The sequence below is a fragment of the Talpa occidentalis genome, unplaced genomic scaffold (assembly GCF_014898055.3).
Source record: "Talpa occidentalis isolate TD23 unplaced genomic scaffold, MPIMG_talOcc4v2.1 talOcc4.4, whole genome shotgun sequence".
Lineage (NCBI taxonomy): Eukaryota > Metazoa > Chordata > Mammalia > Eulipotyphla > Talpidae > Talpa > Talpa occidentalis.
The window spans coordinates 33,813,210-33,885,298 of NW_023604295.1; the positions used below are offsets into that span (position 1 = coordinate 33,813,210).

Here is a 72,089-nt window from a genome sequence, read left to right on the forward strand (position 1 = left end):
CTACTTAAACTCCCGAGATTTTCAACAAGTTTTCATTCTCAACTTAAGCCAAAATAATCTACTACCACCTGGACTCCTTCAAGCTGCACTGGTTTATCTGCCTAATTAGCCTCCACCCTGACTTCCTTCAGATGTGAAAGGCCCTGCCCAAACCTCAGCCCTGCTGCACTTAAGCACAATAGTCATAGCAGGTATCTTCCTGCTAATTTACTTCCACTCCCTAGTAGAAAATAACAAAATAATTCAACCAGAAACACTCTGCATAGGTGCTCTCATCACACTATTTACAGTAGTTTGATCTCTAACGCAAAATGATTGAAAAAGTCACTGCTTTTTCCACTTGAAGCCAACTTTTGGCATTAATCACCCATACATGACATTTCTTCACACCAGCAAATGTGTTCTTCCAAGCTATATTATTTATGTACTCTGGGTGCAATCTGCTTAATCTAAATGACTAATAAGACATCTGAAAAACAGGCAGTTTATAGCATTGCCTTTTGTCACACTTCACTTACCATCAGAAGCCTGAAAGGTTTACCTTTCCGTACAGGATTTTACTATGAAGATGTAATCATCAACACCACTGTCACATCATATACCAGTGTCTGAGTCCTATTAATGACTCTCGTGGTTGCTTCCCTTACAGTCATCTGCAGCAACCTGATTATCTTTTTTCTACTGCTAGGACAGCCTCATTAATGCCGTTACCCTTGTGTCTTTTTTCATGTCTCAGAGCCAGTGTGCGTTCCCTCTGCAGGGCATCGAGCTCAGTCCATCTGTGTAACAGTCATGTATTTATACCTGTAGTTTATACTGTCAACTGTCCTGGAACGTACCTGTATGAGGAACGCACCTATAATAGTTTCAGTCGTGGATCCCAGCGATGACTTGCACAGTGCTCTTCCAGGTCTTCATCCTCCAAAAACACCAGTTTAATTAATAAAAAGACTGTCAGAATGAATATTAGAAATAACCTTGCACTGGACATTTCAAAAAGACCTTATTGACTCAGATGAAGGAGTCCAAGAGCATGTCTGTAAAGGGTTTGTTATTTTCATCCTCATCGGTTTGAGACATTTTAAAAAATTGAACCATTTTTATTAGAGTGTTCCATGGTGTCCAGGCTCAAAGCTGTCCCTGAAATGTACCCCAAGTCCATTTCATGATGTTCTGAGTAAGGTCGGGAATATCCCTGACCATCCTGTTCACAACTGATAGCTTCTTCTGTAGAATAAATATTACAGGGCTTCCCTGGGGTGGTGGCATTTATCTTCATGTTGACATGTGTGCCAGGTCTCAGCGGGAGACAGACAAATGCTGAAATACCTCCACAAATGCTGAAATACCTCCATTATCCTCCTGCTACTGTCCTAACTCAAGCTCTTATTGTGTCATCTGGAACTTTACAAGCATCTTTGAACTGACCTTAAATTTTAATACATGTCACTCCCCTGCCTTCCCCGCCCTCATTACCCACCAGTGATCTTTCCCAAACACATATTGAGAGGCAGCGATGCATGGAGTTGGAGGCTTGCTTGAAACTTGACAGTTCTGGCTGTTTTCTGCCATTTCCTGCATGTTTGACCTTGAGGAAGACTTGCATCCCTTCTTCCTTTATTCCTTTGAGCATTATTTGGGCATGTTACCTAAAAATCTCTTAGCATTGTGCCTGGTACATAGTCTAGTTGTTAAATTTAGTAGTTGTTACTATCTTTGCATACTGAAAAATATGTAGCTTTGAACAAGTAATATTTGTTCTTTAAACTTCAGTATCTCCATTTGAAAAATGAATATATTATTTAGACTCCGTTTCGCTGATTCTATGAAAGAACTATTAATTCAGTGACATATGATAAAGTTTATATTACATTTTCTCACATTCTGATGTTCCAGAAATCCCTCAAGTGTTTAACAGCTGCACCCTGAAAAGTCAGTTTGGTGGAGAAGACTGTGTGCATTTTTGTTCAGCACCCTCTCCTAGCAGCAGTTTTGGGGCTGCCTGGATAATTGCTCCCCTCTCAGATCTCTGTACTGAGAGTAGTGGGGGAGGCTCCCAAGCCTCTCAGGCCCTGTGATCTTGGGTTCTTCTGAAAATGCCTGTGCCTCATACTAATCCTTAGACGATCTCCTCGGTTCCTTTCAACTCTAAGGCAGTCTTGGTTCTAAGGATGCATTTTCCTTGGTATGGTGAATACACACTGACAAGAAGATAGCGGATATAGTGGGTTTTGGGTAGGGTGGTTGATATTGGGTAGGGTGGCACCCTCTTTTTGCAAATGGTCTGTGCTGGTAACATGGTCTAAAACAAAGAGCACTGGGTCTGCACCCCTGCCACCTGAATGGGTGGACACAGCTCAAAGAACTTGAGCATCCGTGTAACTTACCAGGGTGTGTTTCCTCATCAGTAATCCACATCTCTGATCACACCAAGTGAAGCTGTAAAAATGGAGAGGATTATTAGTGGTGGTGGTGATGATGGAATTTTTCTGAAAATTTTGGGATTCTAAACAGAGATACAATGAAAACATTTTATATCATACCCTGTAAAAGGAAATGTACCAAAAAAGCTTTTTGTTCTAAGTTAGAATTTGAAACAGAAATTATTTATAAAGCAGGCATTATTACTGGGTTTGTTTTGGTCTTCAATTCTTTTAAAACGGGCTCCATGCTGTAATAGTTTTGGAATTAATACTAATAAAACATTAGTTACACTGTGAGTTATGGCTTTATTTAAAACAGGATGAAGATGTTAACCCAGTGGTGCCCAGAACCAAAGGTCAAAGGGGCTTCCCTTGTGAAGGTCAGAAGTCAGGGTCATTACTATTAAGCTTTAGATGGGGCTGAGAGAAATCACCTGCATTTCACTTAGCAGTCTCACCTGACTGTTTTATCTGTGCCTTAAAATCCTTTGGGGTGTAGTTGCCATCAACTTGTTTTTAGTCACAGAGAATGTATGGCTCAGAAACATTGATTTGGTCAAAGTCACACAGCTTGTCCAAGGTGAGAGAGCCGGGAGGTGGGAGAGAGCACCTCCCTTCAATGGAGAGAGCAGGGTCTGCAGTCTGGCCTCTACTGGTGTGGGTTCCTGGGTAACTTGGGAAATGTTACTCCGTGAACAAATGGGTGTCATGCCTGCCTCATAGAGATAAAATGTGTGCAGTGCTTGGTTCAGGGCTGGGCACTTAACTTAAAAAACTTAATAAAAGCTAGCTATTCTTCTCAGTCTTCATCCTCCACCTCACTTTCCATTGAGCACATGGGTGTTGACAAACACAGCCACAGGCAACCTCCTACTTACGCAGATCCCCCAAACCACCCAGCAACATGTCCCTAGCAAACCAGTCTGGAATTGACTCAATTTCCACTTCCCTCCCAACTTGCGCGTCCTGGGCTTTGGAGATTTTTTCCTCCTTCCCTCCCCGATTCTGCCCTCCAGTGCAGTGGGCACTTCAGTCTGAGCCCTGACCTCACCTGGCACTGAAAATGGGGGATTGGGGTGACAGGAGGTGGGAAGGAGCAAGTGCTTCACTGGGGATACGAAAGGAGTGAAAAAGTGGAAAAATTGGAAAAACTCCTTCTGATCTTTTCTCCCAAGCTCCTGCTCTCAGGCGTCCTGCTCTGATCTCCCAAACCCCCTCCTGTCTCTCTCCCCAGGCTCTAGTCCTTAGGGTCCAGCTCCCTGGTATGTTTCTTTGTAAACCTGTGACTCATAGTTGGGTTTGCAAAGAATGCATGTTAGTAGCAGGGCCAGCACCACCTGAGAACTTGCTAGAGATGCACATTCTTTCAAGTCCTGTGTCAGGCCTGCTGAAGAACTCTGGGGATGTGGCTCCTACAATCTGTGTTTTTAACAAGTTCTCCAAGTGGTTAGGATATATGTGTGAACACCACTGTCTTAAGCAAACAAGGGAAAGGGAATTGACGACCTGAGGATTCAACTTACTTCTTGACAAGCTCAGTGAGAACTGCTCAAATTTTTCTTTTTTCTTTAAAGGTTTCTTTTTTTGTTTGTTTATTTTTAAAGATTTATTTATTTATGTGTACAAGAGCTGGGGTACAGGCCAGAGGTGTGGAGGGTGAGAAGATTCACCAGAGACAGAGTGGGGAACAGAACAGGCAGACTGACTGAAATACACTGCTGAGGGGAGCAGTGGGCGAGGCAACAGAGGTCTGCTGCTCCATGTGGGTAGCTCCCTGGCTGGGATCAGACTCAGGTAGCAGTGGTGAAAGCTCTGAGATTTAATCTCTAGGCCACCAGGGAGGCCCTCTTGTGTTTTTAAAAATTGTTTTTGAACTTTTTATTTTAAAATAATTGGATATTCACAGGTAAGTTGGGAAGACAGTATAGATCCTCCTTACCTTCCTCACTCTGCTTTCTCTAAGAGCAATGTCTTATGTGTGCATAGTATGTCAGGAATCTTTAGGGGGCTTAAATTTTTTATTTTGAGGTCATTATAGATTTTTTATTCATTTAAAAGAAATAACATAGGGTCCCCTTTGGGCAATTTCCCCCAGTAGGAACATTTTATGCACAACTTCTATGTTTGTGTGTTTTTGTTTTATTTTTAGGATTGATCCTCATTCAAGAAAAAAGTTCTCTGATCTCTTCTGAAGGGACAGAGAAGACAGAAATAAGGAAGAATTAAAAAAGAATTAAAAAAAAGGGCTTTCTCAATTAAAAAAAAGGGCACTTCTATCCTTCACCACTGTTGCTTCTCCAGGGGCCACCAAGCCTTCCAACAACCACGTATGGGGCTGGTCTCCTCAGTTAGTCAAAGAAATCTGCACAGGCAGGAGGCTGGAAGGGAATAAGCTCAGGGTCCCAGGAACTTAAAGCTGCAGAAATGCTCACAAGGGAGGCATATCTTGAAGGTTGTCTGCCCAGTTGTTCATCTGATATTTGAGTCTTTTCTCAGGCTCTGCTTGAACACTGCCAGTGCTGGGTACTCACACTTATTCAAAAGGGTGATGACTTGGAGTGCTAGAAAGGTCTTTCACTAGGACATGAGGGCAGGATTTTACTTCTTGTTCACTGCTGTATTCCCACTCCCAAGACAATGGCCACTAAATGCTGGGTGAGCGGATGAGTGAGTGAATGAAGGGGCAGACAGTCTGGCCAGTCTGAGAGGTTGGAAGTGCACTTTTCCTCTGGAGGAAGGCAGCGGGGAGCTGCCTGGGACTCTGCCATCGTGGCTGAGCTCAGCCTGTCAGGAATGGTGCCAAGCCAGCGCCTGTGCCTTGCTGAGGCTAGGGACTCTTGGGACTTGGGAGGTTTGGGAGATCTACAGGGAAAGATGTCCCTGAGGTAGGGGGAGATGACTCTTTCAAGTATCCCACAAGTGCCATGGCCGAGTGGCAGCCTTCTTCCATGGCCCTGACTTATTACATTCCTGGATAAGTTGAGGGAAATTCAATCCATATGTCCCTGGGTTATTTACACGGTTCTCGGCAAGATGCCGCCGTTGTGTAAGAGACATTTGACGTCGATGGTGCTGATTTCTTTTTTCCCTTCTCAGAAGAGTCCTGAAGAAGAGCCAAGTCCACCGTGCCTGAAGAGGGAGGGACAGGAGCACAGGAAACAGCAATCTGGACCCAGACCCACTGGGGCAGTGCCCGTCTGGGGACACTGTTTGAAACTCAAAGGGAGGAGGGCGACTGCCCCTGGGCCTCCTGCCCAGCCATGCACCCACGTGGGCTCCGCCAGCTGCTGTCAGCGGGACCTCAGTGGATGAGGGAGGCTGCCAAGGAGCAGAGAGGGACAGCTGGTGCAGCAGAAAGATGGAGGCTTCCAGGAAGGGCACCTGGGCTTTTGTGTTCTGCTGTCACCTTGGATAAGTGACTCCTTCCCCCAGCCTTTCGTTTCCCCTTCTGCAGAGTGAGAGATTGTGATCTGTTGCTCTGTTCTGTGATTATGTGGGTCCCAGTAGCCTATTCTAGGACTCCTTTTTTTTTTTTAATCTCGTGAATATTATCTGGCACAATCTAGATAAATATTTTTCAAGAAAATATTTGTACACCATTTTCAGTAAGAAATACACTTCACACAGATTCTAATACATAAAACTGAAACAAAGTTTTCACAAGTCAACACATAGCTTCCTACAGGAACAGATATGCAGGTCAATGAAATAAAAGAGGCAGTCCAGGGCCTCCCTGGTGGCGCAAGGGGTTAAGCACTGCACTATAAAGCAATAGCAACCTCTGCAGTACAAGTTCGATCCCCGGGCGGCCAGGGAACAACCCACATGGTGCAGCAGACCTGTCCTGTCTCACCCACTGCTCCTCTCAGCAGTGTATTTCAGTCAGTCTGCCTGTTCTGTTTCCCACTCTGTCTCTGGTGAGTCCTCTCACCCTCTGCATCTCTGGCCTGTACCCCAGCTCTTATATGCATAAATAAATAAAAAAAATCTTAAAAAAAAAAAGAGGGAGTCCAGAAATAAACCTACACATGTGTATCCATTGATTTCTAACAAATGTGGAAACCAAAGCAATTGAATGGAAAAGGGCAATCTTTTTAAACAGTGGAGGCACAAGGGGTCTACGTGTGCAAAAATTAGTACATACATATATAAGCACATAAACTTAGATCCTACTTGAAATGACATGCAGACATTACTTTAAAAATGGGGTAGAACACGCAACCTAACAACTCCTCAGGAAAGAAGCACACCACAAAAAGAAAACCACTCCCCAGATTGCAACGACAGCAACTTGGAAGAACTTCTGAGCCTTCCAGAAAGAGAATTTAAAATTGCCATGATTAAAAAAGTGATAGATCAGAAGAAGGAAATTGAGTCCCTAAAGAGGGAAAACAATGGTCAGAAGAATGAAATTGAGTCCCTAAAGAGGGAAGTAAAAGAAATGCAGGAGATCAAAGAATTAATGGAGGAACTAAAGAACTCCGGGAAAAGCAAGGAAAGCAGAATAGATGAAATGGAAGAACGAATAAGTTCTCTTGAAGACACAGAAATAAAAAGAACCAAAACAGAAAAGGAAAGAGAAGTACGAAGGAAAAAGAATGAAGAAAGACTTCGAGAACTATCTGACTCCATGAGGAAAGGAAATATAAGAGTTATAGGAATTCCAGAAGGAGAGGAGAGAGATGTAGGAACAGAGAAAATATTCCAGGAGATAATTGAAGAGAACTTCCCAAATGCGAAGAACGAGCTGAAAATTGATATACAAGAAGCAAGAAGAACACCAAACTTCCACGACGAAAGGAAAAACACAGCAAGACACATAATAGTAAAGCTCCCAAGAATCCAGGACAAGGAAAAAATAATGAAGCTGACAAGAGGAAAGAAACAGATAACATTCAAAGGAAAACCAATCAGGCTGACATCAGACTTCTCTGAAGAAACACTACGGGCAAGGAGAGAGTGGAGGGACATAGTCAACAGACTCCAAGAAAACAGATGCCAACCAAGAATACTCTATCCCGCAAAGCTCTCTTTCCTCCATGAAGAAAGAATATGGACCTTCCCAGACAAAGAGAAACTCCGGAATTTCATTACGAATAAAACCCCACTCCAAAAAATACTACAAGGAATCCTAAAGCCAGAACCTCAGAGGGACGAATAACAACGAAAGAAGACCAAAAAAAAAAAAAAAAAAGTTATTAAAAGAATAAATAAAATCAAAGGAAAGACAAACATAATGGCAAATACAGATGCTAACATATCAATATTAACTCTAAATGTAAATGGACTAAACTCTTCAATAAAAAGACACAGAGTTGCAGCCTGGATTAAGAAACAAAACCCAACCTTTTGCTGTCTCCAGGAAACACATTTAGCTACAAAAGATAAAAATAGGCTCAAAGTCAAAGGATGGAAAACAATCCTACAAGCAAATGGGCCAAAAAGAAAGCAGGAACAGCTATACTTATATCAGATAAAACAGACTTCAAACTCAAAAAAATAAAAAGAGACCCCAATGGTCACTACATTATGATTAAGGGGACAATACTTCAAGAAGAAATAACACTCATTAACATATACTCACCAAACGAAAGAGCACCAAAATATATCAGACAACTGTTGTCCTCTCTGAAAACAGACATCAGAGAAAACACATACGTAGTGGGAGACTTCAACACACCACTATCAACAATGGATAGATCAACAAGACAAAAAATAAGTAAAGAAACTAAAGCTCTAAATAAGGACCTAGAGCATTTGGGCTTAACAGACATCTATAGAACACTAAACCCAAAAAAAACGGAGTACACATTTTTCTCAAGCGCACACGGATCATTCTCCAGGATCGATCACATACTGGGGCACAAGACAAACATCAACAGATACACCAAGATTGAAATCATACCAACCATCTTTTCTGACCACGAAGGCATCAAACTAGAAATAAATCATAAAAAGAAGGCAAGGAACTATCCTACCTCATGGAGATTAAAAGCCACACTACTGGAAGACCACTGGACTAACGAGGAGATCAAAGAAGAAATTAAAAAATTCTTTGAATTGAATGACAAGGAGGACACCAATATCCTAAATGTATGGGATGCAGCAAAAGCAGTAATAAGAGGAAAATATATAGCAATAGAAGCTCACATCAAAAAACAAGAAAGAACTCAAAGAAACAACCTAATCTCGAAGCTCAAAGATCTAGAAAAAGAACAACAAAAAAAACCCAAATCCAGTAGAAGAAAAGAAATAATAAAAACCAAAGCAGAAATAAATGAAATTGAAACTAAAAAAACAATCCAAAAGATCAATGAAACCAAGAGCTGGTTCTTTGAAAAAATAAATAAAATAGACAAACCCCTAGCCAGGCTCACAAAGGAAAAAAGGGAGAAAGCACAAATACACAGGATCATAAATGAAAGAGGAGAAATCACAACGGACACAGCAGAAATCAAAAGAATAATCAGTAACTACTATGAACAGTTATATGGAAACAAGTTCAACAATCTAGAGGAGATGGACAAATTCCTACAACTCTACAATCACCCAAAGCTAGATAAAGAAGAAATAGAACACCTAAACAGACCAATTACAAGCAGCGAAATTGAAATGTTAATCAAAAACCTCCCCAAAAACAAAAGCCCAGGACCTGATGGATTTACAAATGAATTCTACCAAACATTCAGAGACGAATTAGTGCCTTTCCTTCACAAACTCTTCCAAAAAATTGAGAAGGAAGGGACAATACCAAACACGTTCTATGAAGCCAATATTACACTAATACCAAAACCGAATAAGGACAACACAAAAAAGGAAAACTACAGGCCAATCTCCCTAATGAACACTGATGCAAAAATCCTCAATAAAATTTTAGCTATCAGAATCCAACAATGTATCCATAAGATAATTCACCACGACCAAGTTGGATTCATTCCAGGGGCACAAGGATGGTTTAACATCCGAAAATCAATCAACGTTATCCAACACATCAACAAAAAGAAATATAAAAACCATATGATAATATCAATAGATGCTGAGAAAGCTTTCGACAAAGTGCAACACCCATTCATGATAAAAGCCCTTGAAATTCTTGGGATACAAGGAACATACCTCAACATCATAAAGGCCATCTATGACAAGCCAACAGCCAGTATCATTCTCAATGGTGAAAAGCTGAAAGCAATTCCATTAAGATCTGGAACAAGACAAGGATGTCCACTCTCACCACTGCTTTTCAATATAATACTGGAAGTCCTAGCCAGAGCAATAAGACAAGAGAAAGACATCCAAGGAATCCAAATAGGAAAAGAAGAAGTCAAACTATCACTATTTGCAGATGATATGATAATATACATAGAGAACCCCAAAATCTCCACAGAAAAACTAATTCAACTCATCGGTCAGTTCAGTAAAGTGGCAGGATACAAAATCAACATGCAAAAGTCAGTAGCCTTCCTATACACAAACAATAAATCTGAAGAAGAAGAAATCAAAAAAACCACCCCTTTTATTATTGAAACAAAAAAAATCAAATATTTGGGAATAAATCTAACAAAAGAGGTAAAGGACCTATACAAAGAAAACTATAAAACACTGTTAAAAGAAATAGAAGAAGACACAAAGAAATGGAAAGACATCCCCTGCTCATGGATTGGAAGAATAAACATTATTAAAATGGCCATCCTACCAAAAGCAATATACAGATTCAATGCTATTCCAATCAAAATCTCAATGGCATTCTTCAAAGAAATAGAACAATTATTGATGAAATTCATATGGAATCACCAAAAACCCCGAATAGCCAAAGCTCTACTGAAAAAAAAAAGAAAATGGAGGCATCAAACTCCCAGACTTCAAACTATACTACAAAGCCATAATCATCAAAACTGCATGGTATTGGAACAAGAACAGACATACAGACCAATGGAATTGAATAGAAAATCCAGAAATAAACCCACAGATTTATGGTCAACTAATCTTTGACAAAGGAGCAAAGACTATGCATTGGAGCAAAGAAAGTTTGTTCAATAAATGGTGCTGGGAAAACTGGGTCGCTACATGCAAAAGAATGAAGCTTGACCACTACCTCACACCATACACAAAAATCAATTCAAAATGGATTAAAGAACTAGACATAAGACCTGAAACCATAAAATACATAGAAGGAAATATAGGCGAAACACTACGGGATTTGCACATCAAAGACATCTTTACAGACACATCACCCAAAGCAGTGATAGTGAAGGCAAAGATAAACAGCTGGGACTACATCAAATTAAAGAGCTTCTGCACAGCAAAAGAGACAATAACAAAAACAAAGAGAAACCCCACCAACTGGGAGAACATTTTTGCACCCAACACTAATGATAAAGGACTGATCACAAAAATCTGCAAAGAGCTGATGAGACTCAGCAACAACAAAGAAAATAATCCAGTCAAAAAATGGGCAGAAGAGCTAAAAAGAAACTTCTCTGAAGAGGAAATGCAAATGGCCAACAGAAATATGAAAAAATGTTCAACATCACTTGCCATCAGGAAATGCAAATCAAAACTACCATGAGATACCATCTCACACCAGTGAGAATGGCACATATTAAAAAAACTAGCAACAACAAATGTTGGCGAGGATGTGGAGAAAAGGAACTCTTCTGCACTGTTGGTGGGAGTGCAAACTGGTCCAACCACTATGGAGAGCTGTGTGGAGATTTCTGGACCTACTAAACATAGAGCTTCCATATGATCCAGCAATTCCACTCCTAGGTATTTACCCAAAGGACACAGAAACATCAATTCCAAAGAGCACCTGCACCCCTATGTTTATAGCAGCACTGTTTACAATAGCTAAGCTTTGGAAACAACCCAAATGCCCAAAAGTAGATGACTGGATCAAGACGATGTGGTACATATATACCATGGAATATTACTCAGCATTCAAAAAAGATAAACACATGCAATTTGCAGCATCATGGATGGCGCTGGAAGGGATCATGCTCAGCGAAATAAGCCAAAAAGAAAAAGAAAAATACCGGATGGTCTCACTCATAGCAGGAATCTAGAAAACTTAAATAAGGGACCAGGAAAATGAATATAAGAAAGTGAAAATCAAAATCAACAAAAAAGTATGAACCAGAGACACTTTTTGGGGGGTGGGGGGCGGGAGGGGAAGGATTGGGGTCAGAATGGGGCGTTTGCAATTGTATGGGGGAATATAAAAATAAAATTTAAGATTAAAAAAAAAAATAAAAATGGGGTAGAGAAGGTACCAACTTTCTTATGATAAAATGTGTTATAAGAAAAAAAAGGATCATAGGCAAAACCCAAGAAGAAGTAAACTACTTTCACATATATCAGAGATGGTCCTCACAAATGTTATACTAAGTGAAAGAAGACCAGCACAAAAGACTAAATACTTTGGTCATAAATATATAAAATTTCTGACAAAGGCTGAATGATAGAGACAGCGAGCAGATCAGAGGTTTATTGTGGCTGTGGAGTTTCTAGCAGGTGTGAAAGGACTTTATGGGGTGATGGATGAGTTCTAAAATGATGGTTACGCAGGCACAGCTCTATAAATTTGCTGAAAGTCATCAAAATGTATACTTAAAAAGGATTATTTTATGGTATGTAAATTACAGTTCCAAGAAACATAACAACTAATAAAGTGAAACCTATAGCATAAAGATGATGAATGATTTGTTCATTTGTGTTGAGTTCTTTGGGCATGATGAATTGGCTCTAAACCACCTCTTACTACTTTATTAGTCTTGCTTCATAGCATTCACAGCATCATTATGCATAGATATATTGCTCATAATGACTAGTCATCGCAAAAACAGAAAAGAGTAGTTAGGGGTATAAGATTAAGTTTATATTGAAAGCTAAACTTTTCTAAGAAAAGTTTATAGGCCTAAGCAAGACTTCCTATATTTTTATATGCCACATCAATAAATGCCATTAGTAGACCATAATTAGCCACAGTTTCAAAAATGTAAGTTTGTCATATTCACTAAAGGAACAATCAGATAGTCCTGAATGCTTGTGAAATACCAGGAAAGATGTTCTGTCTCTTTGTAGTAGCTCAGAACGGGAACCAGATGCCTCTGAAGATTTCCTAACCAATTCTATAGCTTCCAAACCTAACTAATCACCAGGATGATTCAGTGAGCATCTTCCACCCGGACCTCCACAGGCCACATCTGTGAGGAGTGGGGGGCTGGTAGGTCTGTTGAATCTTGCAAAGCTTCCCAGTTGTCAGGGAGATTTGTGAGCTGTATTTAGTGAAATGAGTGCAATCATTTTTGAGATAGATCGCAAGGAACTTGTTTCCAATTATATGGAATATATCAAGGTTTACAAATAAGTGACTAAAAAAAAATTTAGGTCAGGTACAGACTAGTTGTCTCAAATGTTACACTGCTCCACTCTTCCTTGCCCTCTAATCTTTAGAATAGGGTGTGTGTGGTGAGGAAGGGGGGTGGGGGAAAGTGGAGGGGAATAAGGATGGAGAGGTGGGTGTGGGGAGTAACAGTTGCTAAGCTAGAATTTAACAAACCCTTGGGATTCCATCTTGACCTCAAATTCTTAGCTTTTAGAAGAGCCATCTTCCTTCTCAGTCACGTGGAGAATATCATCAGTTAATGTTCTACATTGCTGACTGCTCTTGTGTCAAGTTGCCCTAATGTATTTGAGGAAGCTAATTTTTAAAAATTTTTTTTATGTTTTTTTTTAAAGACTTATTTATTTATTTATACAAGCACTGGGTACAGTCAGAAGCGCAGGAGGGTGAGAGGATTCACCAGAGCCAGAACAGGGAATAGAATAGGCAGCCTGACGAAACACACTGCTGAGGGGAGCAGCGGGCGGCAGGAGAGGTCTGTGTGCCTTGAGGAAGCTAATTTTTAAACCAAGTGTAATTTACATTTGCACTATTAAGTCTAGTTTTTAGCTCTTCATTCTAGACCTTAAATATCTTTTTGACTTTTCATTCAGTTATCCAATGAATTCACTATCTGTATTTATAGTAACACAAATTTTGACCAATTAACTCGTGTAGTTATGACGTTGTCCCCAAATTCATCAATCTGAAAATTCATTTTCATTCACACTTTGCCTTTCCTCTCCCCACTTGGTTCTGGAAAGGAGAGACCCCCGCTCCTCTGCCATAAGATTCGAGACCTCTCCCCAACTCCTGCTTGTTTCTGGAGAGCCTCCCTTCCCCAGCCACCCTTCTCTCTTGGATCCCCTGCTGTGATCTCCATCCACCATGTCCCACAGCCAGAAATGCAGTTGAGACTCCCATCTAAAAATACAAAAAATCACCCCTCAGCACAATCATTCCCTTCCTATCCAGCCTCAGCTCCGTTCTCATTTTCCTTCCCATTCAAGCTTCTGGAGGCACGCTATCTCCTAAATGTCAGTATTTCTCTTCTCCAGTTCCTTCTTACCCTGTGTCTGGCTTCCGCCCCCCTCTTTCAATAAACCACTGCTGGGTGGAGTCGTCAGAGCATGTAGTTGTGCAAGTCCAATCAACCCACTTTTTGTTCCTACCTAATTTAACCTTCATGTTAAGTTTGTTTTTTGGAACCATTCTCTCCTTAAAACTATCTCCCTTTGTTTGGGGGGCAGGCAAGGCCTGTTTCTTTTTCCCTTCCCTCCCCTCAGGCTGTTTCTCCTCATTTACCACGTGAGGAGGCACCTCTTTCACTTCCCATTCCTACTGCTGGCTTAGGCCCTAGGTCCTCTCCACCAGTGGTGCTGTTATAGGGCAGCCCCGATATTGACGGGTTCCTGGCTGTGGGTCCTCACCCTAGCGCTTAAAAGGGACTTATGAATACTCCACTACAGACACACACAAAAGGTTAATAAAAGGTTTATTTACAAGGGAAAGGGAAATGAGGAAATGTACAACTCAGGGAGAAAATAGGGAGATAAAGTCTTTAATGCGTCCTACCCGATCCGTCGACCTGGAAACCCAAAAAGCACTCTCAGAGCTGGAAGCTGCGAGCTGGCGGAGAGCCAAAATGCGGGACCCCTCCAAAGCCCACGTGTCTGGCTTTTATACCAACCTGGCTGCTTAACCCCACCCTCAGGTCCCAGCCACCTTCCCTTTGGTGGTGATGGGATTTGCAGTTCCCAGTGTCTTTGGCTTTGGCCTGGGGTGGGGGTGGAGTCCACAAACCCTGTATGGAATTAGCTTTAAGACATCCTTTTCCCCCTAACAGTTCTATTAGTGTTTTCACAAGATGTACCCCAGACGCCCAGGCTTGCACTCTCTAAAGAGATCCAGCCATCAGTGGGCCCAAAGACAAAGGAGGCTTTTCAATGTGAAAGTGTTAGGAGAGTGGGTGCTTGTGGGTCTGGGTGTGCATGTCAGTTGAGGAGTAACAGCCGCCACACCAAATGTGCGAGCAAGCAAGTGTGGGTTTATTGAAGCAAGAGGAAAGAATTCCTGACAGCAGGAGGGGTCCAAGGGAGGATGCCCGTTTACTCATTCCTGTCTGTGACTTTATCTTGTCAGACTTCCTGTTGACCAATGCGCCAGACTATTGATTAGGCACTAGGTGGTGGGGAAGTTTCATGGTGGTTGTTTTCTGTTCCCTAATTATCCTGTAACCAGATCTTACTCTAGGTGGGGGCCAGCTGAGCAACATTTCAGCAAAACGCTTCTATTTTCCTGGGAGCAATTTTGTTTCTCCTGTTCCTATATTGTTTAAAACCACTGTCCCGTGTCTCAGCTTTTCCTGTTCCCCAAGTTCTCCCGGTCTCAGTTCCTCTCAATAGAACTTTAACGGAGTCAGTGCACAGAACGAGAAGAAAGAATATTCCAGACAAAACACCTGGAGTTACCCGTACCGTCATGAGTAAATGTCTAGCTAAACAGGTTGGCCCGGAGCAGGGTCAACAACTTGCCACAAGTCTCAGGCACCCTCTGGGAGGAACCAAGGGAAAAGGGTGAAAATGTAACAAGGTGGTCCCCAGAAAAAGGGGAGGTTCACGTGTCTCTCTGCTCCAGGTGCCTCCTGGGGGCCACCTTATTACAAAAAGTGGCAGGCAAGTCTGCGCCGAAAGTGTTATAGAGCAGCCCCGATATTGAACGTGTTGCCTGGCTGTGGGTCCTCACCCGCGCTTACAAGGGACTTATTAAAACTCCACTACAGGCACACACAAAAGGTTAATAAAAGGTTTATTTACAAGGGAAAAGGAAATAAGGAAAATGTACAACTCAGGGAGAAAATAGGGAAATAAAGTCTTTAATGCGTCCTACCCAATCTGCCGACCTGGAAACCCAAAGGCACTCTCAGAGCTGGCCGGACGCTGCGAGCTGGCGGAGAGCCAAAATGGGGGGCCCCCAAAGCCCACGTGTCTGCCTTTATATCAACCTGGCTGCTTAACCCCACCCTCAGGTCCCAGCCACCTTCCCTTTGGTGGTGATGGGATTTGGAGTTCCCAGTGTCTTTGGCTTTGGCCTGGGGTGGGGGTGGAGTCCACAAAGCCTGTATGGAATTAGCTTTAGGACAGCCTTTTCCCCCTAACAGAAGGAACAAGATCAAATTATAAATCAAGATAACCTGACAGCTGCCCTAGTCAGCATCCCCTCGTGTCTCCTCCCCATGTTTCCCCTCCAAATGTCTCTACCTGTCTCTTCTTTGTGTGTCTCCTCCAAGTCCCTCAAGTTCTTGGTGCAAGTCCAAAGTCAAGAAGCAGGGGGGCCCTTCTCCATAAGTCTTTCTGCTGTTATCCATGTTATATATACTTCAATGGGCCCCTCTGCTCCACCCCTCATTAGTGGAGGGGGGGCAGGGAGGGAACAGGGTGCCTTCTTTGACATTTTCTTAAGTATGACCTGGAGCCATTTGTATCAGAAACACCTAAAGAGTTTCTTCTGGCTGAAAGTATGAATTCTTGGGGCACTAGTACAGAAATATTGGCTCAACATTTCTGGAAGGGAACCTGGGAGTCTGCATTATAAACTATTTGCCCTGAAAATTTTAAAGCACATAAAAGTTTGAAAACAATGGCTTTACGGACCTTCCCTGGACCACATTCCTCATTCTCATATTTCTCAATTCATGGTCCCCACTGCCCAGACCATATCCATTATTTTCTTCCTTAAAATCCTTCACAGGGCTCTTCACAGGGCTCTCAACCCTAGCAAGGGAGGCACTGTAGGCCTTTTGTGATTTGGTCCTTGTGCAGCTCTGGGCGGGGTTTTCCCTCTCTCCTTTCAAAGGTCCCCTGCATTCCTGGTTAACCCTTAATATACCTCCTTGCTCTGGGTCTGGCTGTTTCTGTTGTTCAGATGTCCTCCATCAAGTTTCCCCTGAATTCATCTTGGAGTCTCAAAAACCACCTTAAAACATTCTACTCTGAAACTGCCTTGAGCTTCACAGTTTCATTCGGTTCTACTCTTGCTCTCAAGTGCCCCAAGTGTTAAGACTTTCTGACTCCCTGCCCCCCACCATTGTTTTTGTAATGCAATTGCCTGAATTAAGCTTTGATTGCTGAGGCACCCCCTTCAAAGAGGCCACTCCCAGGACTAGACAAAGAATCAGGTCACATCCCCACTCTCCCACCCCCAGTCTCCTTTGTTTTAGGAAACTTGTTTGATTTCAGTAACTGACCTTCTGGGCTACTTGTTTTAGCTCTTCTCCTGCTTTAAATTTCCACTCTAGGAACATCTCTCTTGGTGCAGCAGGTTGAGTGCCCGTGAAGCTGTCCATAGCCTCTGCAGCGCGGGTTCGAGTCCCAGCCAGTCAGGGAGATTTTTCCACATGGCGAGCAGACCTCTCCTGCCTGGCCTGCTGCTCCCCTCAGCAGTGTATTTTGGTCAGTCTGCCTGTTCTGTTCCCTGCTCTGTCTCTGGTGAATTATCTCACCCTCCTGCACCTCTGACTGTACCCCAGTTCTTGTATAAATAAATAAATCTTGAAAAAAATAAATTTCCACCCTTTTAAATTCACCAATAGCGGGAACTCTTAAAACCCTGGGTTCCTGCATCCCAATAAAAGCAGAGCTGTCTCTCTCTTTGCTGTGTGGTCCTAGGTGTGCTGTATATTTTACAGGTCCTGTAACTACACCTTCTTTCTCTTAAAGTGTCTTGATAGTTATTGCTGAAGGGCCTCTCACTGTCGTTATAGAACCGCAAGGACTGGTACAACTGTAACAGGGTGGTCCCACCCCCACTCCCCCCCTCCCCCGGAAAGAGGAGGTTCCAGGTTCCCTGCCCCACCCAAGGGAGGGTGGAGCTGAGCTGGGAGGAGGGGAGGCTGCAGAGGAGACTGAGAAGGAAGGAAGCCGAGAAGGAGACCTGATGGAAGCACCTGGAGCAGAGCGACATGTGAAGAGACTGTGCTTGCTTCTTGGTCCTGGACAGGTTAAAATAGATGTGGGTGAGAGACTGGTGGGGAGGTCAACAATGGCACTTTTATCTCGATTTTGTTTTTGTTCCTTCTATCCCAGACATGTTGGGCCCCTTTCCCATGGGTCCCCACCAGGAGGTGCCTTAGACTTGCAGCAGACCTCAGTGGCCCTGCTTTGGCCAACCCTTTTTGCCTGGGCATTTACCCATGAGGGGATGGGTAACTTCGGGTGCTTGATTTGGAAATGATATTCTTTGTCTTTTCTTTGTTGCACACTAATTGTATTAAAGTTCCTTTCCATTAGAGATCTATATGTTTTGTTTTGATGCAGCGCATGGTAGAACCCACTTAGAGTGAACAGACTTGGGGGTTTTGGGGTGGCCCTCACCCTGCCCTGTAAATACAACCATAGCATTGGTTATAGATCAGCTGAGACAGTATAAAACATCCACACAGTATCATGATCAGTGATTGATCTTCCTGGGACTCCTACATGACTGGACCTCCACGTGCTGGGACCACCACTTATTCTCTGCAGAGGCACCTTAGAATGCAGAGCAGGAGCACGGTGGTCATGTGACAAAGCAGTGGGTGCTCCCAGCCCACACTCTCCCCTGGGGGATGCATAGCTTCACTTACTTGCTTATGTGTGCCAGGCTTAGCCCCAAGGAGGTGTGAACAACCTCTGCTCCCAAGGATCTCTTGTTGAGTGAAGGAGAGTGGGTAGAGATAACCTGGTTAAAGAATACTGTTACAGAAAGAAATGCAGAGAAATGTGAGAACATAGAGGAGATTCAGCCCAGATTTTGGGTTCACTCACTTTCCCATTCATTTTAGGTAAAGAATGAAGAGGTAGGAAAGGTCAAACAGCAATGGGAAAGAGCCCAGCCTTCCGTCTTGACTCTGCACGGGTGAGCCATGTGACACATCGCTTATACAATCCCTGGGACTCAACTTTCATGCAAGTGAAGGGGGGAGTTTGAACTGAGTTCAGTTTCGAAATTATTGAAAAGATCAGAAATATGAACCTGGTACGCGTGGTGAACCGTTTCGCCACCAGATGGCAGTAGAGGATCTCTTTCAGCACAAACTTGGGCGTGTGCCTTCATTACTGAAATCTCAGCCTGGGGGTGGTCCATGCAAACTGGGAGGGGTGGGTGACACCAGCTCCAGGACTAATCTCTATGTAAGGCTCTACCTACATCCAGACACGTGAGTGAAAACTCTCATTAAAAAAAAAAAAAAAAAGCCAAAAACCTCACTTTTAAAAAAACAACAACTGTTCATTAGGCGTCTTTAAATACAAAATTGTAAAGCAGCCCTCTGCATGCCTGTTGATGCATTTTGGAGGCTACCTTCTGTGGCGGGTGCCATTGATCATAAGAAAGCACCAATGCCCTACCCCTGGGGTTTTGAGGAGAGCCAGGCACTTGAGGGCCTGAAGCTGTAATTCTAGATCCTTGTGTGGCTGGATTTGAATCAGAGATTCCAATGAGAATTTGATGAATGTCAGTGGAAACTCACTTCTAGAGTACTCATGATATATAAGCTTTTCAGGAGCTCTTAGACCCTCTGTCTGGGACCCAGGCTATGGACAATTCAGAATTCTCAGTCTTGAGATCCTAATGTCATGCAGTCCCTCTCAATGGCTAGTTATGCACATTGGCTTCCTCATTTGTAGTAAGACTAAACTCTAGAGAAGTCCTGGGCATGATGAATTCTAAATCTCACGATGGCTATTATCTTTGTAGAGGACCTTGTAAAGATTAGTTAGATGCATCATGATGTGTTTGGGACTGTGTTTTCCGGTGAGCCCTTCGGCTGTCTAGGGAGGCTGCATTCTGAAGCTGTGCTGCAGGGGGCAATGAAAAGCCACTGCCTGCCTGCTGGGAAAGTGCCTTTGTTACACTGCATGGACAAGGAGCTTCTTGCCAGGTACTTAGACACATTTTGAATATTCCCTGTAAATCTTTGTGTTGAAAAGCTCCAGGGATTCTGCCTGCTTTTCTGTGCTCTTTACAGCTGCTCCACACACTTGTGCTTTTGGGGTTCTTCCCTTCCCAAAGCTCGTGGCCTGGAAGCTTCATAGGGCAAGGTAACTAGCAATGACCTTGGGATTGGGAGTCTCCATGTGATTCTGGCTCTGCCATATATTAACTGGGCCTTAAAAATGAAATGGGAATAATGACTCTTCTTTCTTGTTTCATTTATTTGACTTTGAGCTCCTGTTATGTGCCTCTCCTTGCCCCTGAGGACTACAGGTACAGTCATGGACAGACATGATTCTGCATAGTCAAACAAAGCACACAGTCTTTTTTTGGTATTTGGACTGAAAAGTAGGATTTTGTTGAGAATGTTAGCAGGACACAGTGTTTCACATCTCCTGAAGGTTTTCTTTGTTTGATCTCATTGCCCTCACCCTACCTAGTGCTGGGTGCCCACCTTCATGCCCACCCTCCAGTCCTGAATCCTTGCCTCTATTATTATTATTATTATTATTATTATTATTATTATTTTAAGGACAATTGACTTGGTATGGCATTGGGAAACTACTTTGTTTAAAAATGAGGGGAGGGCCTCCCTGGTGGTGCAAGGGGTTAAGCACCGCACTATGAAGCAACCCACAGCCTCTGCAGCACAAGTTCGATCCCCAGCCAGGAAGCTACCCACATGGCGCAGTAGACCTCTCCTGTCTCGTCTGCTGCTCCCTTCAGCAGTGTATTTCAGTCAGTCTGCCTGTTCTGCTTCCCACTCTGGCTCTGGTGAATCCTCTCACACCCCTGCACCTCTGGCCTGCATCGCAGTTCTTGTATGCATAAATAAATACATCTTTAAAAAAAAAAGAAAAGAAAATAGAACCATAGCAGAATTAATGCATGCAGGGGGCTTAAAAAGTACTTGCTTTCTCTACGACTTATGCCACACTCACAAGAACATGCTCAGGCTACATGTCTGCCAAGATGTGGTGGGACCTGGAGAACTCAGCCAATCTGCCAGCTGACCTGCCAGAGACACATGAACTAACCCAGTCGGGATGGCTGAGTAGGCCCATATCAACCAGACAACTAGGTGACTATGGCTTTATGAAACATAACAGGTAGGAAGTTTTAGGGTGATTTGTTACTCAGAAGGACTTAGCTGACCCAATTATGTTCATGCTATTAGCATTCCTTTGTTAGACTATGGTAATGGCAATTCCTGGGTAATTCAATAGTAACTCATCTCCTGAGTTCTAGGCAATATTTTTCCAAACAAGTTTCTAATCTAAGTAATCACATTGCTACTGTACTGAGTTCAGTTACTGCTGAAGAGGTTATAAGGATCCTCTTTAACAGATGAGGAAACTGAGGCTCAGAGAAGGAAACTGACTTGTCCATATCACAAAGACTCAGTGGCAGCCCCAATCAGCCCCAAGACCAGAGGTAACATCTCTAAACTCCATGTCTGAGGCTTTTCCCTGCATTGGAAGTTTGTTAGGTGATTAGGGTAACTAAATCCCACCTCACAATCTGAAGAATCCAGCATGTGCAAAGTTTCCTAGTAGCAAAGCAACAACAGCTCTCTCTTTTCACTGAGGAGCATGTCAAGAGTTCACGTGTCTCTCCCCAAAGGCCAAAAGTGACTGGTGTGTGATTATCCAGTTCCAGGAGACCCCTAGAGAGCTGTCTCTTCCCACATTTCTCAGTCCAGACTTCCTCTGTTTTCAGTTGCTCTGTTGTATTTCTTGGTCTGAGGTATCAGCCCTGCATGCTGGGACAGCTGTCCCTACATTTTAATGATTCCACACCATGATCTATGAGTCCCACTTGCTGGATATGGCCCCTTAGACCTTGCCAGGATTACAGACATTCCCCTATTGAATTCCCAGTTTAATCCCATTTATTTTGTTTCTTGAAGGAGGCAAATGAGAAGGGTCACAAAGGTGACATTATTAAAAAACAATCTAGTTGGCACTTTAATTTAGAATGCAGTGAAGCATTGGAAAGCTGATTGTGACACAGATCCGTTTGGGCGTTGCCTCAACACTTCCTTAAGACCAGTGGCCCCGGCTTATGGATCACACATAGAAAGAGCCCTTGGCTTTCTCCTGGCTGTAACTCAACTTATTCTGGATGTCCTGGGTACTGGCAGTAGCCATGCCCTTATATCGAATGTGCTCTTCTCCACAGAGCTTGCAATCTCCCAGCAAACTGATTTCTAAAAGCCACCAGACAAGGTTTCCTTCTGACCTTACAGCTTCATGGGACAGAGATTCCCACACCCATAGTTTGCATATATAAAGTAATATAATATTAGTAGTGGGAGTTGGGAGACTTTGAATACCCTTTCCCACTCTTAACCCTTCTTCGTCTCTACCCTGACCTTCCCTCCAGGCTGGACAACTCCTCTGGGGAAGGCAGGCTAATGCCAAGTTGCAGCAGAAGTCCAAGAGCCCCTCTGGGCCAGAAAGTGAGCTCTGCCACACCTCAGGTGTCTAGAAATGTGGCATGCAGTACCTCTTCTCTCCCCAGAATGCCTCTCAGGCCTTTGGACACCCACCCCTCTTAATGGGTGGGCTTTAAATCAACTCTGAGGCTATTAGATGAAGCCTGTATGTTGAGGGTCAGAGTTCACTTGGGGTGGGGGGGGTGTGGATGTCACTAAAATTGCATTTTGCTGAGCAATGCATTAGACTTGAGTTATTCTGTTCGGTGTAAAATTATTCAGGAAACTGATTTTCCTGCATAGCATAGACCAGCAGGGAAAGGAGAAAGTAATAATTAGGGATTCTGAGGATAAACCCTTCTCTCTTATTTCTGGGAAATTTGAAGGACATTTGTTTCGACTTTAAAGAACATATATTTGCAGTGTTCATGTACAAAGCAAATAATTTAATCAAACCATCCCCTCTAGTTCCACCCCCACCACCCAATTTTCTGAATATCAAGCTGTCCTGTGGGTTGTGTGAGGTATTTTGAAGGCTCTAGGGGCCCAGTTCTGAAACTGTACTGTCATTTTGAAGCCTCTTTTGCTCTCATGCAAAAGTCAGGAAATACTCTTAACTCCGTTTTCATGAGATACCTAGACTCTGACCATTTCTGGTCATTGCGCTCCACCACCCTGACCTGCACTCTGTGTCTCTCCAAGCATTACTGCAGTTGCCTCCTACCTGTCTCCCTACTTCTACTCTTGCTCTCTAGACACTAGTTTAACAGTTAAAGTGGTCCTCAAAGCATAAATCACATTAAGTCAATTCCCTTGCAACCCTTCCATAAAAAACAAAACAAAAACAAATAAGCTAGTATTCTTTACTGATCATCATGACAACTGACAGTGTGGGGTCTACCCATCCTTGTTTAATAGCATTTACTTGACCAGCTTTTGGGTTTGGATCTAATTCTCTTAATTTCTCTTAAAGATCGAAAAACCTTGGCAGTGAAGTAATAGCAGAAATAGAGAGTTCTTTGAGGTTATTAATTTTTATTTGCTGCTGGCTAAATTGGGCCTGAGGTTCTCCCAAGAAGCACAGAGCAGTGATTTTCACAGTGCCCTGCCAGGGCAGGGCCCAGGGATCCATCCACAGCTGGCACAAGAGAGCAGTTGGAAACTGAAACAGCAAAGTCAACTGGAAATAAATGAGCCTTGGATAAGTTTCATTAACCTGCATGTTTCCTCCTCACCCAAGGTCTTTCTTTTAAGGTGCACTATGTCAGCGAGCTCCTAGATTTTCATGCTACAGAATCTGATCTAAGTAATGGGAAGTAATTTTGATGATGGCTGATAATTATTTTGTGCCAGATATTATTCTAAACATTTTATATTATTCATTCTTTCATTCATTCATTCACTTATTCACTCACTCAACAAATGTTTACTGGGCACTTATTACACATTTAAAAATAAATAAGCAAAACAGAAAAATCAAGCCTTGCCCTTTAGATACAGGGAGTCAGAAAATATATGCTAACCACAATGGGTGAGTCAATTATATTGTAATTTGGAGGTGATGTGACAGGGGAAGGGAAAGGGAATATGTGAAAATAGGGACCATAACATCACAGAGTTGATCCCGGTAGATCGCACCGAGGAAGTGCCTTCTGAGCTGGGACGGAGATGGCAAAATGTTATCCTTGTGGTTCCTGAGGAACACTGCTCTAGGCAGCGGGATCAGTCAGTACAAAGATGGTGAGGTGAGAGCAACCTGGATGCTCTAGAGCCAGCAGGGAGCCCTTTAGTTGGAGTGGAGGGTAGAAGGGAGATAGAGTAGATCAGACCAAGAGATGTAGGAAAGGCAGAAGCCATGAAGGACCTAGGGAAACACTTTAAAGACTTAACTTTTTTTTTTTTTAATCAAGCAGGGAGCCACTGGAAGACTTGAGGAAATTGACTTAATGTAACTTATGCTTTATAGGGTGTCTCTGACTACTGTGTTGAGAATGAGTTTAAAGAGCAAGGGAAGAAGTAGGGAGACCAATTAGAAGTCATTTGCAATAATCCTGGTGAGACACTGTTATAGCTCAGCAGAGGGATGAGAAGCATTTAAATTACACACAAATACACACACATATACACAATGTACAGTCTATAGCACTTCTTGGATCTGTGGCAGAAGAGATAGAAAGGAGTTAAAAATGAACACCGGGGCCTCCTTGGTGGCACAAGGGGTTAAGACACGACCTATGAAGACATCCGCAGTCACTGCAAGCGCGAGTTTGATCCCCGGCCATGGAGGAGGCCCACATGGTGCAGCAGACCACTCCTGACTTGCCCAGTGCTCCCCTCAGCAGTGTATATCAGTCAGTCTGCCTGTTCTGTTCCCCGCCTCTGTCTTGGTTGAACCCTCCCCCTGCACACACACATCTCCGGCCTCTACCCCAGTTCTTGTATGCATAAATAAATAAATCTTTAAAAAAATGAATACCAGATTTTGACTTGATTATCTAAAAAAATGGAGTTGCTTTAGTTGAGATGGAGAATAGGGGTGAACAGGCTTTTATAAGATCGGGAGTTCCATTTGGCACTTGTTAAGCTTGTCATTTTTAATAGAATTGGCAGTTGTATATGAGAGTCTGGAGTTCTGGGGAGAAGCTCAGCTGAATTTAAGGATCTTAAAAATAAATCAACAGAGTAAGACAAAGACTCCATAATTTCACTCATGTGGCACATGAAGAAACAAAATGGACTAACTGAATAAAACACACAAACAAAAACTTTTAGATTGTAAGATCGTATTAGTGTCTGCCAGAAGAGGAGGGAAAAGTGTTGGGTAAACTGCATAAAAGTAGGCAAATGTATGGTAAAGGATAGAACTGGACTTTTATAGGTAAACTGAATATATAATATATACATAAGTAGATTTTTAATGAGACACACCTAAAACTTATATAATGCTATAATCAATGTTCAGTAAGAAAAATTTTAAAACATTTGAATACAAAAGATAAAATAAAACAAAATAAAAAAATAGTATTATCTTACATTTGAAATAGGGTGAATTGGAAATCAGATATAACCCTGAAACTGGAGAAGGTGAGAATTAACTCTTTTGAGGGACTGTATAGAATAAATCCCAGGCAGTAATTTTGACATTAGAGTAAATCACCATACACATGCCTTTCATCTTGATTCTATAGTAAGTCAGGAAATTAATGCCTGTGTTAACAGAAGAAAGGCTGGTTAAATGGTTTAGTTATGAAATACTCTGTGATACATGTCATGTTGTATAAACTGTGCTGTCTTATTCTTGGAGCAGTCTTTCTGTATCAACAAAAAATGCTTCTGAAATAGTTGGTAGAACTTCTCAGTAAAGTTTATTCATTCAACTCTTTAGCCGCTGATGCCTCAAACTTATTGAGCCCTGCTATGTGGCTGAAGTTGTGCTGGGGGTTGAACACTTAGGAACTTCATAATCCATCAGGTAAGACAGATTTGTAGACAAACAAATAGCCTCGGGCCTCTCCGGTGGCGCAGCGGTTGAGCGCTGGGTTGCGAAGCTGGCCGCGGCCTCTGCGGCGCCAGTTCGATCCCCGGCTGCTCCCCGGCCACCGGAGGAGGGTCCCACATGGCGCACAGACCTCTCCTGCCGCCCGCTGCTCCCCTCAGCAGTGTACTTCGGTCCTTCTGCCTGCTCTGCTCCCCGCTCTGGCTCTGGTGAATTCTCTCACTCTCCCGCGCTTCTGACTGTACCCAGTGCTTGTATAAACAAACAAACAAATAAATAATTAAATAAAACATGCCTCTATTAAAAAACAAAACAAAACAAATAGCCTATAAAAATGTTGTAGGGAAGTATAGTTGTAGGGAAGTAATGTAGGTGCTGAGAAGCACACAGGTAAGAGTGACTAGCTGCCAGGACAGAGGAAGGAGGACTTCAAGTTGTAGGTGATATTGGACTTCTCAGGGGCATTTTCCAGGCAGGTAGGGAAACAGGTGTATAGCCCCATAGTCTCTTTGCTTCCTTCCCTCAGACTGGTCTCTACACTTGTAATGACAAAATGCATACCACAATAATTGTTTAAGACAAGCAAAATGCAGGATGATTTCCTCAGCTCTGAAAGGCCATGGAATTCTAGAGACAGACAGTGCTGTGACCAATGTGATTATGAGCTGGAGCGAGCACAGGGGCAGGCAGAACTGGAGGTTCATCCAGGCTTCTTGTATGAGACACTGTCTGTTCCTAGATATGCAGCCAGTGCATGTTCCTCCAACCAATAATAAAAAAAAGGCAATGTTCTCCTGTATCAGAGAAAAGTCCCGAGGGCTAGTGTTGGGGACTCAGACAATGCTCTTTCATAGACTGTTGCCACAATTCCTCCTCCCTGAGCCACACTTCAAAACTGGAGCCATATTGCTAATTGTGTTGGGATTATGGATGATTTTTTAATATTATTTTACTTTTTTTATGCTTTCCATATTTTCTAACAGAGATTTTTAAATTAATTTCAACATGTTAATGAATTAATTAAACTTAAAGCAGTGAAAATGTAACATACAGGAATAACTAGGAGTCTCCACATTTCAGAATTCTGATTGCATGCACAATTCATTTCCTAGAACACAGCCCAATCTTCCACCACAGGACTAGAGTCAGATTTTGGTAAAGAAAAAGCGCTGTCAAGTGGCCTTAAAAACAATTGCTCATAAATTGATCATGTTACCACGAATTAAAGATTTAAGGAAAATAAACTTTGTGAAAGAAAGGAACAAAATACCACAAACAGAAAAATTAGCATCCTAAGTAAGAGAAAATGGAATGAATAAAAATGGGGGAAATAAATTAATATTTACATTTACTGAACAACAGCAAGATGTTAAGAAAAATTATCAATTAGTGATCCTAGAAATGAAAAAAAAAAAAAGCCGGTTGAAAATAAAGTCAAATAAATGAGCTGATGAGCAGACTGAACATAATTGAAGAGAAAATGAACATGGTAGGACTGAATTGAGCAATTGCACTAGGAAAACCGAAAGATGAAATACATAGAAAAAGTTGAGATAGTTGGAGGATAGAGTTGAAGTTTACATTAAGAGTTAAAGATGCAGAGAACAGATAAAATGAATGAGAAAAATATCAAAGATATAAAAACAGCAAATAATCCAGTGCTGGCAAATTATATGTTTTTTTAGATCGAAAGGGCAGACCAGGTTTCTGAGCAGAATAAATAAAATAAACCTTACTCAATACACATCCTAGTGAAATATTGGAAAATGAGAGTAATCTAAAAGCTTTCAGAGAAAAAAACCAATTATTATCTACAAATAAGAAAGAACCAGATTAAGAAAAAACTAGCTTTGATTGATTGGCAGTAATGGCTACAAGAGACACTGGAACAATATCTTCAAAAATATGAAAGGAAATGATTTTGAGCTTAGAATTCTATAATGACCCAATGATCATTAAGACGTTAATTCAAAATAAAAGCATTTTAGACATAAAAATTTGTAACAGATTTCACTATAAGAATTTCTGAAAGCTTTAGTCTTGCACATTAAAAAGGAATACAAGAGAAAGTCATTTGGGAGATAAACATTCTGGAATAAAGGAACTAAGGAATTTTTTTTTATCAAATCTTAATTATTTTAACTATTTAAAAAATCAGTATTATGTTAGACCCAAGTCCAAAATGATCCCTATGTGGAGAAAGAGGTCAATTTTTTACTGTTATAAATGAGGGAGAATATAGGCAAGTAATTTTAGATTATAGAAAAATATAGTTATTGTGTTGTTTGGACTACAGCAATAAGCATGAATTGCTTTTAGAGTTTTCAAAGAAAACCATCAACATAAGTATTAAAGGAAAAGCAAGCATCCGTTATCAATACGGGAATAGTATTCTTAGTTAACACCTCAACTGCTGAATAATTCCTTAACTCCCTTCTAACACCTATTGGATGACCATTTAAGAGTAAGAACTGTGGCCCTCAAGCTTTGCTGCCCATTGGAGTCACCTGGGTTTATATCTCTTAAACCCCACTTCATGTTAATTAAACCAGAATCTCTGTGGGAGGAACAAAAACATCAGTATATCTAAAAAGTCCCCAGTGATTCCAATGTTCAGCTGACTTTGCTAATCAGGGAAATAGAGGACAGGAACTTCAAGGAAGAAGGTCATTTAGAAGGGGTCAGATGAAAGAATGAATGTGAGACAGTCATTCATTTTGTCTAGCTGAGCCTTGAGTATTGGTATGGAGCAGCTCTGTGGGCCCTGCTAGAACTGAAGGACACTGATTCTACAAGACCAGTGTCAGAAAGAAGAGAATGTGTCTCTTCTAAAATGGACACATGAGACTTGAATAAGTACAGGGCTCACTCCCTCCTGGTGGTCAGAGCTGGCCCCCAGCCTGTTGCTCTGTTCCCAGTTACAGCCAAACACCACTGCTGACTCATTAATAGTTCATAAAATTGGCTGCCCGGGGCCTTAGGTAAAAAAGAGCCTATGAAGCACTTCTAGGTCTATGTTGGTAGTTTAAGGTCCTTGCTGAATACTGCTCTGGTCTCAGTGCCAAATCCAAACCTCCTTCTCTCTTCCCTTCCTACTCAGGAGACACATTGGTTCTCTAATATGATATTTTCTTTCTCTCAACTCTTGGTAGATACAATTTTGCTCATAAGTAAATGCCAACCTCATAATGGTCAGTTCTTTTTAAAATTAAAATTAGAAACACCATATGATCTGGCAATTCTGCTTTTAGGTATTATCCAAAGAGTATGAAAACACTAATTCAAAAAGATAAATGCATACCTGTGTACTGTGTGGCACTATTCACGATAGCCAAGACGTGTATACAACCTAAAAATAGATGGAAGGCTGAATGAAGGGGTTGTGATATATATACTAAATGAAACACTGAAGATAATGAAATCTTACCTTTTGCAGCTACATGGAGGAACTTGAGGTGATTATGTTGTGTTAAGCAAGACAGGTCAGAAAGTGGAGGACAAATATTGGATGGCCTCACTCATATGTGAAATATAAATAAAGCACAACAAAATAACTCATAAACTGAAAAAATTGGTGGTTACCAGAGCAGAAGAGGAGTGAGAGTAATGGGTTCAGGGGGTCAAAATGATAGGGGTGGAAGAATTTTGATAGTACAGTGTGGTATATGCATACGTCAAGGTGTGAAGTCATACCTGAAACTTGTATGGTTTTGCAAACTAATGGTATATCAATTAAAAATCAGTTAAGGGCCTCATGTGGTGGCACAGCAGTTGAGCGCTGGGCTGCGAAGCTGGCCACAGCCTCTGCAGCGCAGTTTCGTTCCCCGGCCATCGGCGAGGGTCCCACAAAAAAAAAAAAAATCAGTTAAAATGAGATGACATCTAGCCAGTATTCACAGAGAAACTACCAGCAAGGGCATTTGTCTATCCCTAGTGTAGGGGAAAGGGCAGCACTGCCAATCACATAGATTTTTTTTGACAAGGTGTTTTCTAGACTGGGATTTGGAGAAACTGAGGGCATACCTACCACCTCCCTCCTCTGAGGCCTTGGGGCCTGCATGCAGAATGTATAGTCAAAAACTACAATATTCATGGGAACAGGACCAGCAAATAAATGGCTTCCAAGTTGCTGGTAGCCAGGGTAGGGTTTCAGGAGTGGGATCCACCTCCATCTAATGTGCTCTCCTGGGATTCCCCTGAAGATTCCAGTTTGCTACTGCTAGACAGTACAGAATTATTCTAGAACAGAATATACAATACAATAAAATGGGCAGACAAAAAAAAAAAAAACCCAGCACAGGAAGATATAATGCTTATCAGTACATACACACACTAAACAAAAGGGTATCAAAATGCACAAGGTAATTATAATCAAGTGGTGGTATCACACTGCCAGACTTCAAAATATACTGCAAAGCTACAGTAATCAAGCAGTATGCTACTGGAACAAATGCAGACACACAGACTGATGGAATAGAATTCGGAGTTCAGAAATAAACCCACAATTTCTGGAGGGTTAATTTCCAACAAAGGGTCTGAGCATACACATTGGACAAAGGATTGTCTCTTCAGCAAATGGTGTTTGAAAAACTGGACAACCACATGCAAAAGAATGAAACCAGACTGACATCTCACTCCCTACACAAATATTAACTCAAAATTGGGTAAGAGCAGGGATATAAGATCCCAAACTGTAAAATACATTGAAGGAAAAATAGACTAAGCTTTCCATGACATTGGCTTCAGAAACATCTTCTGATTCATTTCCAATAGCAAGAGAAGCAAAAGCAAATATAAATAAATAAAAACTGAAAATCTCAAAATCTTCTAAATAGGATGTGGAGGAAAGGAACACTTGTACACTGTTGGTAGAAATGTAGAGTGGTCCAGCCCTTAGGCAAAGCAGTATAGCATTTCCTCAAAATGTTAAAAATAGGCCTACTATACCACCCAGCAATTTCACTCCTAAGTATCTACCTGAAGAATACAAAAACACAAAGGGTTGTATGTACTTGTAAGTTTATTGCAGCCCTATTTACAATAGCTAAGTTATGGAAACAGCCTAAGTGCCCAAGGACAGGGCCTTAGGTGTGTGTGTATATATATATATATATGTGTGTGTGTATATATATATGTATATATGTGTATATATATATAAAAAGAAATATATATATAATAAAATATTAATGAGCTATAAAATATACATTTGCAACAACATGGATGAAACTGGAGAGGATAAAATTAAGCACAATAAGTCAAAAGGAGAAAGACAAATACCTGATGGTCTCATGTATATGTGGAATACAGAGATCCATAATAAAGAGTCAATCAAAACAAACCAATAATAAATTCTTGATATCTGGCTGCAGAACCAGAGGAGGGGAGGTGGAGGGGAAGTGGGTGAGGGAGACACCTACGGAACATGGTAGAGGATTATTTGGGCCCTGGTGGTGGGCATGAGTGTGAAAATATGCATTTGTAGAAGTTCAAACCTATATTCCCCAAAGTGCTCTGAGATCCCCATTCAAAGTTGAGTTCACCTCCCTTGGTGCTCCCATACAACTGTACTCCTCTCTCCACGATGGCAGTGTCACTGTGCATTACAATTGCATTTCTTATGCTCCACCAGAAGGAACTAGAAGAAAACATGTCTGTTTCTGTCCTCATCCATAACTAGCACAGTGTTTAGTGATTACTAAATACTTACCAGATGAGTAAGTAAATCAATGATTTAAGACCTTAACCAACCTGGCAAAGCAAGGATCATGAGCTTGGCTAAAAATCAGAATTAATAAGAGAGTTTCTTAAAATGCTCATTCTCAGACTGCAACCCCAAAAGACTTTGACTCCATTGGACCAGAGTGAGACTGGAAATTTGCACTTTGAAAAGTCTCTCCAGTTAAGTCTGATTGGCCAGTTCTGGGGACCTGCTGTGACTGAGGAATTCTTCCTTGGGAAATTATGTGCATTAGCACAGTCAGAACAACATGGCTGCTCTGGGTGTGTGTGGCCCTCCCTCTGCAGGAGGGTTGAAGAAGACAGTTGCCTCTCCACCCTGTTGATCCCCACATTAAGAAGTCTTTACAGCTTAAAACTTTCAGAAGAGGCCCCTGAGCAAGGCAGACTGCGCCCACGCACACAGATGTCCCTGGTCATGGAGCCCAAGCCGACAGCAAATTTGCATGTTGGCTAACTTCTAAATCCAAGTGGATTTGAGGAAAATAGAGCAACATTTTGCTATTGGGGCTCTGTCGTCCCATTACTTTTTAATGTGATTGACAACCCTAGTATGAGCAGTCTGCTTTGCAGCCTCCATCTTCCTCTAAATGAATATTGATGCTGTGTTTACCTTCAATTAATATTCATTGTGATAAAGGAATTACACTCATTCACTTTTAATTATATCCCTCTTGCATAAACAGGTTTTTAATAACAGATTTTCCAGGATGGAAAAAACAAGCTCTCTGCCCCCAGCTTCGCCTGATGCCAGGAAAGCCGCCTCTGCAATTGATAAAGGGGATTTCAGTTTGTTACTTGGTGCAGGAGGAGGAGTTGTGGGTGGAAAGTTAACTCTTTTAAGTTCTAGCTCCAGCTATGCCAGTGCTACTGTGGGTTCTTGGGTTTGTTCCCTTCCCTCCTGTGCTTCAGACTTCATGTCTGGAGAATGGGTCATTCTCACCCATGACTGCACACTGGGATGTCCCTGTGGATGGGTGTTGGGGGCGGGGGATGGTTAGGAAACAATATTAAAGCCCAGGGCACATTCTAAATGAACTGAAATAAAATTTCTATGGGTTGGGCGATGGCACCAGTATTTGAAAAGATCTACAGACGGGAAATTTGATGTTGAGAATTTCAGGGTGGACAATTGCTGAGATGGGTATCATTTTTACCACATTTCTAGTATTTTGTAACTTCTACCTGGTTGCAGATAGCCCAGGGCCCCAAAGGAAGGCCGGCATGAACCAGCTCAGCTCTGCTCTGGTGCTCTGCTGTGTGTGTGTAGGGGGGTGGGGGGTGGGAGGGAGGGCAGCTCCCATCCTGAGCTTGTGGTGCTCTCCAGAAGAGGGAATGGACGGGAGGAGGAAGTAATCTTTACTGAGACCTGGTATGAGCCAGGCACATCAAATACCTCATCTGTTAGTCTTCAGACATGTTTCATTTCTGCTATGTACCATGTTTAATGTTGGCAAGCATGGCAATTTCTGCCCTCATGGACTTCATGATTTAGTAGGGGAGAGACACTTCAAGCTGATAATGATTAGTTTCATGACTTGAAGGAGTTTCGAAAGATGACAGTGATCTATCATCAGAGCACATAATAGTAGTGGGGAATGTTGATAAGGGAGACCTTTATGATGTAACATCTAAGACCCAAGGCCTGAAGATCAGTAGGATTTTAGTTCAGTTAATAGATGGGGAGTAGCATTCAAGCAAGATAATATCCTTCAAGGCAGATGTTGGCACCCTTGTTTCAAAGATGAGAGAACAAGGCCCAGAGAGTTCTAGTGGTTTTCCTGAGGCCAAAGCAACTGCCCTAGTTCTGAATTTTCAGCTGGGAGAAGTATTAGAAATGGCTGAAATCTCTTGGTGGAGCAGACTGGTCAAAATGAGCTTGGCTATGCTGTGAGTTGGAAGGCAGGAAACTGTAGAGGCCTGAGGCAGGCTGCAGGCAGATAAGCCCCCTGCACTCCTGGAAAGGAAGCTGCATTAGAGTGGCCAACTCACACCTCGCATAGGAGTGAGGTTCTTGGTAAGCAGACAGAGACTTGTGTGGTGTGATGAAGGGAGAGCCCATCAGCAGGAGGTATTGAATGATCCCAGCAGGTGGCCCAGAGCAATGCAATCACTCAGCCAATAGCAGGTCATCTCCCATGAGCACTGAGTTCAGGGAGAAGACCCCAGACTCAGAAAAAGCAAGACAATGCCCTGCCAACTAGTGCTGGACAGACCCCCATCATCCAGTTCCTCTTGGGAAGAAGGTAAAACCACATCTAGACCAATGACTGAGTCTCAGAGACTCAGAGGCAAAACTGAAATAAAAGGTCAGCCTGTTCATACCAGGCAGAGATGGAACTATCCCTTGGTTTCTTTATGCTCAATCCAATGTGTCTAAATATTCAGGTGAGCAAATAACATTGGCAGTGGCAACAGCTCCTTGTATACCTGCTTCTGTGCCTCTGATATTATTTGATCCTCACAATCAGGCATTATTCATGCCCCAGGTAACAGATAAGCAAACAGGCAGTGTGAAGTGAAATAATTTACCCCTCTTTCCTCTTTTCTGAGCTCTATCTCCTCCTTTAAGTACTAGATTATAAAACTAGAATTTAGGCTTTTCTCCCAAGAGGCAAGCCCTGACCTTTCTCAACCTGAATGGTCTAATGGCCTCCAATCCATTTCCCGTGCACGTCACCACCAGCCCCTAATGGAGTGTGGCAATAAGGCTAAAGGGGAGCCCTGTAATTAGTGGCCTAGAGGCATAAGTGATGTTTGGACAACTGGCCGGCTGGATGCAGTGCATTTGGCACCCCAAGGACTCCAGAAAACAGAGCCAAAGTGCCAAGTACATCAAACTCAAGTGTCACCAAGGTCTGAGCTCAGCTGCTCCCTTAGCATTTGCAAAATGTCCTGCCCTCACTCCCCCTCCCTCCCATCCTCTCTTGGCATTTTCAGGGGCAGATGAGCTGAGGTTACAGCAGCTGATCCCAAGCTTGCTGGTTAATTATCCTGGCCTGTAGATAGTGCTCCTATTTCTCCTTCCTTGCCAATACCAGTTAATGTATCATTTCTTTTTCTACAGAGAGTACTTTGGGAGGGGTGGGAGGCCAAGGAATGAACATTTCAGGTAGTGCAGCCTTTTGGAATTGTTCCATCTCTTGACAATCCCGTCACACCTTGGTATCATCCCTCTTCAAGCCTCTCCTCTTCAAGCTCTGCATCAGTCATGGAGTCTTTTGCTCCCCCATCAGCATTTCTTGATTGTTACTTTGTCTCTCTGCCTTTGTGACCTCTATTTGCTCAAGCCTCATTTCACATTAGGACTCCTGCAGTATTTTCCTACTGTCCCTTCCAGTCTTGGTCCTGCAAATATATCCTTTACAATATAGGCAGAATAATCTTCTAAACTCCTGGACTGTTTTATTCTCCTATAGGAAGTCCAGTCTTTTTTCACTCCCTCTTCAACATGTTTTTTTTTTGTCTTTAAAGATGTATTTGTTTATGCATACAAGAACTGGGGTATAGGCCAGAGGTGCAGGGGTGGGGGTGTAGTGAGAGGATTCACCAGAGACAGAATGGGGAACAGAACAGGCAGACTGACTGAAATACTCTGCTAAGAGAAGCAGTGGGTGAGACAGGAGAGGTCTGCTGCACCATGTGGGTCAGCTTCTTGGCTGAATGGGGATTGAATTCATGCTGCAGATGCTGTGGATAGCTTCATAGTGCTGTGCTTAACCTCTTGCGCCACCAGGGAAGCCAAAAATGGTTTTTACATTTCAGTAATTCAGAAATCTCTGAAATCCTCTTCCCTCCTCCCTTCCATACATGTCCCAACACATGTTACATATGTGTGCACATGCCCTACTGCCATCCATCCATATTCTCCACGACCAGGAGAACAGAAGCGGGGCAGGAAAATTGACTTGGGCAAACACTCTTAAGAACTATCTTAAGAAAAGAGAGATTCTATGTGACTGTGGGAGACAGAACTAGAAGCTCTAAGTTCAATTCCATACAAAGATCATTTGAAAATTGTGGTTGTTTGAGCACCAGCTGAGCAACCCCAGGACATGGTGTATGTGCCAGCAGGAGGATTCAGGCAGAATCAGGCACAATAACTCCTGCACTGGGCACATAATCTGGGCACCTTTGGCCCCTAAATAATATTCTGATTCTCAGATTCTATAAATCTCAGATATAAAACACACATCAATTTCTGTTATTTCTACAAAGACTTTACTGTTTGGGAAAATATCTTAACACACAGGACATTTGTGTCAGAATCCCCTACATGCACACACATACACTACATCCACACACTGCCCCAACATGGACAATCTCTACTTGACACAGAGAACTTTAACACACACTGGTGCAAATTGCTTCAAATATCTGGTGGAGTCACATTGTACACTCACTCAATAATACAAGTTTGAGGGAAAAGAGCAGGATAAAATGTGGGTGATGTGGGGATGCCACCTGACCCTTCACTGGATAAACAGAGTCCCCAGGCCAAGCTGAATGTGCAACAGGAGGTGAGAACCTGCTGTTCTTTACCAGATCTGACTCCCTGTCAGCAGCTCAGAGTTGGAAAGCATTTTGATTTATATAACTGTTAAGTGCAATCCAGCTACTTCACTTGTGGCCTCACCAAGATGCAAAGATCAGTTCCAGGACTGAATGGCTGACTAGTTGTGTTGGACTCAGCGAGAGACATTAAGCGCCTCCCTTGTGGGATCTTCCTGAGAGTTTAAAGGGAAATTTTGGACCTGTGGGATTTTCCCTCAAAAGCTGAGTTAAGAGAGAATTAAGATACAATACATTATAATATAACCTTATGCTTCCAGTGTAGGCCACACAATGGGAAGATGCAAAGCCTTTCACTACTCTCATAGCACCTGAGAAAGCATAGTATTAGACACCCAGCATTAGGAATTAGTCAGTGAGTGATTGCTTAGAAAATAAGTCACTTTAGTTTTTTGGTATTGGTGTATTGAAGGGAACTGGAGTCTAATGTTAGTGACACCATTTGTGGTCCCTTACTAGTTTTATGACTTTAGGAAAATCCCTCTCTCTGGGCCTCCATTTCTATGTGTCAGGGGTAAGAAAATGCATTCGATTAAATGATCCCTTTTCCTCTTTCCAGTGTGTAGAATTGTCCAATGTTCCTATTTCAGAGTACAACAAACTTATACTGTGAACAGTTAAATAATTCAGTGTCTGCATACTATAGTTCCTGTAGAAACTACTCAGAACTGACATTATTACAGGTAAGCAGCAATAAATGAATGAGAGTGGCTTTGTTTCAATAAAATATTACTTACAAAAACAGGTGGCAAGTTGAATTTGGTTTGCTGACTCCTGCTTTATTGATTCATGTTCTGGTCTATTCTATCTATTAGCTACATAATAAGACTGTATACAGTCTAAAGTGGTGAGATCTCACGTTCTATCAGTTGGTCAGAACATGCTATCTCATGCAGGGAATTTCTCAAGGCTCCTCACTCCTCAGCCAGAATCCAGGGGTTCGACTTAGAGTAGTAAGTCTTTCCTTGCATCATCTCAGAGTTCTGCTAAGTTCACATTTCAGAATGTGTATTAAAGAAGCACCTCTCTGGTGGCGCAAGGGGTTAAGCACTGCACTATGAAGCAATCTGCAGCCTCTGCAGCACATGTTCGATCCCTGGCCCGCCAGGGAGCAACCCACATGGCGTAGCAGACCTCTCCTGACTCGCCCACTACTCCCCTCAGCAATGTATTTTGGTCCGTCTGCCTGTTCTGTTCCCCACTCTGTCTCTGGTGAATCCTCTCACCCCCCACATCTCTGGCCTATACCCCAGCTCTTGCATGCATACATAAATAAATAAAAAAAAGAATGTGTATTAAAGGATATAACAGGAAAGAATTAGATTTCCCCAACCATTATGACTAGAGAAAAATTTAATGATAGATATGCTGAGCCTTTTCAACAATAAGATCTAGAGGGAATTTCTCAATATCTAGATACGTTGGTCTCCTAAGCTTGACATCAAATGTCCTTTTGACTCAGCATCAGTGATTTGTACCATCCTCCTAAAAAACACCATCAGACAATTTATACATTCTATCTCTTCTAAGCTGTTTGACTTCAAGGAAGCTAGTCAGCCTTTGTGTATCTCATTTTTCTCAATCAAATGAACTAATTTGTTAAAGATCTTTGCAGAGCTCGTGGCATATGGTAAGCATTTGATAAATGCTATGTATTAGCTCCTTCAGTCATGAATATTCCCGCATTGACATGACTCTCTGCCTCAGCTCTCCTTCATCCTGGCACATCCGATTCCTCTCCTTCCTCAAGGTTGAGTTCAAATACTAATTGGCCATGAAAACTCCCTGATTCTCTTTGTAAGAAAGAACCTTCCCATATTCCACTCACTCCTTCACTGAATCTGCTACTTCTACTTATCTATTTTTTCATAGTTTGTTGGTGCCAATTACCATAAATATCTTAGGGACAGTAGATGTGTCATGTCACCATAGTCTGTCTCCTCCAAAGTGCTGAGCCAAGTGCCACAACATTTAGAGGATTCTTGGTAAGTGTAGGTCGAATTAATGAATCCAGTAAAACAAGCAAAGCCACAACAGCCAAATTGAGTTTCCCTTTCAATTTTCATCCTGATTTTTTGTTTTCATGCATTTTGGGGGCTCCACTGTCAGTTTCCAGTGGAAGTCAGACAAGGCTCTTTGGTTTTTCAGAATATATTGACAGTGATGTGAGTCTTGCTGAGGTTTATTTGAGCATGGGTGGGCAGTTTCTCTTGATCAGTTGACACCTGTGAACTCGACCACTTATACCCCATGTAGGCACACACTGGAGAGTTGGAGTTCTGAGCTTAAGAGGCAGCAGGACCAGGTGGACTTATGGCCTAGGGCTGGAGAGAGAAAATGTCAAATTTTGCTAATGAAGTCTGGGCTCCATCTCTCCCTCAGCCTGCCAGGATGATCACAACGGGCTGCAGTTAGTTATTTCACTGAAGAATTCCCATTGTAATTTTGTTTCTGTCATCAGTGAACGAGAAGTCTGTGTATTAGCTACACATCAAGGCCATCCTTTATCCCAAATTAGAGTATAAATTTGTTCCTACTTGATTTCAAATTTATGGAATTGAGTTTAACTTTGGGGAAATTTTGGTTCCCAAGCCTATGGCACTTCCAAGCGCTGGATGAATCACAGACGTTTAGAAAATTGAAAAGGGACTTGGAGATTAACAATTCTAATGTCCGATGCATCCATCTCCCCAAAGATCTCTGAGACAGGGCTGAGCGACCTCCTCATGAGTGTTTCCAGTAGCAGGGAGCTTATTGCTGTATGAGGCAGCCTATTTCTTTTTTATTATAACTCTAACTCATTGATATTAACAGCAATATCAGCTTGTATTCTCACAGCAATTTACTTATAAGAAAGTAACTCCATATTTGTAATGTTTGATTTTTATGAGTTTGTTGGGAAGAAGCCCAGGCCCATTCCATCTCTCCCATTTCACCAAGGAGGAGTGTGGGCATGGCTGGCTCCAGGTCACGAATCTAGTGCAGCACCTTGATTCCACGAGGTCATGAGTTCCCTCTTTAAAAATAATTTCTACTTTTGGTTTTTAAATAATGAAGTATATTTTCTAAAGATATAGAGAGAAAATGAATTACTCTGTTTTAAACACATTCCTTACCTTAGCACTCCTCTAAGAGGAGTTAATCACATGATTAACATCCCTGGAAGAAAGGAAGCCTGGAAGAGTCTCACCTGTCTGACTGCAGTCTCCGTTTCTATAGAGATGATGCAGAAACTGCCTGGGACCTGCTTGTGATGAGTGATGTTTTGCATCTAAGGGCAAGAAACAAAGGCTGGAGTGAACCAGCCAGTAGTGTTCACAATCCCAGAAAAAGCTCTGCTGGCTGTCCTGGGTGGAACAGTCCTAAGAAGGGCACTGCTTTCTCTCTCTCTCTCTTTTTTTTTTTAAGATTTATTTATTTATGCATAAAAGAGCTGGGGTACAGGCCAGAGATGCAGGGGGGTGAGAGGATTCACCAGAGACAGAGTGGGGAGCAGAACAGGCAGACTGACTGAAATACGCTGCTGAGGGGAGCAGTGGGCGAGACAGGAGAGGTCTGCTGCGCCATGTTTGTTGCTCCCTGGCTGGGGATTGAACTTGTGCTGCAGAGGTTTCTGATTGCTTCATAGTGTGGTGCTTAACCTCTTGCACCACCAGGAAGGCCCTCTCTCTCTCTTTTTTTTATGGATTAAATTTATTTTATTGTCTGACTATTTATTTTTACATTGTTGTTCATTTTCATACAATATTTGATTTCTCCTCTCAGGTGTTGTGCCCATAAAATTACCACCACTTCTTTCCAGTGTCTCCCTTTCTCTCTCACTTCTGGAATAGTTCATAAATCCAACAATCTTCTCCCTTCCTCAATTCAGGACTCCCAGCCATCTACCTGCTGCTGTTGAAATTATTCATCTAAAAAGACTGATTTAAAAATATATTTCAGAATATAAAGCAAATGAGACAAATCAATGAAAATTATTAATAAAATAAGTGAAGGATAGACTCAGGGTATATAATTGACAAAGATAAGCATTTCCAGAGGAGAAGGAGGAAAGAATAGAGAAACATAATCAAAAATAAGATTTCCTAGAATTGAATGAAGACCAACATTTTTAATTACATTACAGAATTACACACATGACTAATAAAAATGATATAAACAAATATTTTCTGATGAAAATTTAATTTTCAGCAATAAAAGCACGTTACAAGTTTTATTTTTTTTACAAGTTTTAAAAAAGAAAATGATTTGTGCATCAGAGCTCTTATTGCAACCCCAGGAGAGAGAAGATATTGGAGATTATTTAAGACTATTAATGTAAAAGGACTGTGAATTTTTTGGTTATCCAACAAATTACTGAAAATTCAAAAATTTGCATCAAGGAACTTTTAACAAAGGGCTCGAAGAAGTATCCCTTCTACATTAACATTTAATCAGGAGGAAGAAAGCAGATTGGGGAAGAAGAAATTTATAAGAAAAATACTGATTTTCAATGTATCCAGTAAATCTCATTTTTAAACGTAAATCACATTCTTAAAATAGAAGAAGAATGCTGAAATAAATATTTTAGCAGTTCAGAATAAAAATTCTAATCATTTTAAAGAAGGAGGAGAACAAAGTAAGAGAAAACATCCCAAGAGTCTCTTCTTGAGGAAATACACGCATAGCTAGTATTCAGTTTTAATTTTTTTTATTTGGATAAGTTTGAATGTATTTTTTTAATTTTTAAAACTAAATAAATACAATAGATACTCAGAGTCAAAATTTAAAAGTCATGAGAGACATAATGGGATAAAACAGACAGATGAGGTAAAGTAAGAAAAAGAAAAATATAAATAATAAGGTATCACTTAAGTGGAAAACACAAAAGAAAATACTCATGTTTAAAATAGATTCAATGAATAATTCAGCTAAGCATTTAGGGAAGAAATAATGCCCACCCCTTATACAAACTATCCCAGACAAAAGGTAGAGGAGGCACCTTCAAACTTGTTCTATAAAGTCAACATAGTCTGGATACCACAATTTGACTAGGATGATATAAAAAAATATATAGGTAGATTTTACTTACCAATAGAAACAAAATAGTAACAAACGGATTCTATCAATACATTAAAAAGGTAACTTAGGTACATACTCAAGTTGACTTTATTTTAAAAATCCAAGTTTCATTTAACAACAACAAAATCCTATCTTTTAATTTGAATGTAAGGGAAAAACATTTAATCGTATGACGAGGTGAAGAAAATTTGACAAAATTCAGCATCTATTTATGGCGAAAGTTCTAGCAAGCCAGGAGTGGGTTAGTATCAATTACTACCGCAGGGGTAGCATTAGTCTAACTTGAACCTCATGGGATTAGAGTGAGCAAGCAGTAATTCTCCAAAGGAAAACTGATTCTCTTACTAAGAGAAGGGAGAATTGATTTTGGGTAAGTGAAACAAATTAACACAGTCATACAAATAACAATGTACAAAACAAAACAGCTAATGTAACCATAGTTATAAAGACTTACTAAATCTAATGCAGCTGTGTAGTCAAGGACTATACACATGCAATAAGAGATTATTCCAGGCATGCAAGGATGGTTCATTATTAGCAAGTCCATGAAAGCAAATCAGTACATTAATTGTGAAAAAAGTAAATTGATAAAGGGAAAAGACATTGCACTTGATTCAGTATCCATTTCTGGTTAATTGATTCATTTCTCTAACACACTTTTTGAGCACCCGCTATTGGATAAATGGTTTTCTAGTAACTGTACATAGGAGTGAACAAAATGGACAAAACTCCCTGTCTCATGAGGCTACATATTAGTGATTAAAACGCTATGCAGAATAGTAAGAATATTACCTAAACATGGTTTTTGTTAGATGCTAACAGCAAAATTTATATTAAATATTGAAAGACTAAACACATTCTCATCTTAGTGTTTTTATTTATCTTTCAGGACACAATTTTAATAAGGTTCTGAGAGGTGCAGATTTATTTACTAGCTGACTTCTTATTAGGAACATCTTTTTTTTCTCTCTTTGCAAGTGAAAATAATTTGATAGAGTCTTTAGCCTTGAGTATTTTTCCCTTTAAACTTTGCAAATGTTACATCTTTACCTCCTGGCATTTAATATTAGTGAGAAATGATCTGAAGCTAACCTAATTTTTGGTTTTTTGTAGGTAAGCCTTTTATCCCACTCTTGCCTGGATACATATAGGTTTTTTTTTCTTCTTTCCCTGATAATAAAAGGAAATTACCAGGGTTTGTATATATGCCAAACTCAATGAATTTGATTTCTCATGACATCCTTCCAAACCTAGACACAAAAAAAGTCTTTCTTAGACTTCAGATTTTTCTTCGTTTCCCCCCTGCCTTTTTTTAGTGTTTTCTTTTCTCAATTTGTACTTTCCTTCTTCCAGATTTAATTTTTAACCTACGTGGGAGCTTCTGCATTTGTCTGTCTCTATTTTCCAATTCATCACTTCCTTCTGTCTTTTCTTTGATTTGTGGGACATGTTTTTGAACTGTCTCCTGTTTTCATTTTCCTTGGTTGTTTGGGTTTTATTTTGTTGGTGATTTTCTCTGTTGTCAGACAGTTTTTACTATATAAAACAGCATGAAGTTGCTTGAAGAAGTATCTATTTAGTTAAACATTCTCAGAATACAAAACAAATATCCTCTCTTTTCCATGGCAATTTTATTTACTAGAAACATGATTGCAGAAGTACATGTTTTCCCAATATCAGATGTTGAGCCTGTCAAGGATTATTTGTTGATCTTTTCAGACATTTACAAGGTCTAGACAAGGAGATACTAAACAAGGTTGACTTTATAATAGTATTCCTTTGCCAGTTATGCATTCCTAAAGCCTGGGAAGGAGAGCTGGATCTTCAGGTTCTTTGCCAAGCTCCTTCCTTTCTGCATGAGCTGGATTTGTCTAGGGCAGTGACTTCATTTGTCTGTCTTCAGGGTGCTGTGGCTCTGACTCATCTCTGTTTGGATATGTGCCAGTGTCTTGCTGGACTCTCCTTTATGCTCTAAGAACCAGGAAGCTTAATCCAAACAGGTCCAGGCAATAAAGGTGAATGATATGTTCAGTTAACTGAGAAAGGTGAACTGTATGAGAGTTTTTGCCACAGTCTAGTGATGCTGTAAAGGACCACATTTCTCCCCTTTCTGCCTCTGGAATGTGAACTCCACTCTTAAACTTGTCTGCTTAAGGAGACAAGGTAATAGCAACAGTTCAGTTTCCTCTTGTTGTACCACATGACCTGGCAGGATTGAACAGGACGTGACTGGCAGGAGAGGGGGCTGATTGGCTATGCACAGGGGTCACGGACTTCTTTAAAGTATTGAAGGGGAATGCAATTTCAGTAGTCTACTGGGATCAATCTTAGCATTCCTCCAGTCCCCGGGGTGGGAGAGGGGTCAATTCACTATCCCCTGCCCGTCCAACAAAGCTGATACCCAGGGGAAAGGGTTAAATGGATGATGGGGAGTCACCCGTATTATATTTTTAATGTCTCTTTTTAGTATATCCTCAGAGTTGGAGACAAATTCCAAAAGTGGTCTAAACTCTGTAGACATAAATTTATTCAGTTATATAAGTCTATTTTATTAATCACCCAGTCTATTAAAATCATACTACCCATTTTTTTAAGATTTTATTTATTTATGCATACAAGAGCTGGGGTACAGGCCAAAGATACGGGGGGTGAGAGGACTCATCAGAGACAGAGTGGGGAGCAGAACAGGCAGACTGACTGAAACACACTGCTGAGTGGAGCAGCGGTGGAGACAGGAGAGGTCTGCCTCGGCTTGTGGGTAGCTCCCTGGCTGGCCGGCCAGGGATCCTCCCTGGTGGCTCAAGGGGTTAAGCACCGCACTATACTATCCATTTTTGAGAGTGACTTTCCGAAAGGCCCTTAGCTATTATTACAGTTTTATTTTACCTTGATACTTCTCTGTCAGTCAAAGGAAGGAAGCAAGAAGTTTGGACTAACAGAATCTTGTGGAATAACACTACTACATGTCAATATGGACATTTGGATTCACTTATTTATGTAAGAAATGGTTTGAGCACCTCCTGCTTGCTAGATAGTCATTCCTAAATGTGAGGGTACAATGGAAATAACAGTTAGGAAATGTTCCTGCCCTCAAAGTGTTTTTGAGAGCTGATAACAGAATCAATAGATCTGTAAGTGTGAAAGTGTTATAAAGGAAGGGATGTCAATTACTATGGGATCTCCTGGGGGTGAGTATACCTGAAGGCCTCAAAGGAAATCAGGCCATGAGGTGCTTGGTGACTTATGGGTTAGAAGAAGCTATGCAAAATACAGTAACTAGAATTTACAATAATTTTTTTGAAAGCAAATATGCACTTAACCTCTTATATCAAGACTGTCAATTATGTTAAACCAAGGGACATATCATTTTCCTGTATTTTATTTTCAATTCCAAGAAGGGGGAAAGTAAACTCCAAAATTTTTGTAAATCTAGGAATGGAAAATGCCTTAAAAAATCTTCAATTTTGGAGGCTTTTGGCAACAAAACATTCAATATCCTCACCATTTGGTCACCCCACCCAGTTACTGCAACCCATTTCTGGAAAAAGCTTGGACTCCAATCCAGGTTTTTAGTTTTCAGTTTGGTCCTCTTATGTTACACCAAAATGCCTGAGAGAGAGAAAGCTGGTGGCTGAGGTATCCCACACTGTCTTTGTTCGGCTTGGAACGAAAGTTTTGCCTAGTTATCCCTGTGTTGAATGAAAGCCTCTTCTAGTCATTTCTCTTCCCTGCATGTCTTTTGGAGTTGCCAGGGGAAGCCTTGCTCCCTCTTGCACCTGGTAGCCATCTGTCTAGAGCTTTTCCCTTCCTCGGTGTGAGTAGTGCCTCACCTCCACCACTCTTCCCTCTTTCCAGGCACTGACTTATACAGATTGCCCTTCTCCCTTTCCATTCCATGCCTTCTAGATCTCCTCCTGAGTTTACATAATGCCCAGTTTTTTCCTGAGGGAAAAATAAGCCTCACAAGGAGGCTTGTGACCTCCTTGATTGTATCCAAATTCAGTGACCTCCTTCCCACTTGGGACACCTTCATGCTGTCAACAGACCTAACACAGACTGCAGTAAGATTCTTTCACATCCCCTCATGAAAATCCAGAGCCCAGGACTATCCACAGAATCTGGACCTGAATTGGAACTCAGGGACTGTCTAATCCAATACTTTATTATGCATAAAGGGAAACTGAGGTAGGGAGGCAAAGCAGATCATGCCAGTTGGCTAGTGGCATAGTCTGGATTCCTATCTAGACCCTCTCAGCCCAAATCTGATCCTCTTTTTGTTTATCAGTTTCCTTGGGACCGTGTCTCATTTTCTTTTCCTCAAATATCTGGGCCAGGATAAATTTTCAGCTCAGTTCCACATATTAGCAATCTGAATATTCATTTTTCAAGCCCCAGGAGCTTAACAAGAACAAAAGTGGATCCAAAAAATAATCTATTAATGGGTGACATAGATTATAACAAATACAAAGTGAGAGAAAACACACGAAAAGGTAAAACCTCAGATTGTTTACAGTTTTGTGACATCCAGCAGACTGAGACCCAAATTGAACAGGACAAGCATTGTAACCCCTGGGGCTGTGAAGGAAGGCAGAGGAGCCAAAGAGTGCGATTGTGCCAAGGCCTCAGGCAACATTTGTCACCTGTGATCTCCCAGCCTCCGTCTTCAGAACCCATCCTGTGCACAGCAGGTTTTGTTCTGAAGATGTCACCCTCATTGGTCGCTCCCAGCAGACCTGACACGTGTGACTGATACCAGTAATTACAGGTGCTCCAGGCCCTTCTCTTTGAAACAATGTCATAATGTATCTGCATTTAAAATATGAAATGGGGTGGAGGAGAAAACCTGTTTGAGAAGTTGGCAGGGAGTGAGGGGAAAGTAATCTCTTTATTTTCCCCAGCAATGGAAAACCCAATCCTCAGTCTTGTGGCTGAGAGTGAAGAGTGCCCCAGAGTGGTATAAGAAATTGCCTGTGCAAATGACCTGTTGGAACGAAATCAGGAGAAATCAAAAACTGCAGTAGAAGATTCTAGGTCAGTCTCTGAAAGTACTCCAGTAAAAATTGCGTGAACTTCCCTCCAGAAGACCATTCTGAATCTTTGCAGATCATTGACATTGAGGTCAAAATCAGGAGCCCTTTCATACACCCACCAAACCACCCCAGTAGGCTTGTAGTTTTGAGTCTGCTTGTTTGCTGCAATCAGCCTGGAGTCTAGACTGCTCTTTGCACAGGCTTAAAATTCTTCTTTACGTCAGGAGGGGCTACAGGGATTTCAGGAAGGCCAAGGCCCGAGCTGCACTCTCATGGCCAGAATTGAGGTGAAGAACCAAGTTCTGCTCACTGGTGCGGCTCTCAGCTGGCTGTGCAGCGTCTCCCCGGCTCTGCATCGCAGTGACCCTGGATGATCTGTCTCCATTTTTTGAAGTTCTCCTCCCTGAATTTTAGCGTGTACTGCTGTTAATTAAATTCATACATTATAACTGTGGCTGTCTCCCGGACTCCATCCATCAGAGAGCAAGCTGCTTTCTGGTGCCAGGTTAACTCAGATGTAATGATGAGACTAATGAAGGCTGACCTTGCCTTCCAGAATTGCACAGTGGAAGAAAGCACACAAGTGGGACTTAAAGCACCTGGCATCACCTCCTGCCTCTGTCACTCATAAAGTTAACCTTGGCCAGCCACCCAAACTTCCTGAGCCACAGATTCTTAATTTATAATGACTTTGATGCAGGAGGCTAGTTTGGCACTATTCTTGGAGCTTTTTAAAAATACATGACCCAACAAAGACAAACTTTAAAACCAACCCTTGAAAACTGACCATAGTTCTGAGGCATCCAAGAGGGTAGGGAAGAGGGTGGGAGAGAGGAGAGATGAGAAGCGGGGGGTGGGGGGTGGGGAAGGAATGTAATGGACTATGTTGGAGGACTCTGGGTGCTTGGTGGTGGGAGACCTACAGTGGCAACCCCTGAGGGGAGAAAGCCTATATTGTCAAAATATCAACAAAAATGTAAACAAAATTGATATTTCATTAATAAACAGAAAGAAAAAAAAAAACATGACTTCATCCCATAGCTGTGGAATCAGAATTTCCAGAGGTGGGCCTGGACATCTGTATTTGACAAAGTTGCATTTGATGCATCTGTTCTGAAGTATTTCTAATTAAATCATCAGCCACTGGATTATTGTTAATATACATTTCATTATTTATCTACATTTTAAATGAGGACACTGACATTCAAAAGAGTTTAGGTAACTCAGTAAATGTTGGAGGTGGGACTTAAACCCAGAGCTTAAGGCCAGAGCTTTTCTTTGCAAATTATTCCAGCTATAGTTTCTGAATTTTTACCTATAATTCAAATATTAACCATTAAGAAGCAGTCCTCCCTGGTGGCACAAGGCGTTAAGTCTCAGCACTATGAAGCTATCTGCAGCCACTACAGCACGAGTTCTATCCCTGGCTGACCCATATGGTGCAACAGACTCCTATCTCACCTACTGCTCCCCTCAGCAGTGTATTTCAATCAGTCTGCCTGTTCTGTTCCCCGCTCTGTCTCTGGGGGAACAGAGACACCCTCCCCACACCTCTGGCCTGCACCCCAGTTCTTGTATGCATAAATAAATAAATCTCTGGGGAAAAAAAAGAACTAAGCAAGTAATGGATGGGACTTGGGGAACATTTAAAATCTCTCCCATGGATTGGAAGTTTCATGACTCTAGTTTTGTGTTCAGAATTCTTGCTGGTGATTGAATTCTTTATTTCTCCCATCGATGGCACAAGGTGAGAGGAGAACCGCCTTGAGCTGCGTGGGCCCTGGCTCCTCTCCTGGAGAACAGTTCAGGGGCAGTCCCGTCACCCTGAGTGGGTTTCCTCTCTGATCACTGCCAGCTTGGTGGGCTTTGTCTTCATCACTAGGTAGAAAGGGTTGAGTAGCTCCCGCTCCCTAAATGAAGGCCTGAGGGGCCTGGAATTGGGCATTTATCATCCCAAGTCAGTTTGATTCTTGTAACACCCAAGCGTGTATGTTCTGGTGAAACAGCTTTCCTGAGGGCAGACTTGTTATGAACAGAGAGCTTGGGTGTTTTTGTTGTTGTTGTTGTTTTTTAATGGCATATTTCTCCTTCCCTTGCCCAAAGCCCAAGGTTTTTCCCCATCTTCATAATGAGAACCTGGTGGGGCTCCTGGAGATGAAACTTAGGAGAGGATGGAAACCTTCCCTAACACTGGCCCCTTGGATGTTTTAAATTCTCAAGTTTGCACTCACTGTGCCTCCAGTAATTGGTCTGTGACAGTAAAATGTTCCTGCTGTGGAGGTCCCAGTGGTGGTCCTCACTCCTGTGCTTTTGCTTTCAGTATATTTTGATCCTCCCTTTCCAGCCCGTGTTCGTTCTCTCTCTCTCTCTCTCTCTCTCTCTCTCTCTCTCTCCCCCCACCCCACCCAATTTTCAGGGCCACAGCCTGCCCTATGACCTCAATTTTCTCATGAATCTAAGAACGGTTGTTGACTTTCACTTTATTCTGCTTTCTTTTTATGCTCAGGATGGAAGTGATGACATTTAAGCTCCTTAAGTGTTAGGCTGGAAAAATCCTTTTTTTAACACATGGGAAGGAAGTGAAGAAAAATTAAGTCGCTCTTTGCCTTGGTTGGGTTCTTGTAAGAACCTTGGCAAAGGCAGTTAATGTGGGAGGTGATTCCTGGGACTGAGCAAGGGGTTGGGTAAAGTAATCAGGGATGGAGGAAGGCCAAAGAATGGGTGAAGCTTGTCCTGCTCATTTCCCAACACTGGCCTGCGTGGTGCAGGTAGTGGGGTGTGTAAAGACAGACCCTGCTTTAGTACATTTCAGCACAGCCTTGGAGCAGAACCCAAATAGTTCTGACTCTGGTTTTAAGACCTCCTGTGCTGAAAGAGAGGAGGTGGCCATCAAGAGCAACAGTCAGGGATCCTATTTGAGGGTGGCCATGACTGGTGTGTGGTTTGGGATTGGTGACCCCTCCTCTTAGGACCCTGCTTTCCTGAAGCTCATGCAATGGTTGTCTACTGAGGCAAACCCCAGCATTGGGAAAGAGTGCAACAGGTGTCAAGGTCTTCACAGAAATCGTGAGACAAACTGCTTCTTTGCAAATGTGTGAGTTTTGGTTTCAGTTACTTTGATATTATACAATTCTGTTTTTGTCTAAGAGTATTATATTTTTTAAAGATTTATTTATGCATACAAGAACTGGGGTACAGGCCAGAGATGTGGGGGGTGAGAGGATTCACCAGAGACAGAGTGGGGAACAGAACAGGCAGACTGACTGAAATACACTGCTGAGGGGAACAGTGGCCAGGGCAGGAGAGGTCTGCTGTGCCATGTGGGTAGCTCCCTGGCCAGATGGGGTTTGAACTCATGCTGCAAAGGCTTTGGATAGTTTCACAGTGCTGTGCTTAACCCCTTGTGCCACCAGGGAGGCCCTAAGAGTATTATTTTATTGACATTTTATCATGATCTTTGCTCTCTGTGGCCTGATCAGCAAGGCCTGATCAGCAAGGTGGACTTTACACTCCATTTGACTTCTTACATTTTACAGGGTGACTATCAATACAGGGTGGGATGTGAGTCCTGGGGGAGTGCCAGCTTGCCCAGGTTGGTGCACAGAGCAGGGTTGGTGGTTACGTGACAAGGTAGAATTAGAACCCATCTCTGCCCACCCTGGATTCTTCAGGATTCCTGGATTCTTCAGCAACTATTATGTTCTCTGAATCTTATATATATTCTTATTTGTAGTTTTATCTTTTCATCCTGAACTACAATTCTTAATATGTTTTTCAGATTTTATTTTGTTACCTCCCTAACAAGTTTTAAAAAAGACTTTATAGTAATGCAGAAAGAAATATGTAACATAGCAACAATAACAAAAAAGCAAATACTACTCTTTGCTTACCAGTGCTAGTAACTATTTTTAAATTCATTCACTCTCCACACCATCCCTGGGAGGTAGGTACTATTATTATCCCTACTGTTTTAGATCAGGAAACTGAGGCACAGATTGTTGCCAAAGACCTCTAAGGTGGAACAAACTCAACCCAAGCAGACTGGCTCTAGAGCTATGCTTGTCACTAAAAGGTAACTAACCAAAAGCTGAGAAAGGTGAGGCATGGAGAAAATTAAACTAGATCCTTCTTTTCATCCCTCTTTTCACTGCTAGACTCTGCCCTGCCTGAGAACAAGGGAAGGCAGATTATAGGTATTTGATAAGAGTGATATGTGACCTTCGTAAGCCAAATGTTTAATTCTGCTTTCTTCTAATCCCACTGGCTCCCAGTTGAAAGAAGCTGGGACTACCCATAACGTGCAGGGGCAGTGGTGAGGACAACCAGCCCCTCCATCACACACCAGGAGGATGATGTGATTCAATACCTTCCTCCCCATCCAGACTGGCCTTTTACCATGAAGCAGTTCTAACTGGAGCAAGAGTCCTTCCTCAGATGTGCTAGGGAGCCCCAGCCCACAGGGGGCCACCCTTGGAGGAGCAGCACAGGGATACCCACTTGGACCCCCCATGCCTCCTGCATGTTTTGCCATTCACAACACATTCCTTCTTTAGGTGTGCTCGTGCTTTCACGGGGGTTAGCATGGCATCAAAGAAAGCTGAATCCTGGCTCTGCTATTTATTAGGAAGGTCATCCCAGGGTCCAGGAGATGAAGATACATGTCTGCCATGACCAAACAACAGGAACCCTTAGTCTAGAACTCATCTCTCCCTACTCTGAAGCACTGAAGCTGGAGAAATGACCATCGATTAGGGGTCACCTAGCCTCTTTGTCCCCCAGAGTAATCATCTTAAAATTTTTCTGTGTCTATTCTATATATACTTATAGAATTTATGCTACTTGAAGAGATGTTGAAACTATCAGTAAAATTATTATTGCATTAAGGACTGCATTTCTTGTTTCTCTCCTTTCACCACAGCGAGTTCCTCCATTGCTTTCCATTCCCAGCTAGAGCAACTGGCTCTAGACAGTTGAAACAAATTAGCAAGTGGATGAATGCCTTATACAGGGCCTCCATCTCCTGCCTGGGTCCCATCCCCTCAATTCCTATCACTCTGGCTAGCCTTGTTTCTTCCCAAGTCTAAAATATTCCCAAGAAGAACACCTCGTATGTGTGAAACTTGATGTTAGACCTGTTTATGGCAGGTCATGTGATATTCTGAAAATGGGTGCAGACAAATGATGACGCACACTGGACCTTAGTCCTAGTTACAACAGATCTATCTTGATTTTGGTATCTTGTAAAATAAGGAAATAGAACCATTGCAGGACTGGCAAAGAAGTTTCATCCACCAGTCAATTGGTGGAGCCAGCCCCGGTCACTGATGAAAAGGGATTCTGAACTTACACCCAGACTCAGAAAGAATGGTGCAAGCATTGATTAGCAATGTCTGTTTCAGGGGGAAGAAAAGGCAGAGGAAGTCATTTGCCATCCCAGGATTAAATGATTCTGCTCTGAACCACTGAGGCACTTTTCTATGCCTCCTTTTTCAGAATTGTCTCATGCTTTGTTTCCTTTTGGATGCTTCTTTTTTTCTGACTGTCTCTTAGGAGTTATTTAATCAACTGGATTAGACACCAACAGCTAATAAAAGACTAGGGGTCACCAGAATCAACCACATCGTTTGTGTAAGTTACTGCCACACCCTGGTGTCAGTGGCATGGGAGGAGGGGGTTGCAAGGTGATGTCAAGGTCTTTTCCATCTTCTGAGTTCCATGATCCAATATCTTGGAGTCACAATGCCTCGGCACAAAGAAAATAGTGGACTACAGTAGATCGGTGGGGCTTTCAAAGGGATGTATTCTTCTTACTTCTTCCTTTTCTTCTTGGTGGTAGGGGAAGTAGTGGGTTTCCTCCAGTCCTCAAAACAAACTCATAGTCTTCCTTGACCCCAACACTGCTAACCTAGGCTGACATGGAGCAGTTGTGACTGCCTAAGGGAACACATGAAGCAGAAGTAAGGGAAGTTGGCAGAGATTGCAAGGGATGAGGTGAGCCTACATTTTGGGGAAAAAAACTTTCAGGAGACATTCTTTATCTGGAGACAAAGAATGAAAGATGGACTCAGGTTCTTAAACCCAGCAGAAAATAGCAGAGAAACGTTAGGATGTGGGTGCATGCCTGTCTGGGGCAGTGAGTGGAGCTCAAGGTGGGACTTAGGGTGTATGGGTTCTGGTCTTCTATTGGCACTAATTTTTGGTGGGACCTTGGGTAGTGGTTTTTTTTTTCTGGGTTTCAGTTTTCTTGTGTGCAGTAATTATAAGGAAAAGAGAACAAATTGACGCGTAAGGGTTTTCCAATTCTAGTCTCTCATAGATTCAGTTCCAAGTTCATATCTACTATCTGTATAGACATAGGGGCCATCAATGTGTAAGGTTATGAAAGTAGAGTTTGTATAAAACAGAATATCCAGGGAGGGAGAGAAGCAAGAGAAGGTTTTTCTGCCTCTTAAACAGAGCATGTTAGTCTAGAAAGACTGAGAAGACTTAATCTGATCTTGTCTGGGGCAACATGAGTGTGGTAATCCTTTCTAGGATAGAAGTGCCCCACTTGGGCTATCCCCCCATTTGAATTTAAGCTCCAGAAGGACAGAGCTTACTTTCTAGAATCTGAGCCTGCTTGAGTTAGAAGTGACTTTAAAGGTCATCTAGTCCCAATCCCCCACCCCTTGAATGAGGGTTTTCTCTATCTTACCATCACAAGATGCTTCCCACATCTGCTTGTAAACTGCCCTGCTAAATAACTCACCTTGCCCTGCAAGATAGCTCACCTTGCAAAGGTTAAATAACTCTTCACTCAGTCTGGTGTTCTGCTCCAGAACTCAGGATATTTCCCTAGACTGAATGAGGAGGACAGGCTTTCCAGAAAGTTCCTCCCACACTGTCTCCAGAGTGCTGGAACCTGAAACAGCATACTCAGCTTTTCCTCAGGGAGGGAGGATTTTGAGACATAAAAGGTTTTAGAGTCACAAAGATCTGGGTTCAAGTCTCACCTACTTAGCTTACAAGTTGAGTGGCTTTGGCAAGGTACCCCAACTCTCTGTGGTGCTCACCTGCAAAACACCCAGAATAAATCGTCTCAAGAGACTGGTGTGGGGATTCCTCAGGTGCATGAGATGAGCTATGGACACATGCTGACCTCCTAACACCCTCATCTTCATGGGGATCTGAGCACACACTCAGGTAGGAACTGTCTCTTAATCACATCACATGGTGCTTGTTCCCGTGCTGAACATAGTCTTTGCCTAGTTTTAAAACTAAAAAAAATAAAATACAAGTTACCTTGCAGGTGCCCCAGGAATCTAGAACAGAGCTTGGTCTCTTGCAAATCTTATTCATCAACTAGCCAAACTCTGCTGCTCTCTGTCCTCAGAACAGCGATTGTTCTGTGAACTCAGTCTGAAATGAAAGTAAAAAACAAAAAATCAGCTGACTCATATGCAGATATAGAAACGAAGTTGTTGTTATCTCTTGCTGAAAGTTACTCACTAAACACTGACTCCAAGTCTCGGGGAAGAGAATGGTTTTGGATATCCAAGTGTGGAACCAGACATTCCAAGAGCTGATGAACCCATCCACCCGGGACAGGTGGACTCTCAGGTTGGATGAGACCCTTCAGCCAGACCGTCTGGCATGCGGGTGGAGGCAATATCAACAGCGAGCATTTGGCAGGTGAGTTAAGATGTCCCCAGCAATGGACTTTCTGGGGCTGAGGCTCAGCTTACCCCTGATTCCTTTGATGGCCTGTTAATGTCAGCAGGCTTTCCCTCCTTGGGTGGCCACAATGTTCTTTAGGATCTAAATGAGAAGACACCAAGCCTCCATTTTACACATCTGCTGGAAGTTTCTTTTTTAACTAGGTTTCCTTCCCTAAATATTTCTGCAATTCTGCCAGGAATACCCACCTGGTCCATAAACCTGCCTTGCTATCCTCTCCCACCTTATTTGTTCCAGAGACTTCTGTGGAGACTTCTGCTGTCTTCCCCATTAGTCCTGGCTGCCTTCCCCAGGCTGCGGCAGCCCTACTAGGATTAGTTCAGCCAATACCAGCCTGGGTCTGAGACTTTCCTTTAAAGCCTGAAGAATTACAAAGCCAAGTTATCTCTTGGAACATTACTTTACTGAAGGCCTGGGGGTAACAGGCGGGAACGATATTGCAAGAAGGAGATCTAAGGACTATTTCAAGGGGTCTCCTAGCAGTGCCCTGCCTTTATTGCCAATATTGGCTACATTTTTCTTTGATCCCCAGACACCCTCCAAGTTGCAGGAACAAGCTTCTTTGTCCATGTCAAAAGGGGAACAATTGCTGAGCTGGATGAACCAAGTCATTTCTTTTTCTGTGGCACACAGGAAGCTTCACTCAGTTTTCTGTTTCCCCTGTTATCCCACTTCCTTGCCTGCACCTACACTGCTTCAGGTTTCATCTGCTACATTTCTTATGGATTGCTAGCCATGCCACACCATGCATTTCAGGCTTCTATACCCTTGTCCATGATGCTCAGCCTGTTTGGCAAGTCTGCCTGCCCTCCCAAATGCCAACTCAAGTGCCATCTCCTGAAAGCATTCCTGGTCTGCCCAAGGAAAGTAAGAGTTACTTTTATATTCCCACAAGATAATGGTTTTATATATTTTTATACACACACAATAGTTTTAAATGTATGTAAATGATACCCTTAAAAATAGCATATATTTATATATTACATTTTGTATATCATATATATTTATATGATTATTTTTAGCTGCAGAACCAGTGTTTAAATGAAGCCTCCTGTTCCTCCTCTGGTGGCGCAGGAGGTTGAGCGCCGCACTGTGAAGCTGTCTGCAGCCTCTGCAGCACAGGTTCCATGCGGGCCGGCCAGCGAGGGTCCCACATGGCGAGACAGATCTTTCGTCTCGCCTGCTGCTCCCCTCAGCAGTGTATTTCAGTCAGTCTGCCTGTTCTGTTCCCCGCTCTGTCTCTGGTGAACCTTCTCAACCTCCCACGCATCTGGACTGTACCCCGATTCTTGCATAAATAAATCAATCTTAAAAAAATAAATAAATGAAGCCTCCTAGCACTCTAGAGACAGTTTCAGGTCACTGCCCAGGGCCCATGTGGCAGTCACTCTGTTCTGCTTATAATTCAGCATACTGTGTGAGCCTCTCTGTTTCTCCCCACACCAGCTAGAGCTCCTTGAGAGACTCGGGATGTCGTTTATCAGTTTGGCACTGCCCCAAACAAGAAAGTGCTTCTTTTGTTTAGATAAATTGACAAGATAGTCATTTATAGATGGGAAAATCAGCCTACTAGTTCACTTTTGGGAAAGTATCAGTCAGTTTTTGAAAAACATTTTGCAATTTACAAAGTACTTCCATATATGTTACCTCATTTAATGGTGACATTGTAACTCTGGAATATTTTTCCTTTTATGGTTTAAAACCTGAAGTTTTGAAAAAGGAAGTCCTTTATTGGAGGCTCCTCCTGATGTAAATTATGGACTTGGTCTCAACTCTAGTATTATGACTGCAGATTCTAAGTTTGTTTCTCTAGGAATAAGGCCTGCCATGAAGCTCAGTGGAGAATGTGAGTAGTAGGTATAGCAGGTGGGTCAGCAAGTGTAGGAAACATGACTCTTTTGCATGTTCTTGAGCATGTTGTGCATCCCTTTATAACTCATTTCCTTCTCTGGATCTGAACTCAATAATGCTGTGAAGCAGCCATTACAGTGCCTGCCTCAAAGTAGGTCCTCTATAAGAATTTTCTCTATTCCTTATGAGAACCAAATTTCACTGGCACATACCAGAATGTTTTTCCCCTAAGACATGTTTTATTAGCAAGGAGGCAGACTTGAGGCCATAGTCAGTGTTTCACAGGAAAAAGCTTCACTAGGAACACAACGCCTCTCATTCCAATGTGTCAATTTGTCAATACCACATGTGCTTTTCCAGATTGTAGATCTTAGAGACTGAGGCCAGACCCATTTCCCTCAGGTCAACAATCAGTTTACCATGGACTTTGTTCTGTCTGCAGGTTCCTGTGTTCCTTATGTCGGCGAAACTGGTGTTCTGCCCAAGTGCAGATCTTATGTCACATGCACCTGAAGAAAAAGAAGTCCCAGGGCCGTGTGCTTATCCGATTTTTTGGTCAAAAGTGCCAAAAGTGTTCCTGGTCTCAATTTGAAAAGCCGGATTTCTCTCAAGAGAGTACCCACAGGATTCTAACCAACCTGGTGCAGCGCGTTCTGGAGAAATTCTATGAAAATGGCATCAGAAGAGTTGCAGAGATACCAGTGAGGCCAGAAGTGCATCTGGAAGGGGCCCATGACACGGCCAATTGTGAGGCATGCTCCCTGGGCATCTGTGAACAGGACAACATGGTAGAGCCATCTGAGTTGCCATTCTCCTACATGGAGATTGGGAATTACGTCAATGGAAGCTCAGTGTCCAGCCATAATGCTGGAGAGGACCCTCGGTCCCATTGGAAAACAAGTCAACAGCCAAAACCAGGGACAGTCCAGCAGGCCGTATCAAGAGAAGGCTCATGGCCTACTCTTCAAATAACACAATCAATTTTCCCAGAGGGGGCAGTTTCCCTAGGGACTCAAGCTGCCTATGGAAGGCAAAGGCAGAGGAGGGATTCAGCTGGAGAGCCTGCTCCACATAGCTTTTCAAACTCCTCTCCATTGGTGCCACCGAATGACTCCTCTACTCAGTATCTGTTGTCCATGCTTGGCTATGTGTGTGTTGTTGCTCTGTTCACTTATCTTGCAGCCCATTATAACTAGGACAATGAAAACAGGCTGTCTTCTTCTTTTCTCCTGCCTTAGTTCCTTGTCAATGAATTGGCAGCCTTTTTTTTTTTTGTGGGGCCCTCGCTGGAGGCTGTGGAACGAACCAGTGCTGTTGAGGCTGCCAGCAGCCTCGCAGCCCAGCGCTCAACTGCTGCGCCACCAGGGGAGGCCCATGGCTGCCATTTTTAACAGAGAATTTGCTTTGATACCAAGCAGGGTCATGCATGGTAGAATAAGTACAGGTTTCCCAGACCTCCTTTGTGCAGATAAACTGAAATATGACCTGGCAGATAATGAACCCAATAACATATATTTGTTTAACCAATAAAAGGTCTTCATTCATTAATTCACTTGTTTATTCATTGGCACAACTAAGTCTTCTCTTTTTCTGTAGCACAGAGGTATTGTCACTCAACTTTCCATTTCCCCTGTTTGGGGGTGGGAGGAATCTTAAGTAAGTAAACCAAGGTGCAAGGCAACTCATGGGGAGCAATTTCAGAAAGGCTCCAAAACTGTAGATAATGAGCTTGGAAGGTGGGTCCTGAGAAGATTTAAGTAGGAAGAGTGACAGAAAACCTTTATAACAAGTTTCTTCCCCTTACTCCCATGCAACCTGGTAACCCCTCTTGCCCTCGGAAGAAGAATGGATGTTTTCTTTCTGAAGACATTGACCTAGAGGGATGCTGGGCTCAGGGTCTCTGGCATAGCTATAGAAGGGAATGCCATTCAGTACCCAGATAAAGTTTATGTAATGACTAAAGGGACTCCTTTAGCTTATCACCAAGCCTGGGAGCCATAGTTATATGCTACCTACTTGCCCCTCAAATACATAGAAGAATGGGTTGATCTTTAGAAAATCCAATCAGCTTCAAAGGAAAAATTATATATACACTGAAATGGGGTAGGGAGAGTTCTCCAAAGAAATAACCAACTCAGAAAGTTTTCTGCCAGCTTGTTGGTATCTCAGATTTGCCTTTGAATAGATTGCTTTAACTGATCAAATATTTAATACGTCCCTGAATGTGAAGGAAAAGTGTTAAAAGATTAAATAAAGAAATTCAGAAGAAACAGAAATGATTGAAGGACAAGAAATCATACCAAAAAAATTAAAAATGGGGCCTCCCCAGTGGCGCAGCGGTTGAGCGCTGGGTTGCGAAGATGCCCGCAGCCTCTGCAGCACCAGTTTGATCCCCAGCCACTGGAAGAGGGTCCCACATGGCGCACAGACCTCTCCTGCCGCCTGCTGGTCCCCTCAGCAGTGTACTTCATCACTCTGCCTGTTCTACAATCTGCTCTGGCTCTGGTGAATTCTCTCACCCTCCTGTGCCTCTGACTGTACCCAGTGCTTGTATAAATAAATAAATAAATCCTTAAAAATAATGTAAGACTAATATTCATACATTGGGAAGATAAGAGAAGGTAAAATACTCATAAAGCATACACTGGACATCATCCTCTGGGACCTTGGGTAAGGACCTTTGCTTGGAGACCACCCCTTTGGGGTGGAGGGGGGTGTCTCATATCCAAGCCTTCAGTAGACAACACTCCCAGCAGCTGGGAGAGTGAATGTGCTCCCTCATCCTGAAGGAGGGGATCTGGGGGCACACCACAGTCTCTATAGTCCCCATCTTGCACTTTGAATTCACTTGCTTCATAGAAAAAGTTCATTATGCTTGGGAAAAGATCCTCCAGTCTTCCTTTCCTGAGGAAACATGCAAGAGAAAAGTTATTTTGCAAACTAAGTTCCAACTCTGCCCTCCATGACATCTGGTCTGTGATAGCAATGGGAAGCTCATGATCTACCTTCACTACTCATCCTTCATTCCCCATTCCCTGGCACCTCTGCTGGTTTAAGTGTGATATCCCACTGCATCTCTTGGTGCCCAACATCTTCTTCTTGCCCTCACTGTGTAGCAACAGTCCTATTGCCCATTGATGATCAGGATACTGACTCCTGTTCTTGCCTCCTTGTTTCTTCACAAAAAAAAATATCTGAAATGACTTGTCATACCTGGTCAGAGGACACTTGCTATGTTCATGGAAGTACCCCTATCTAGAATCTCAGCATCTTTAGACCCTTGAACTGTGGTGATGGGAAACACAAAAGTGGCAACTAATTTCATGTGAGTGATGGAAAGGAGAGTCACTCCTACTTACACCTCTTGATTTTAAGATCTATATATTCCACCTGTTGGGACCACAGTGTCATAAAATGGTCATCGACTCTGGGTATTCTATACCTTGGTGGTGATGACACATCTTCACGAGATTAAAAATCTAAGCTGCACCACAGTTGCATCTTTAGGAGGCTACATAATTGATGCATTTTTTCTATAAATTTGTTCATTTGTCTAATAAGATATGTAGCATTTCAATTTGCTAGAACTGTGATAGAGAATATGCTCCATGCTTCTCTCTTAGCTTCTGGTGGTTTGCTGGAAGTCTTTGGTGTTCCTTGGCTTTTAGAAGCATAAACTTGATCTTTGCTTTCATCTTTATGCAGCATTCTTCACATGTGAATGTCTGTGCCCAAATTTTCCCTTTTATTAGGATACCAGTCATGTTGGGTTAGGAGTCCACCCTACTATATTATGACCTCATCTTAGCTTAGCTAATTAAATCTTCAATGACCTTATTCTCGAGGTCTCATTTTGAAATAATTAGCACCTGAGAAAATAAAGTTTGGCGAGACACAATTCAATCCATTATGTGTGGGATCCTAATTTATGGATCAAATACTCCATAAGTCCTTAAAGAATCATCCTGACTGAAGTCCTACAATCAAGAAATGCAAACCCAAATCTGGAATATGTGCTAATTATAGTCAGGATGAATCACTATCTCATCCAGAATGGAAGGGATTTAATGCAATGAACTTATTGCTGAGTAGTTGATTTGTCTACGTAAGAGATGACGCCATAGTGACAGCTCCTCTATTGTTGGCAGATTAGATATTTAGCAGTGGATTATCTACATCTACATCATTCCTAGTGAGTGGAAACTCATGCTGTTGGACCTAAACATAGCCTCCATCTCTCCCTAGTGGCTATTCTAGTGCTGCATCCATAGTGCCAGTATTAGCAGTCTGTAAGAGAGGCTGCTGTCATTAATGGCTAAGGCATTTTGTCTTCTTGGTTATATATATATATATATATATATATATATATATATATATATATATATATATATATATATATTTATTGCCTCTATCATGGTGAGTGCTTTCTGGTGAGCATCAAAGTAAGCTTCTAGATCTTCACATTTTGCCCCTACCTGTAAAATTCTATCCACATTCCTCTTCATTAAACCTCTTTGTCTTGAATCTTCTTATCTTTCTCCTTTCAGTCTCTGACCAACCAGTAAAGTCATTTTCCACTGCTTCTGAGTCCATATTTATCCTCATTGGGCCATTTCATTTTTCAAATAAAGTAGGTGACCACATATACCAATCAAAGCTCTGCCCATTGGGAGGATTTCTCCATTCCATTGTTTTTCAAGGTCACCATTTACTGAGGCTGTAGTGTAGTCATAGCCATATAATTGAGTTAAACCATTAGTGGACCAAGATTGGCCTTTTCCCTCCTCTGTTGGCTAGTCATCATGACAGGCCTGCTAACCACTCCACCCCTCCACACCACCATGTGATCTGGTATGAGCTGAAGGAGCAGCACTAGCACCCCTGTGATAGTCACCATGGGCCACAGTGTGCCACCAGTGCATCCTGCTCACAAGAGTTCTCTAGTCCTGTCTTGTGATTACACCACTTCCATATTTTGAAGGATTATGCTGGGACTGCTCAAAATTATGATTTAATGGGTCATGTATAGCCTCCATGGCTACTCTATTTAGATCCTAGTTTATGATGAACATCTTTGGTGCCATGAACTTTTTTTTAAAAGACTGAAAGTTTGATTTTGCTTATTTCATTAGTTTGTTTTATTTCTTTATGCAACATGTATGAATGAAATCATAAAGCATTTGTCTTTCTCTCTCTGACTTATTTCAGTAAGCATAATACCCTCCAGGTCTATCCATGTTGCAAATGGCAGGATTTTACCATTTTTTTAAGTAGCTAAGTAGTAATTCATTGTACATATGTAACAATCTTTATTCTGTCATCTGCCAATGGGTATAGGATGTTTCTAACTCTTAGTTATTATGAATAATGCTGTGATGACATGAGGGTGCATAGATTTCTTCAAATTTTCCTATTTTTAGGGACAGATTCAGAAGTGGACTCACTGGATCATACTGAATTTATATTACTAATTTTTTGTGGACTATCCACACTTTTCTATAATGTCTGCACCAATTTACATTTTCACCAACAGTGGACAAAGGTTTTCTTTTCTCTATATCCTCTCCAACACTTGTGGCTTTTTGTCTTATGACTAACAGTCATCTCACAGGTGGAGATACTACCTCCCCAGGGTTTTGATTTGTATTTCCCTATTAATAACAGATGATGGACATCTTTTCATGTGCCTACTGGTCTATATGTCTTGATTTAAGATTTGTCTATTCAGATCTTCTGCCCATTTTTAATCAGCTTGCTTGCTTTTTTGCTTTGAGATGTACGAATTGATTATAATTTTGGATACTAATGTCTTATTGGATATATGATTTGCAAATATCTTCTCCCATTCTATTGGATGTCTTTTCATTTTGACAACAACTTCTTTCACTGTGCCAAAGCTTTTTATTTGATGTAGTCTCATTTGTTTATATTTGCTTTGTTTCCCTTGCCATTAGAGTCAAATCCCTAAAGACACCACTAAAGCTGATGCAAGGGGTTTATCCCTGTTTTCTTTTATGAATTTTATGGGTTTAGCTTTAACATCCAAGTTTTTTTAATCCATTTTGAATTAATTTTTGTGTATGGTATTCAATAGTGGTCTAGTTTCATTCTTTTTCCTGTGGTTATATTTCTTTTTAAAGATGTATTTATTTATGCTTACAAGAACAGTGGTACAGGCCAGAAGTGTGGGGTGAGAGGATTCACTAGAGACAGAGTGTAGAACAGAACAGGCAGACTGACTGAAAACCACTGTTGAGGGGAGCAGTGGGTGAGGCAGGAGAGGTCTGTTGTGCCATGTGGGTAGGTCCCTGGGCGGGGATCAAACTCATGGTGCAGTGGCTGCTGATAGCTTCATAGATTGCATCTTAACCCCTTGTGCCACCAGAGAGGCCCTGTGGTCACATATTTTGATGAATTGTTTTGGTCTGGCTCAAACCTATGACTTAATGGAGCTGTTAACTCTTGAGTCATGATTGTAATCTCTGGCCCTAGTGTTTTTTGATATTTCATGTTCAGGGTTTCTATCATGGTCACATCCTTTGCAAGAGATGTTTTGTAAATGGCATACAATTCTCTGATGCAGATGGCATGACCCTACTTTAAAACACAAGTGCTATAAATTATGTTTCCCTTACTTGGGTTTGCCATAAACACTGCATGACATTACCTCTTACTACAGGGTATCCTAACCTCAAATGTCTGTATATTATATGACCCAGGAGGCTGGGTTACTAGTATTGCCTTGTGGACCTGCTTCAGAGTCTTTTCCTAATTTAGGGCCAATGAAAGTTGTAAGTTTTCTCCATTACTTGGCTAAACTAGGTATTGTGTTTCCTTTTAGTGGTGGGAAGACCACGATGCAATAATATGACCTTTGTTTTGGAACCGTTGTCTTGGCATGTTCCAAATTACTGCACTAATTTAGCAGTGGTGAGGATCCAGGATGTGGTTGAAAGCTCAGGAAACATTACTCCATCCTTGTGCTGGGGCATTAATTTAAAACCTGAAATTATGAGTTGGAATGTTACTGGAGGGAAAGGAGGTGTAGAGAGAAATTCAACAGCACCTCACCAAGTCATAAGGAGTTATCAGTTAGGCCAGGCCACCAAGTTGAGATTGGAATCAGAAAAATATATATTTTATGCACACTATAAGCACTGAGCTGATTACTAGGCAAACATGGAGATCTTGAGAAGACAAAACCAAAAACTCATATAAATAAAACCAGCTGTCCCCTGAAATGGAAAAGTCTTCCTATGCGTGGTCATTAATTATAGTTCAGGTCTAAAACTATGGACTTCAAGAAATGCTAAATGCATTCACTGGCCTTTCTTGAACTGTCTTTCATGTTCTCTGCCCCCATCTATCCTTCAGCTCCCAATCCCGTGGTGAATTGAAGGCATTTTCAGCTGGAGTGTGATTATCTTCAGCAAGAAGGCAGAGGGAGAGAATTCTCTGGAGATTTGGAAGTACAGATTTGTCAGATGTCAGGGCAGGAAGTGGGTTTAGAGAGAATTGTTGACCCTTCTGGCACAGTAGTGGGAGTGAGGGTAGTAGCTGTTTGAACCCCATGGCTCTGCCAAGCCCACAGGCTCCAATTTCTACATAAGGATCAGAGAGGTGAATGCCCTGGGGTGAAGCATTACCCTCAAAGGATTTAACTCAAAGGATTAAACTCAAAGTCTGAGGATCTGGAACTCAGAATTTCTGAGGTTTACAGTAAGAAACAGGGAATGGCTGGGGGAGGGAAAGACTGGGGAATGGGAGCAAATTGGGCAAAACACTGAACGCTGGCTCTATTGGGAATTTCCAAGCAAGCTTTGAGCAGCTGAAGTTCATAGTGTTCTAATGTGATCTGACCACCATTCTGGGGGCTGGGGTGGCAGGCAGAGTTGCTGGCAGGCACTGACTCTTAACTCCAGGGAATTAGGGTGACCCTTTCTCTGGGGACCCTGGAAAGCTGGGAAAGAGGATTCCAGGTGGTTTAGTGGTTCAGTATCTTAGAGTGGGTCCTTAGAGACTCTCTATTCTTAATGCATCTTTTAAAAGATAAAGAAACCAAATCCTTAGAGACAGAAGTGAACTGCCTGTTAATAGTTTTAAGAGATACAATCCTATTTCTCATACGCGATGCAGTTACAAATGACTGGTCTCTAAGAATTAGCAATTCCCCCCTTACTTGACAAGTTTGTCTTCTTTGTGATTGGTCTCCCAGATAAGCATTAACAAGTTTGTCATTCCCCCACATTTCTTGCAATTTCCCCCTTGCTAGATAACAAGTCTTCCTGCATTTCAAGGAAGAGGGAGTTAAACGTCAGCTTTTTTTTTTTTTTTTTGGTTCTGGTGACCCAATTTTATTTTTTATTTTTTTAATTATTTATTTTATGTTTTATATTTTTTAATTATTTATTTTAATTATTTAATTATTTTTTTGATTATTTTTATATTCCCCATGCAATTGCAACCCCCTTATTTTGACCCCAATCACTCCTTTCCCTGTCCCCCGCCCCGTGTGTCTCTGGTTCATAGTTGTTTGTTGAATATGATTTTTTCTTTCTTATAGTTATTCATTATCAGCTGTTGAAGAAAAAGCAAGCTGGCACCCTCCTGTCTCCTTGTGGACCCCTTCCACCTCCCCTTTGCAGACCCTAGCCCATCTCTTCCTTTTTTCCCTTTGTATCAATACCCCTGCACTCTGCCAAAGAGCAGGACAGGGGTCTTTCAGAGTCTGCTGCTCTTCTCGTTGTCGACAAATTAAACCACTTTCCTTTTCCTCAAATTCTGTTTCATTTTATTGGCCGAGGGAAACTGAGGCCAGCGTTCGGTATCATAAACATGTTTCATAATTTTATTGAGCTCCCTAATTAATGAGGAAATTACTATGATTTAAGGAACATTTGAGAAGCTAGGTATATATAGACATTTTAATGATTTGTTGGGTTGAGAACTATACAAAAATTGGTTTATATTTAATAGGATCTTAAACTATAAACTTCAAGGCTATTAGTTCCACTTGGGAGAAATTATTCGCATCTTCACTGATGAAAATTTTCCAAGTGAGCCTCTGCCTTGAATTGAAATAAAGAAGGCTCTGAAAGAACACCCAAATCTCATCTGCCTATTTCCAATGCTCAGATAATTATGTTTAACTTGTCCGGGATCATGCTGGCAGACGCAGGATGATAGTTGAAGTATTATGCCCAACCCAATATTTTTGTCTTTGATACATAATTCAGGAAGACCAAGATATACAAAAGTCAAGTATTTCATTGGGGTAAGGGCTGCTTAGGAAGCAGTATATTCTCTAGAAGTGCTTGATCTCTCAGTGCACCCGGCCCCTGAAATTGCTGCTTATGCAAACACTGACCTGTAAGGGATCCCAAGTTGAATCCTTGTCCTATATTCTCTAAACCCAAGGCATATTCTCAATATCCTCCTACTTCTTTCCAGAGGGATTCCTTTATCATCCCACTACTCCCCACCCACGCATTCATACCTCATACTGAGTATCTCTGGTATTCTGCATATTCTGCATATTCTCTTGTGGGACCTTAAGAACAGAAGCTAAATGACACCTTGGTGATGTTAACTAAAAGGAATCAAGTATTGAGTGTGCTCAGTTGGCATAAGTATTCATTAAAAACCTTCCAGTTCTTACATTCAAGAATTCTACAATAGTTTCTACTTCCAAATGGGTGTGAGAACTTACTTGTAGAAACTAGAAAGCCTTAGAAGGATTTGCAAATCTGGCATTGATTTTTTGGCTTTTAGAAATCTCTAATTTCCTGGCTCTTCATCAGAGTGCATGAAATGTCCTTCCTTCTGGGAAAGCTCTGAGGATGAGTGAGTTATTATTTAGCAAGATATTTAGGAGTCTGAGGCAAATGACACGGAACTGCTTACCATCTGTGACAAGGTACTTGCACCAACACCCATCCTTTTGTTCTTTCCAGATCTTTGCGGGAGGCAGTGTTTGGATAATTTCATTACCAGAGTCCATCAGACTTGCCAATATCTCCCTAACATTGAGTTTTTCATGATCATTTTGTTTGTTGGTCTGAACTGAAATTCAGGTGGATAGAAATGGGGTGTTGGGGGTAGCTATGAACCATGCAAGAGACAACATCATGGGAATGAATCATCTACTTCCCCCATGCTCTGATTTTGCTTTCCTCCTTTTGTATCCTAAATAAAAGGGAAAAAAATTAAGATGGATAAGTTCCTTTTAGAGAGTAAAGTTAAGAACCACTTTAATACAGTGTTTAGAATACAAATCAACCTTGGAAATGGGAATCTCTTAGAAGTTTTATGCCCAAACTTTAACTTTGTTCTTGGTAATTTTGTTAGGACAAGGGGATATGAGAGATCAACATGTTATGGATTGAAAATTGAAGATTCAGTAAAGGAAGAGAACATATCCAAGTTTACACAGCTGTGTTGAGGCATTTTTGTGATTTGTCAGGAATGAGGCAGGAGGAACATAGCTCTAAGGTGTGGTGCTAGGACTCTGCCCACTGAACTATCCACCAGTGAGGGAAATTTCCCTGATGGGCTAAAAGCAAATAGAACAGAGACTGGAAACACTGATTTGAGCCCATTTCCCCTTCCTCAAATCAAACCTTCCCTTCTTTGCTCCCAAGATACTGTCCTCAAGACCTCTATAACCTGCTGTTGTACTCTGCCAATCCAACACACCATCACTATTCCCCTGGACTATCTCCTATCTTCTCATAAACATTAATAAAATAGCAATTTTTATTGAACATTCACTAGAAGTGCCAACCTCAAAATATTTCATTTCTGGTGTCTCAATTAATCTTCACAACAATACTGAGGCCAGCATTATCATCTTCTTTTAATAAATAGGACACTGAGGATACTTGGGCACTGAGACTGAACACCCAAGATCCTACAGCTGATGACAACAGGGCTAGAGATCTTGCTTCTAAAGTCTGCTTTTAAGTCCTGTGCTTTGCACTCTTCCACATTCAACAGCATCTTTTCAAAACCATGCCTTTTCTCATCTTGCTTCCCATTCTAGTGAAGAAATTCCATTGCTAGGCAAGAGGGAGCTATTTTCATTGGATCCATGCTGGAATCAGAAAATCTGAGGCAGGAAAGGAAATGGAGCTGTTGAGTTCAGAGGCAAGAGAGAGCTAAGTATCTGATTTCATGGAGATATTGGGTGGCCTGGCTAACACCTATTTTCACATTCTCCCTACAAAGTTTTTTTTTTTTCAAAGATTTATTTATTTATGCATACAAGAACTGGGGTACAAGCCAGAGGTGTGTAGGGTGAGAGAATTCACCAGAGGCAGAGTGGAGAACAGAACAAGTAGATTGACTGAAATACACTGCTGAGGGGAGCAGCGGGAGAGTCAGGAGAGGTCTGCTGAGCCATGTGGGTAGCTCCCTTACCAGGGCTCGAACTAGTGCTGCAGTGGCTGCAGATAGTTTCATATGTTCCACGGTGAGAGGATTCATCAGAGACAGAGTGGGGAACAGAACAGGCAGAGTGACTGAAATACACTGCTGAGGGGAGCAGCAGGCAAGACAGGAGAGGCCACCAGGGAGGCCCCCCTTTTTTAAAATGTACTTAACCATCTTCCTCTCACAGAGCTTGCAAAGGGAAGGCCTGATTTATCCAAGGAAACTCACATTCTCCTGACCAATCATTGATGTATAAACCAGCACCTGTCACAAAATTGGTGGATAAGATGCAAGAAGATTGCAGAGGCTTCTGGGAAGGCCCTAGCTCACTTTTCCAAGATGTGACCCTCTCATTTTTCCTGAAGAGTCTGTACCCAAGTTTGGAGTCTGGAACATCCATAGCTTTCTCACCAGCAGGCTGAAGAGGAGACCTTAGAGGAGGCGGAGTTAGAGCCATATGAAGTCCAGCCTATGTGAAAACTGGACTTTGTTATAGGAGCCAATAAATTTCCCATTTGTTTAGGTCACACAGAATCCAAGGACTAAGGCTGAATTAGAGATTCAAGCAGAAAACCCAATGGAAGCATTCATCTGAAAGATATGGATTAGGAGGCAGATTGTGCTGGGAGGCAATGGGGGGGCGGGGGTGTGGTAGGGAGGAAGCAAAGATACCAACATGAAGGAGAATGCTGAGAATAAGGAGCCAAAGCAAACAGATAGATTCCTGGGAGCGTAGGCCATTATTTCTGTGGCTGTTTGATAAGCAACTGATACGATAGAAACTGGCTTCTTCTGACTCCTGGAATTCTTGTCACAGTGCAAATTCCACCCATCCTTCAAGTCAAAGCTCAAAGTTTCCCTTCCATGAGGAGTCTTGTCCACCTGGACTGGCCTTGTTTACTTCTTTCTGCTGAGACTTCTTTAGGATCTTGCTTCCCTGTAGAACGTTGTCGGTGCAGAATCTCTATGCTTCTTTGGGTGACAATCTTATCCTTTTTTAAAAAAGATTTATTTATTTATTTATTTATTTGTTTGTTTGTTTGTTTGTTTGTTTATTTATTTATTTATATAAGAACTGGGGTACAGGCCAGATGCGTGGGAGGGTGAGGATTCATCAGAGACAGAGTGGGGAACAGAACAGGCAGACTGACTGAAATACACTGCTGAGGGGAGCAGCAGGCAAGACAGGAGAGGTCAGACAGGAGAGGTCTGCTGTGCCATGTGGGACCCTTGCTGGCCAGCCTGGATTGAACTGGCGCTGCAGAGGCTGCGGACGACTTCACAGAGTTGTGCTCAACTGCCTGCACCACCAGGGGAGGCCCCAGTCTTATCTTTTAAGTTCAAATGAAGGGACATGCTTCTTTGATGCTTCTGCCCTGGGGCCAACAGCAGAGTTAGTCCCAGAAGTCACAGGAAAGTGAATGTGTTCACACATGGTAGTGCGCTAGAGTTCGGTGGTGAGGGGCTCTTGGTGTTGATAACGAAATCTTCTGTCCACATGGCTCCTGAGGGCTGTCCATCCCAACGCACTTGGTCCTACAGGACAGCCCAAGTTGGGTTCAGGATGCAGTACCCCTCCCTTTCCCAGGCTGTGCTGAGAAAGACCTTGCCTCATAGAGAAGTTCCCAGAAAGGACAGGAGAGGTGAAAGGCTATAGAAACCATTTTGCCATATAAGATACTTGGACTGATATCTGAGCTGAAAGAAAGCTTAAAGGGCAGGCAGTCACATTTTCTTTGTCATCCAGGGAAACTGAGGCAGATAGAGGACAAAACCTGCCCAACAATTTGCAATTAAAGTGATCGTTAGACAACATGCAATGGGTGGATGGGGAAACTTTGGTAACATAAACCATCAATTCCTGAACCCAGCTCCTCATTTATTTCTTAGATCTTCTTATCACTAAAACCTGGAAAATGTTTCTAATAAATGGCCATTTTTAAAGCAATAATGTCTTGTATTTCTATACAGTTTTGTAGCTGGAAAATACATTTTCAAGTAGAAATTATTGTTTGTACATGAGAAAGGTAGACACCTAATCTCAGCCTCTGCCCAGGTTTCCCTTCACATGCAAAGCTGACTTTCCTTTGCCTTCTGCCTGCTCTAGCCCATTCCTTGCTGTTCACAAGGAATGGAGGAACATCAGTTCTGGAAAGCAGTTCAATGCTTCCAATGTTTCCGATGTCCCATCATAGCCTCATAAGGTCTCTTTAATTTCATAAACCCTTCTCTAATTTTAGACTTTGGGTCAAAACCCCCTTCCTGTCTTTATATGACAGTGGCACCTTTTTAATGAGGTTTCTTCAAATATTAATAACTTCCTTTGTTTCTAAAACCCAGAGAAAGTGTCATGACAATGAATGAATAGGCTGGTGAAAATCAATTGTCTTGTGTTAAAGGTTCTCTGGAGTCATTATAGGAAATGAGCGGGGGTGGGGAGGGGCTTTGAAAAAATGTTTCTATCTGGAATAATATATTTCTAGCTGAAGGGTATGTTTTGATTTTATATATATGCAAAAAAAGGAGACTTGGTAAAAATCTTCCTGTATTATTTTGAAGAAAGATGAAGTCTGGAGAGAAATAGTCCCAAGGAATGAAAACCCAAAAGAATCATTTCAATCACTTGTTTCTCATGGCTTTGGTTTAGGTATTTTCATTCTTCTTCTGTTTTCATATCTTTGTGCTCATAGCTGGACTAAGGTGGATTCTTACTGAGCTGGAGACACAGTCATGCTTGGATCAAAAAGAAACCTGTGGGGAGTCCCACAATCCAGATGGCAGGAGAAGTGACTGATTGCCAGTCCGTAATTTCTGCTGTGCTGTACTGCCATCTTCATTTCTCCCTAGAAAGAAGAAAAAGACAAACAGTGACTGGGTTTGGGAATAGAAGGTAGCAATGTATTCTGTTGCTCTTATGTATTTTGCAAATAAAAAAATATTATTTACATTGAGTTAAAATCACAACACTTCCCCACTCTGAATCTGCCCTCTCAAATTTGTTAATGTTAGGTGGCATAAGAGAGACAGTAAGTTTATTTGGGGGCAATAGTTATTAAGAAGTTGCATTAGAGCTACATATTTAATCTGGATTGAGTGGGACACCTTTATGTATTTCACATATCTGAACATGAATAAAATGCAGTTTTATGCAGAAGCTAGGTAAGTCCTTTATAAATGGCACTTGAAAAATCACACTGGAATGTTTTAGGAAATCAAGTAAGAACTTACTGACTCCTGATTTGGACATATATGAAGGAGAGATGGTTTAATCCTTTAAAAAAATTAGTATGTAGCAAAGAATTAAAGGAAAATTTCATAAAAAGTAGTGGGATTTTATTGTACCATTTTTCAATATTTTTGTATACCTGAAAGTTTTCATAATAAAAATTAAGGGACTTTAAAAAATAATAGAACACAGGACAATCACTGTTGTCCTATTCAAGACAAGCAATGAAATTGATAGAAATTTTCTCATATTCAAAGGCAAATTGTAACAAAAACACAAATTACCAAAGGAATAATTAATTAAAAGGAAGAGATAACTTTACAATAAAATTAGTTAATAGGCTGCTGAACTGTTTGAAAATCTAATTAACAAAGTGAATTGAATCATATAAACACATGGGCAGATTTTAAAATATTCTGTAGTCTTGAATGAAATGAGAACACCAATGAAAGATAAATGTAAAATTGATAAAATACATTAAAACAAGGCTATCAATAATACACTATTAATGAGTGACTTGATTCAGAGTATTTAAGATGTGTCACTATACTCATCTTAAATGATGTACTCATTTCAAAGAAGCCTGAAATGCCCTGAAAAACTCCTGTTCACACATGAAAGAGACTTGATAAAATTTCCCCTTCTTTGATAACAATCCTAAAATTGTGCACAGCATTATTGATAGAGGTGTAAAGCAAAAAGGAACTTCCCTAAACTATCACTGTATTTTCCCAAAAATTGATTAGTCATGTTAGAGGAAAATTGTTACCCTATTCTCTTTTTTGTAAATGATATTAAAAGAATCAGATAGTAATTTGTTCAAATTTTAGGGAAACCTATTTTTTTTTTTTGGTGGTATTGGTTAGCATTTTAAAATGTGTTATTTGTTGTGCTTTCTTTTTCCATTCTAAATATATATTCACTGTAACTCTTAATTTTGTATTATTTTTCTGAAAAAGGGCCTGGTCATATTTTATAGGTGTCAGCTTTCCCCCCAAAGCTGCTGTCCTATGGCAGTGAGGATTGAGGTTGTGTGGAGTAAGGGAGGGGTGAGCGGTATTTAATGGGACCTGAGGTGTAGGTGCAAGTTTAGGAAATAAAATGAAGGAGTATCTAAGCAGCCAGTGACAGCAGCTTGTTCAAGTTTCTAAGTCAGGTACAATTGTAAGTAGGAGAGTTTTCAAAGTAGACTAGGTGATTTCCAAAGGTGAATAACAACGACAACAATAATCTTATTGAGCATTTATTATATGGCATACATTATGCCAGAGATCACCAGTTACAACCCATGGACAAAATTTGGCATGCCTCCTGATTTGTAAATAAACCTTTATAGTAAAAAAAGTTGCAATTATTCATTTATACACTGTCTATGAGCTCCTTTGTGCTATAATAGCAGAAATGAGTAAATTATAACAGAAAGGCACATGACTTGAAGAATCTAAAATATTTGCTACCCGTAAATATTTTTTTTTTATAGTGTAAGGGCCAACCCTTACACTATAGTCATTAACTTGTGTTGTAGATAATATTTTCCATATGTGTTCATGTGTCTCCCAATCCACACATGGCCAGTGGAAATATAATTTCTTATCCCACCTCCATCAAGAGCTGGAGTCTATGTCTGGGTGGGTGGACCTTGTGACTGTGTTGACCAGCCACAGTGTGGAAGCCAAGCTCTGCCATTCCAGACGGTGCCCTGTGCATCTGGCAGCTTCTGCTTCCTGCCTAGTAGAATCCAACCACCATGTATGAAGTACA

At 41.7% G+C, this 72,089-nt stretch overlaps 1 protein-coding gene across 1 annotated transcript; it reads left to right on the forward strand.

Annotated features, from left to right (window-relative positions):
* Positions 1 to 18,627: 18,627 nt before the first annotated feature.
* RTP4 (receptor transporter protein 4) lies at positions 18,628 to 56,983 on the forward strand. The gene is made up of 3 exons (XM_037524550.2): positions 18,628 to 18,696; positions 53,586 to 53,776; positions 56,115 to 56,983. Exons 2-3 carry the CDS (start codon positions 53,625 to 53,627, stop codon positions 56,866 to 56,868), a joined length of 906 nt encoding a protein of 301 aa, XP_037380447.1. The 5' UTR covers positions 18,628 to 18,696; positions 53,586 to 53,624; the 3' UTR covers positions 56,869 to 56,983.
* Positions 56,984 to 72,089: the final 15,106 nt, after the last annotated feature.

Bases quoted from the DNA above. Each gene is read 5' to 3' on its own strand.
- RTP4 (XM_037524550.2), top strand. From the start codon at position 53,625: ATGGTTTTGGATATCCAAGTGTGGAACCAGACATTCCAAGAGCTGATG. The intron at 53,777-56,114 runs GTGAGTTAAGAT...TTCTGTCTGCAG, and splicing joins CAACAGCGAGCATTTGGCAG to GTTCCTGTGTTCCTTATGTC.